This window comes from Rousettus aegyptiacus, unplaced genomic scaffold (assembly GCF_014176215.1).
Source record: "Rousettus aegyptiacus isolate mRouAeg1 unplaced genomic scaffold, mRouAeg1.p scaffold_m13_p_6, whole genome shotgun sequence".
Taxonomy (NCBI): Eukaryota; Metazoa; Chordata; class Mammalia; order Chiroptera; family Pteropodidae; genus Rousettus; species Rousettus aegyptiacus.
The window spans coordinates 100,235,146-100,305,805 of NW_023416309.1; the positions used below are offsets into that span (position 1 = coordinate 100,235,146).

At 49.3% G+C, this 70,660-nt stretch overlaps 1 protein-coding gene and 1 long non-coding RNA gene across 5 annotated transcripts; one reads left to right on the forward strand and one right to left on the reverse strand.

Annotated features, from left to right (window-relative positions):
- Nucleotides 1–23,200: 23,200 nt before the first annotated feature.
- Nucleotides 23,201–42,200, reverse strand: MEOX1 (mesenchyme homeobox 1). 4 transcript variants are annotated; one of them, XM_016139656.2, is made up of 4 exons: nt 42,092–42,200; nt 41,262–41,776; nt 25,934–26,106; nt 23,201–24,920 (listed from the first exon to the last, which is right to left on the reverse strand). In XM_016139656.2, exons 2-4 carry the CDS (start codon nt 41,728–41,730, stop codon nt 24,798–24,800), a joined length of 765 nt encoding a protein of 254 aa, XP_015995142.2. In that variant the 5' UTR covers nt 41,731–41,776; nt 42,092–42,200; the 3' UTR covers nt 23,201–24,797. The 4 variants fall into 4 exon arrangements, with proteins under 4 accessions (XP_015995142.2, XP_036079338.1, XP_036079337.1 ...); XM_036223445.1 differs by having other exon boundaries at nt 41,262–41,589; nt 42,092–42,152; XM_036223444.1 differs by having other exon boundaries at nt 41,262–42,159.
- Nucleotides 24,626–31,148, forward strand: LOC118603958. The gene is made up of 2 exons (XR_004951520.1): nt 24,626–24,710; nt 29,199–31,148. It is a non-coding gene; the product is annotated as an uncharacterized LOC118603958 (long non-coding RNA).
- Nucleotides 42,201–70,660: the final 28,460 nt, after the last annotated feature.

Sequence of the window (70,660 nt, forward strand, 5' to 3'; positions counted from 1 at the left end):
AATACAAACACCGGATTTGGCCTCCCCCACGCCTTCACAGCCATAACACATGAGGTCATGCCGTTTTGGTTAACCAAAGGAGTTTCAAGGCTGAGGTGGGGGCGGGGGGTTGCTTCCAGGCCCCTGAGGTATCTATTCTGCATGGCTCAGGACTGGCTGTTTACTGCATAGGGTCCACCAACCACCTCAACTCTCTTTCTTGCCTTCTTTTTTATCAGAAATTCTGAAATCTTATTTTTTTCTGTCTCTTTTCCCAGCCCCTCTAGCCTCATCTCCAGCTGCTGGGCTACCAACCCACCACCCCTGCAGTTCTTTGAAAATATCCAGAGCCTCTCCCCTTCTGTGCTCTTGCACACACAGCTCCATCAACCTGGATGGCTTTTTACTCCTTCATCTGGTTCCTTGTTCTCCAATTCCCCATCACTCCATTCAGAATTAAATGCTACTCTCTCTTCTCTATTCCTATAGCTCATTGATTCTCACACATGAGCCGCATCAGAACTACCTGGAGGGTTGGTTGTAACTCAGATTGCTAGGCTCACCTCCAGTTTCCCAATCAATAAGTCTGGAGCAGGACCCGCAAATTTGCATTTCAACGAGCTCCCTGGAGAGACTGATGCTACTATAGCCCCCTGGGACCTCCTCCATTTGATTGGACCTATCCTGCTGGGTCACAATGACCTGTTTATTAGTTCTTTCCTTCTACCGGGAGGTCTGGGACTATCTTTCTCATCTCCTTATCTCTGCTTAGCACAGTGCACAGGTGTGTGGTACAGTGAAGTGGTCCACTGGAGGTTTGTCAATTGAATGCACAGTGGATACAGAACTGACTTGCTGGTTGCAGAGCTCATTTGAGGAGAGTAGGGCAGCAGACAGAGCCTGGCCTTTAAGGACCCGGCTGCTATCTGCTGGCTGCTGGACAAGAAGGTTGGTTACTAGGGCTCTGAGGGTCACAAATAGAGATCACCCAATCAAAGTGAGTGGGTGCAAATCCCTCTCTCTTCCTGCAGGTCCCCCAGAAAGCCTGAAACAGGAGGGCCATGATTCAGCTGCCAGCCAGAGATGCCAGATATAGAAATGGGGAGTCAGGATTTCAACATGATTTTCTCCCTCTGAGACCTGGGAATGCCAAATGTTGAAAGGATATTGGGTACCCTGTCATTTCCCTTAAGCTAGGTCCAAATTCCAGCCACCTTTTCTGTTAGCTTACACTCCAGGCACACAGTCAGGTTGAGATGTCACCCTTGCCCCAAACTATGAGGACACATCCTGTGTCTTAGTCATCTCTGTAGCTGCCCTTCCCCCCTTCCACACTTACAATCGTGATTTCTATAGTTCCCTGAATGTACCATTTCTTTCATACCTCCTTACTTTTGCTCATGCTGTCGCCTCTGCTCAGCGCTCCCCTTGTTCCTTCTTTGCTGGTCAATATCCAACTCATCCATTCAAGGCCAAGTCCAAAAACGTGGCTACCTCTGTGTAGGTCAGAGTCTCATTGGGTCTCCTTGGCTCCCACATGGTAGCAACATCACGTTGTATTTTGTTAGTTCATATGGATTTGGTTCCTGTCCCAAAGGGGAAATCTCATTCGTTCCTCACCTCTGTTCTCTGGCTCGATTTGCAGGGCCACCCAGTCAGGGTACTTTGAACTGGGTTGTACCTGCTCATCTTGGAGTACATGTTGGTGAGGGGAATCCTCTTGGAACATTGCTTCCCCTTTAACTACCAGGACTGCTTGTCTGAGCAAGGGGTCTCTTCCCCCCAGCCTGCTTTCCAGGGGTGTCCCTGTCTAGCCACATGCTCAGTTGAAACGGATAACAGGTTGGTGTGGAGAAGGGTAGTGCCCAGCAGCTGGCGTGGGCCAGAGAGAAGGGACTCCTGAGTCCAGTGGGAGAAGGTTGGAAGCCCGGTCCTGCTTCTTACCACCTGGGCCAACTAAAGTTGCTTGTCGTCATCAGACTTCAGGTTCTTCTGTGAGATGGGGTTAATAACGCCCACTTCCAAGGCCGTAGCAAGGAACACGAAGGACAACGTACAACTGGCTTCAGGCTCAGGTGCCTCTCCCTCTCCACTAGAGCTTCAGAACTGGGCCCATAAGCTTTCTCTCTGTAAGTCCCAAAAGTGGTCAGCTTTCCACAAATCCCCCCCTTAATTTTCTTACAGGGATAGCAGACAGCAGTCTGAGAGGGGAGTCCATCAAAGCTGGAAGCAAGCTGTTTTGCCCAGGCTGATTTCAGCTGGAAAACAAGGCCTCAGACAAGAGGGAGGAAAAATTATTAAAGGATTAAATCCAGAATAATCCTATAAGCCCCAGGAGGCTCAGAAAGCAATAAGCCACAGACTTAAAATCTGACCTGTGAAGTCATGGGGGCAGAATGAGCATCTGAAGGCTGGGAGTGGGTTTCAAGTGTAGAATGTGGTCAGATACTTTCAAAAAAGTGGCCTCATTTTCTCTGCTCAGACAGCTTTTTTGCCCCCCTCATCTTGTCATGGTTTTTAATAACAATGAGTGAGCAGCAGGAGTGGGGGAACTTTAGCTAAAATTCCATAAAAATAAAAATTTAATTAAAATACACAAGTCGTGAAATTCCATCCTTGTAAAGTGAGATGTCTTGGGACTCTGCCCTGAGCAGATCCTGTTCCCCTGCCCCTGGTTCACACGGGCTCCTCCTTGGACCCTGATAGATGACATGCAGCTTGGACATGCGTTGCCAGCTGAGTGAGGGGGTGTCTTCCGGCCCCTCCTCTGCAACTCTCTTCTGGGTGAGGGAGATCCCCTATGTCCTGCCCAGAAAGGCCAGAAGAGCTACCGGGCTAGAGTGGGGGGCGTTTTACAGGACTGGAGCCAGGCCCCTGTGTGTGGGCTGCGGAAGGGACTGAGTACTCTGAGGTTTGGGGGCAGAAAGTATGGTTTTCACATTTTTTCTAGGCAGAGACAAGAGCACAGATTTGGCCATCGAAAACTGCCAGTCTTAACTTCTAGTCTTGAGGATGTCACAACTAGTTGGACAACTTGGGCAACTCATGTCTTGGGGGCCTCAGTTTCCCCATCTGTAAAATTAATTGATCAAGCTACATCGGGGATTTTGCAGAGTGTACATCGAGGATTTCACAAAACCTTCCTCAGGGCCTCTCAGGGGGTTGGAGGGCTAAGTCTTCCCTTCTTCTTTGCCACTTTCTCTGCCTCCTTTTGTGTTTTCCTGTAAGATTTTGTTTGAACACAGGATGCTGAAGCTGAAAATGTTGGAAAACCTCTCGGGATCCTTCTGGTTAAAACAGCATGTCATCCACCCTAGAGCGTCTGACTCCACATTCCATCTGGCAGTGAGCTCGTCCGCCTGCTCTCGGGTGTGAGCATCCCGCCCCAACCTCATCGCACCCCTCCCTTTTTTTTTTTTTTTTTACTATCTTGATTTCTGAGTTATGGAACAATTTGAAAATCGGATGAAAATGACCAATTCTCTCTCCAAAAAAAATACACATAGAAAAAAATATGTATATATAAAATAAAAATATAGCTATTTCAGCATCTGGATTCCTTTTGAAAAAGAAAATGCCTTCGTTCGGGAAAATTACTTGATGGGGCTCTAGGTCCCAGGTTGGAGGATGGAAGGTGGGAGCAGAACAAAGAGAGGGCTAACTTGCTCTGCGTAAGACGCTGGTTCGGTTTGTACATCGTTGCATCATGCTGCTGGTACTGCCCTCCTGCTCTGGGTTGACCCAGACGTGCAAATCAGCCCTTCCCCATGACGTCGATACCAAAAACCTTGTTGCAGACTTGGCTAAAGGTGTGAGGACCAGTAAGGCAGAGTAGATGAAAATCCCACCTGTTTTTAGTCTTTTGATAGCAAGTGATTAAACCTCAACTCATATTCCTCAAAAAAGAAACTAGGAAAAATGGAATATGTTGGCTTGCCTAACTGGGAAATCGATGGTGGATTCATGGTCCCAAAGGGTCGCACGACTCGAGGGAGTGCTGTTCATATTATGGCAGCTCTCACATCGGCTTAAGCGGATCCAGGACTCAAAAGACACCTCCCTTCTCGTCCCCCTGCCTTCCTTGGTTTGGCTTCTTTTGGTCTTGGCTTCATTCTCTTTCTTGAAGAGAAGCCTCTTTCACACAGTTGGGAAGATGTCCCCAACAGCCCCAGGACTACCTCACACCAGCTCAGTCACCAAGTCTCTGGGGGATGGGGTACCTTAATTGGATTGGGCCAGGCCTAGGTCAGGTGCTCACCCTGGTGGCTGGTGGGCTGACATACTGTATATGGCAACACTTCCAGAAACATGGAACTGCAAGGAAAAAGCAGTTATCTGTTTTTACCTGATGATGAAAGGGACACTGGGCAGATAAAAACAAATACACACACAAACAAAACAACATCAACACAAAACAAAAAAATGCCTACTCTACCATGCTGGTCCTTGAACTTTTAGTCCAGTCTGAAATATGTGTTGGTCATAGTATGAGTGATTGTGTGAGTATGGAAGTCACAGAGAGAGGCTGATTTCCGTGTCCGGGTCAAGCCAGAGCAGAGTAAGAGTGGTACCTGTAGGGTAGTGGGATGATCCACAAACCGAACCAATTTGGAAGACAGCAGAGCCTGTGATAACCAGGAAAGTCATTAGTCAGATCCCAGAACCCCTGAAGCGGCTGGGAGGGGTGCACGTGCGATGGGATAGGCACTGATTTTATCAGAACTCAAAGGGTCAGGTGTCTTAGCTGACATCTGGATCATGCACCCAAAACGTTGCATACGACTCTGGGGAATTCAGGATCCCCTGAAACCCACTCAGTGGAGAATCCCCATCGTGGATCCTGCCTCTTTCTCTGGCCTTTACTTCCTTTCTCCACACTCATTCATGCACGTCTTCTCATACAGCAGACTCCGAGGCTGAGCCCCCGTCCGTCATACTTGGCTCCCTCTAACTCCTCTGAGACGTGATGCATGTCCCTCCATGGGAATCTTCTGGACTGTTCTCAAAGGCCTACTGGGCAAGACTCCTTCTGCATTTGTATCAAGTTTCCTCCCCCTCAGGATGAGGTAGCAATCCCAAGGGACAAGAGACAAGAAGTCCTGCTACCCCCACCTTTCTTGTCCCCACTGCTGAGAACCCGTCCTTCCTGATGATGTCATCTCTGGCACATGGGCCTTGGCTAGAATGTGCAGCTGCGGGTCACCCACTACAGGTGGCTCCTAGCAGGGGAGCTGCCATGGCCCGGTCCTGGGCCTCAGCTCCTGTGGGATTCACAGCTACCTGCTTTTTGGGGAATCTGACAACTGCAGAATGGGTTGGAGAAAGGATTTTGAATTTGTCCCAAGGAAATAATTCAAAAGAAAAACACTATAGGTGGAAAGTGTCCGTTGGTATGGTAGTGACACTAATCGGCAAAACCTAGAAGTCCGGTAGTGCAAAGGACCAACATTTGCTTTGCACATGTCTCATTAAGCCACCTGGTAGGCACTTGGCCCAGGCTTGTACAGGGAGCAGGAGGCAGAGCTGGGCTTTAAGCTTGAGCTCTTCCAACTACCCACTTCGACCCGACTCCCTCTGCCTGGTTTTACCACTTACCTTGCACGAGTTCGGTAAGCTAAAGATGTCTATCGATTGCTGGCTTACTTTGTGTGGGGCACCATACCAGACATGCTACATATGTTCTCCCACTAAATCTTCCCCAGACCCTGTGAGATGGATGTTGTTTGAAAGAGGAGGATACTGAGGGTGGGTATGCAATTTGCCCAGAGTCACACATAGTCGTACTTGTAGGTTGTATATGATTGTTTTTACCACTTGTGTCATCCCCAGGAGACACTGACCAACTCGATGGCAGGAGCCGTCGTACCTACTAAGTGTCCAGTGAGCACTGACCGATGTTGTGAAAGGACAGTTACTGATTCACAGCTGTTTCTGTGGTACTGCCTGGAGTCTAGCACTCACTCTGGACCACGCCTCACGTTTCTGGATGGCTAGGAGGGCTGTGGGTGGGGGCTAGAAGCAAAAGCAAAGGAGAGCGGATCCGGTCCTCCCATTCTGCACAGGCCTATGCTGAGCTTCCTCATCACCAGCGTCTAGCACAGCCAGATGTGGCCCTGTGACTAAACTGTGGCCAGTCCAATGAAGGAGAAAACCTGCAGGTACTTGCTGATGACAGTCCTGTGAGGAAGCTGCCTGCCCTCCCCATCTCTCCCTTCCTTGTCTTGGGCTGGAGTGCCAGGTCACTGTAAGGAACAACAGGGGTGTCCAGACATGCTCTTGGGGGTTGTCTGTCGAGCCCTGGTTCACAGTGTGAGAGAAAAATGAAATTCTCTCCTCCACTGTGTTTTTGTTTGTTCCAGCGTCTTAGCTTGTACCTTAACTCTTGTCTGGTTATTTGCTTGCTGCCCGGTCATTGCCCCGACTCCAGCTCCTAAAAGGCCTCTTGTCCATCCCTTTATCCCTCAGTCACCAAAGTGTGGACCCAGATCCCTTTTCTTATTTTTCTTTAGCAAAGCTAAGACAGGGTGGATTAAAAAAAAAAAAAAAAGATTTCATGAACTACAAAGAGAAGTCAAAGGAGAAATAAAATCCAGGAAGCTAAGCTTAAACCAATTCGGCTCTGACCACAGGGATTCCTCATCCCACCACAGCCAGGTCCAGGGCAGGCCTTAGGGTTTTTGCCTGAGGGGCTGGAAATTTAGAGGATGTGGAATTTAAAAAAGTAATTCCAGAAAGTGATAAAAACTTAAATGTTGCAAAATTTATGTACTGATAGCACATCAGCTCCTTCAAGGATACAGAAACAAAGGGATTTGGCTTGTCCATAGGAAGCTTCCAGAGGCCATTGTTAATAACACCCCTTTTGTGATTCACAGATGGAAAATAAAATTGGCTGGAGGATGTGTTTCAGGCCCTTGCCTGAGGTAGCCGAAGTGCCATGTCCTACTAGGTGACTCACCTCACCTTTCGGAATTTCCAACTGGTATAATTTCATAGCCACTTTCTGGAGTTATTTGCTCCCCATCTCTCTGGCTCTTTCTGTCCAACTAGTATCATCTTGTTTTCTGCCCTCTCTGGCCTGGCCTCCTGGCCACATTCTTTCTTGGCCAAGCCCAGGGAAGTTCCCTCTAGCTCTCTGGAACCCCTCTTCTGAATTCTGGGTTAAGTTTGGAGTGACTTGTGTCAACTCTAGGCCATGTCAGGACTCTAGTGTTGAATACAACAAATAACCTGTGACCCCATATTTCCCAGAGTCCTGTAGGAATTTGACATGTGTAGATTCCAAAGTCTCACAACTGCTTCATTACACAATATCCTTCTCATCCACGGAAGGAAGGGAAGAAATATTAAATGGGCATCTGCTGAGCCCTAGGCACTTTCCCATTTGCTTTCTCATCTAGCTGCCATGTACTAACAGATAAGACAGCAGAGGCTCAGAGAGGTGAAGGCCTTTGCCAACTCCATGAGGCCAGTAAGTGATGAGGCTGGGATTTGAACTGAGTTCTGTCAGACTCCAAAGCCTGGGCTCCTCCCTTCACGAAGTCTCTAAACAGGAACACACACAGACACTCAAGGGTGTTGGGAGGAGTGTTTGGTCAGAGATGCAGGAAGATAGTGGGATCAAATAGGAGTGGACTCAGATAACGAGGATCGAGATGATGGAGAAGGAAGGTGACAGATGGACCAGCTGATGGAGGAGGGAGGTGATGGGAGGGTGAACGGGTTCTGCTTTGACAAGGGATTTGGGATTCCAAGCCTGAGCTTTTTTTCCACACTGCATCTTGCTGGAAACACTTCACATCCCCACATGTGATGAGCTCATCCTTCTGTTGGCACGGACTCGCCTCTCATCTTGGCCCGGGCTGGGACACACCAACATTTCTGCAGGAGGAATAAGCAATAACAGGAATCTCATTTTTCTCCCTAAAATAATACCTCTCTCTCCTGCCAGCAAGCGGAGAGCTGTTCCTGCCAGCAGCCCTGTGGGAAGCCTGTCCCCATCTCGGCAGGATTAGTCTGATGCTGGCTTCCCAGGAGCCCCAGCAGGCAAGGCAGCCCTCAGGTGACATCAAGCTCCTGGCTACAGATCACCAACGTCTTTCTCAGCCCTGGAGGGTTATTCACCTCCATGTCCCCATCCCAGGCTCTCCAGGGCACACTTCTCTTACCAGTGTGGGCCACAGGCCCCTGTAGCTGGTGGCTTCTTTGGCATCTCTCTAGGATCTAAGCAATTTCCTACAAGGAAAAAATCATTGGAAAAAACATTTTTAACAGGAAGAATTTAATTTTTCTGCTAAAGGTTTTCCCCCTGGGATTAAAAAAAAAAAAAAAAAAAAAAGAGTTCTCATTTACCTAAAGGTCTGAGTGCCTGGAAATTTCTTCCCTATGTGCACATTACCCACTTCCTGGCTGCAGAGATGGAAGGACTCGGATAATTCAGAAGATATTAAACAGATTCATAATGGACCCGGCAGTATAAACATGTCTCAAGTGCAGACAGAAATGCCACAAGTTCCTATCTGATTTAATGTAAAACATACACCCATTGTGTCTGTGTTCCCATTTTACAAATAAACGAGGTGAGGAGATGGACTCTGAAATTGTCCCTGGGGATCCAGGTGCCTCCATTCCTCGCAATTTCCAGGCCTTTTCTGCCCACAAACAACTCGGAAAAGAACGCTTAATGTAGCCTTGCAGATCACTGCCAAAAGGCAGAACAAATGGGAGCGGCCCAGACGAACGGTCTGTAGCCATCCTGCCGCCCTTCGTGGTGATGCCCCAAGTCGCTGAAGGCTCCAGGCTCCTTAGAGGGTGTTACCGGCAGAATGGTCCAGGCATCAGGAGGCCTGGAATGAAATCCCACCCCTGCCCCCACCGCCAGCAGGCTGTGTGACCCCAGGCAACGGGACAGCACCTCTCTGCCCGAAGCCGGGTTTCCTCATCTGTAAATGGGGTGACAATCCCAGATCTGTGTACCTACTGTGTGATGACAAGTGCTCGTCTCAGGTTTGGGACCTTGGAGTCTACATTCTTCATCTCCAGGATGCTCGCTCCCCCTTCAGCCAGGCGCCTGGTTCTCAGTCCATACTCCGGTCCTCCCGCATTGCTCCCTGCGGTCTCTTCCTCTTTACTGCAGGCTCGCCGGGCCTGGGGGTGCTGTCTCACCCAGTGCGGAAAGTGGAACAGGACGGCTTTGAGCCCAGCCATGGCCTGTATCTCCCGTCCAGGTGGGCGTCACCACATTTCTCCAAATGTCCTCACCTAGCACTATATATTTCATTGTAGTTGGGAGTGATTGGAACACTTACCCCCCCCGCCCCCTACAACCCCCACTCAGGCTTTTGGCCGTGCATTTGTCTAAGGCTCAAAAGATTCTCCATTTTCAGACGATAAATTACAAACCTCTGAGTCTCTCAGAGATGCGGGAAGGGAGATACCGAGCAGCACTGAGGGCTGAAGAGGCCTTAGACTTTACCCGAGTTCTGGCATCCTGGGTCACCTTGTCCCCAAAAGCACTACTCTCCCACTTCCCAGATCAGCTGGTGTGTAAATTCTTCCCAAGGAAACTTGAAAGAGAGGAGAATCGGAGCAAGTGAAGAAAGAAATATCAAAAGTAGTTCCCCTACTCACCAGCATTTAAGAGTTTATAGCAAAAGGGGGCTCCTGATCTGAGTGCTCAGGTTCCTCTAAAAATAACCCTCTCCACAGGGCAAGCCAAGGGGATGAGCCTCCCTATAGCCAACCCCCAGCCCCACCCCCGCCCCGCTTCCACACCATGCTGGGCATGCCTGGGACCCAGGAATTCCCAAATCAGTCGTTCAGTGTATGTACCTCTAGGTCCACGGCTCTTTGTGGTGTGTGTGTGTGCGTGCGTGTGCGTGCGTATGCAGTTTAGACATCCCATGCATCATGCATTGGAACCTTTGCTGTGCAAGATGGAGCTGGTGGTGGGGAGAGAAGGGGGAATGGGCTGTGGACCTGAGAGCCGGAGGCTGGCTTCCCCATGCCGTGGTGTTCCATGCTGAACTCTAAGAAGTCCAGGAACTCCGAATATTTGTCGAGGTTGGAAGATTAAACGTATTTCATTTAAGTTTGTTAAACTTGATTTTCAGCTCTTTAGTGTTTAGACGTATGCAGGTGAACCTCCATTTGTGTTTTTACCCCAGGCCCTGCAATTGTTAGGGGTGGGCCCAGATTCCAAGGCCCCTCTTGCCTCATCACTGACATGATATTGTCTGGTCATCATAGGAACACCGTGAGCTGGATCTTATCGTTTTCATTTAAGAATGAAGATCCCGAGGCTCAGGGAGGCTAAGACACTTGCCTGAGTCAGCATAGCTGGGAAGTGGCAGGACTTACTGTGAAATCAAACCCTCCGACCCCTTGTCTGGCTCATCCTACTACCTGGACCCCCTTCCTGCCATAGGGGAGCCCTTTCTCCTTTAGGAGATGGTGACTTGCCCCTCTGTGGGTTCCCAGGCCTGGTGGTCAGCCAGGTGGAAGGGGGAACACATGGGCTGGGAACATAAGTGGACTCACCACAGCAGAGGAGGCTCTAAACTGGGGTCAACCAAGAAGAGTGCTTACTTAAAAGAAAGAAAAATGAGAACATTGTCGCGGTCTGATCAGCGGTTCCAGACAGCTCCTATTTCAAAACCATAACCTCATCAGATCCCCCCTTGCCCCCCTAAAGGCTCCCCTCTCCCAACAAACAGAGTTTTCCATTGTAGAGAAGGGAAGAAATGTGGCTCTAATCCCCTTTGTTCCATGATTTCATCTCCTTCTCTCTCTTTTCCTGGGGGACTCCAGGCAAACATTTGGAAGAGGGAAGGTGGGGCAGGAAAGGGAGCCAGCACTCTTTTCATGGTGCGGGGAGGTCATTCTGGGCGTTGGGCAGGGGGGAGGGGAGCTGGAAGAGATAGCCCATCCCCTCCCCCAGCAGCTGGCAAAAGCTGGAAACTTGGGAGACTTCCATGAGGCCACCCTCCCCATCTCTCCACCCCAGCCCACATGCCACTGATTTCACCTGTCACTGTGTCCCCAGTGATCCGTTGACTGAGTGGTTTCTCACCACATTTTGCAACAGCTGCCTAAGTGGTCTCTCAGACTCCAGTACCTTCCGCCTTGGGGCCGTCCTCCACCCAGCTGACCAGGTGAGCCACCAGGTCACCCCTCAGTGGCTTCACATCATCCACAGGATAAAGCCCAAGATCCCACGTGGCCTTAAAGGCCCTCCTGTCCTTTCCCTGCCTCCTCTCCAACCTCGGTTGTCACAGCGTCCTCTGGGCACCGCGCTATTCAACGACCTTGCACTCCTTAGAGTACTGTCTTTCACCTCCCCTGTCACTCCTGTGGCTTTCCCTCTTCCAGGAAGACACAGACATTCTCTCTCTCTCTCTCTCTCTCTCTCTCTCTCTCTCTCTCTCTCTCCTCTCTCTTTCCCACTTCTCATACAAGCTCCTAAACGCCTCTGTGCTTATCTCTGTCATGTTCTCGCCACCTTTTTATTAAAGCGTTCACTTATCTCTCACCCACTAAGGTCCTTGAGGGAGAGGGGCCCTTCTCCACATTTTCACCTTTGTGCTTACCCAGGTCCTAGCAAAGCTCTTAGCCAATCAACTCTATGCCCCATTTTACATGCCTCAGGGAAGCCAAGCAAGCCATCCACTCTCAGACCCTGGACTGCTCATTTACTGTCTCTCAGTTCTTCCTGCTGCCTGTCACTATCCACTGCAGAAACCTTCTTTTCTTCTATTTAAAGATGGCAGATGAATGCATACACATCAACTTTTGCTCCCTCCCAAACCAAAATTCTACTAAAACAACAATTTTTTTTTTCCTTTTAAGCATAAACCCACAAGAACGAGGAGACCAGGAGAGGAAATAATACACAACAAAAGAAAGTGTGGTTGGTCTTACATCAACTGTGTGGAAAGCAGACAACCAATCAGATTTTCACTGCCTGAATTTCTGGAATGATGGCGCTGGGGACCTTTGGAACCTCTGGGAGATGGATGAGTGCTCTACTAGGGCAGACTGGTTAGAAATCAGAGAAACAGCCCCAGGTCCCTCCCACACTCTGAACAGCTAGTGGCACAGGACTTCTCAGGGCCTTTAATAAGCTAATGCGGAGTGTTTATTGAGACTGTCCAAGAAAGGGGTTCACTAGGCAGCGTGTTATAAACATATTTATTTCTGAAACATTTTTTCCTACCTTTTAACATCTTGAAGGACATAGCTTGGGTAATGATGTTAAAATTTGCCAGTGGCTGGGAGATTGGGTGGGAGCACATAACAGAGGTTAGTCCGAGTCACCATTCGAGCAACCTCTTCAGTCAGGTCCACTAAGTGCATCCATCCATCCTTCCATCCATCCATCCATCCATCCATCCATCCATCCATCCATCCATCCAATATTTATTAAATATCCACTATGTGCCAGGCTGGGCATGCTATGGAAACAAAGATGAATGACGCTGTTCCCACCCTCAGGGGACTAATCTGGTGGGGAAGTAATCTGTTCCCATATAGCTTCATTCAGGTAACAGAAGGATCTAGCCTTTTCCCTTCCTCTCTCCGAAACCACCTTCCTCTAGAACATTTAGGGCAAGCACGGTATCTTCCATATCTCCACGGGCTCCTGGGTCACTCAGCTCTCACCTGGCTATTCTTCCCCAGGTCTCCTCCAACCTGCTGCTGGTCATCACAGAGGTCCACAAACACAGGGTGGTGTGTGTTTTACAGACTTTCACTCCAGGTTGCAGGTAACATACATTTCTAGATAGGAAACCACTTGAAATTGAAGATCATCCATTACTAGACACGGGGTCAGCAAATTTTATTTTGTAAAGGGTCAAATAGTAAATATTTTAGGCTTTGTGAACCAAGAGGCAAAACCAAACATATTATGTATATACTTATATAATGACAGAAAAAGCAAATTTCCACAATTTTTTTATTAGTGAAATTCAAAGTGTAATAATAATTGAGTGAATTTCTTTGTAATACAAATCTACTAATGAGAAGAATGGATTTTTTTTGGGGGGGGAGTAATAATAATTTGCTTAATTAGTGTTTAAAGTTAGTGTTCCCTATCATCAGATGGATTGCAAACGATCATCTGTGAAAACCATTTTAGCTCACAGGCCTTACAAAAACAGGTGGTAAGTCGGATTTGACCCATGGACCATAGGTTGCAACCCTTGGCCTAGACCTTTTTTTCCATCTCTCCACCTACCCTCCACCCCCACCCCAAGCTGTTTATTATGCAGAACGTTTAAATCTTATTTAGCTAAATGTTTCCTATCTAGGTCAGGGGTCAGCAAGCTATACCAGGAGCCAAATCTAGCCTGCTGTCTGTTAGTATACAGTCTGTGGGTTAAGAATATTTTTTTTAACAGATTTATTGAGATATCATTCACATACCACATAATTCATCCATTTAAAGCATACACTTCAACTAAACTGATGAAATTAATTTTAATAATATATTTTATCGAGTCCAGTATAGCAAACATATTATTATTTTAATGTGTAAACAATAAAACAAATTATTAATGAGATGTTAGGCATTCTTTCTTTGTACTTAGTCTTTGAATTGGTGTATATTTCACACAGCACATCTCAGCTTGGACTAGCCACATTTCAAGAGCTCAGCAGTCACATGGGTAGTGGTACCACCTTGGATAGAACAATCCAGGCAATCCCTCAGTGTCCCATATGTGGTTATAGGGGAAGATGGGCTCCCTCAAAGGTCATGATGCGAAGAATGCCCCTGGGTCACCCTAGCCTCATGTATCCAGCGAGAGGAGCAGACCAGATATCCTGGAAGAGGGGGGAGGCAAAAAGATCTCCCATCTGTTGAGTGTTAACCTCTGAACCATTTAACCAAACATTGGCTTCTCTTGTCATTTGATAAGGTGTATTCAGCAAAGGGAGATGAGAAAATTGGGAGGTTATTCTTTTAAATTACATCAGCAGGGGGTTTGTTTCTGCCGCAGAGCTCGGAGGGTCCCGTCTGGGCCATCACATCACCAGCAGCACACTCAAGGACAGATTTGAGTGCTTTCCTCTGCCTGGGCGTTCAGGCATTCACAGGGATATAAAAAAAAAAGCAAGAGGGATTTGAAAATAAAGCCCATACACAGCAGGCTGTCTGCCTTGAGCCAGGGCTGCAGCGAGGGTGATTATGGAGGAAGGAATGGTTTGTGTCACCGTCACACGGAAATGTCCGACGGCTTTTCTGCGGAGACAACACCTCGCAGTCTTCCAGAGACTCTGTGTGCAGACTTCCGGAGCTGTCGGGGACCTCCAAGGCCATCCTGCCCACCCAGCCCCCCTTGAGTCGAGTCCCTCAGCAAACTGGGCCAGCGAGCAGTCTAGACAGATAGGGACCTGCAGGGCTGGCCAGCTGGCTTCCGCTGGCAGATCTGACCTGTTGAGAGGACATCAGGTCCTGGACAGAAGGGCAGGATCCCAGGATTTGGCTGCTGTCTCTGGTCCAGTCCTCCCTCCTATCCCCCTCCTGACCTCTCAAGTGTGGGAGAAGGTTATCTTCCCAGGCCCTGGCCCTTCCCTGGCTCCACTCACACCTTCTGGGAGGTGAACTGAGCTCTAGAGGGAGTCAGGAATCTGTCATGAATGCCTCGTATGACCCCGAACTAGTCCCTTCTCTCTAGACCTCAGTTTCTCCATGGGTCAAAGGAACTGGATGAGCTGGTCTTTAAGATCCTGTCAATTCTGTACACAATGGTGTTTGTTCATAGGATTCCTCCAACAGGGAGGAAACACACATTCTCTGCTTCTCCCAGTGACTCACAGCTGTGCATCAGGAGCCTTCTCCACCATCCTTTCTATACCCATCACACCCAAACTTCGGTCCTTTGGTCTGGGCCCCTCTCCTGGGTTTCAGAGCCAATGAGGTCTCGCCTGCCTCCTCCCCTGGACTCATTAGTCCTGTGTCTCATATGTCACACCTCCCCCAGTGAAAGCAAGGCAATCCACTCTCCCCGAGCACTAAGTTCAAGCCCTGGGCTGAGCTTTTTCACACACGTTAGCTAATATAATCTTCATAACAGCTCAGAGCCATGGATGAGCCTCCTTTCAGATGAAGAAACTGAGGCTTAGAAACCATGGCTCGGCCAAGCTCCCACATTTGGAAGAGGTAGAAACAGGATTTAGGCCAGATCGGTTTGACTCCAAAGGCCAGATTCTTTCTACTGCATCTTTTAACACCTTCCTGCGTCACTTAGTCACCTGGGTCCTTCCTGGGCGAGGCTCCGGGCTCCTTGAGGTCAAGGGAGGCAGAATGGCAGAGCAGACAATGCAGAGAATCTTGCTGCAAAGACCGAACCCTTTGGCAGACAGGGTAAGAGGAAGGGAAGTGCTCAAGGCTTAGAAACTGGTCAGGATGTGATAGTAATTAACTTGAGCCCAAAGCTCCCTGCATGTGACTCCACACCAGTTCCATACTCCATCTCAGGTTGTGCCCAGTTTCATTGACCAGCCCGGCCTTCCAGGGAGGGCTCTATAATGAGTTCCATACAACAGCCTAAATGACACAAGGCAAAGTGCCATCATTTCCAAAGCAGGGTAGATGTGTGACCCTGGGCAAGTTTCTCCAACTCTCAGAACTTCGTTTCCTCATCTACATAATGGACATAAAATCCCCATCCACCTAAATTGGCAGCAATAGTGAAAATACTTCCCTGGCTCTGATGTAAAAGCACCGTTTTTCTTACTCTTTTGTAGTGCCCATCCAAAGTGTCACCTGTAGCATATGCCTGGCAGATATTTGTTGGATGTATACTAGTCACCAACCTTTGGAAAGCCTTTTAGAGTTTACTGAATATTATCACATTTTTATTCTTTAATTCTCTCGACAGGCCTTTGGAAGGTGGGGCTGCCCTTGCTCTTGGCCCTAGTTTACAGATGAGGAAACTGAGGCCCGTCTTTTATGGCTCCCAGCTGGCTGAGGAGTTGGGATGCTTTTTGCTGACAACTCTCTGTCTTCTTGTCATTTAGAGAAAACAGGCCTGAAAGGGCAGCTCAGCAGCCAGCTGCAGCCCAGATGTGGAGGTCTGGATGGCCACAAAGGAGTCGGGTAGGTGGGAACATCCTCCCATTTCCTCCCTTGAAGACAAATGGCTCTGGGGCCATTGGAGGCTCTGAGGCTGTGGCTGGATTAGGAGCCTCCCCGGAGCCTCTCTGAGGCAGGAGCTGTGCTCATCTTGAAAATAGTTTCTTCACATGAGGTGGCTACTTGAAGGCCGAAATCAAAGGGCAGGGGCTCAGTCAGCTGCCTCCCTTTCCCCTCACAGCGTAAGTCTCTAAACAAGTTTCTTTAAGCCCTAGAGTCTATGGGCCTTTGTCCTGGTCTGGGTAAAGACAAGTATGTTAAAAGAGGAAACCATCTTGGCCAGAATTCTGTTTGTTCATTTTTATCTATCTGTCTTTCTATCTATCTATCTATCTATCTATCTATCTATCTATCTATCTATCTATCTATCTACCTATCTATCTATCTATCTATCTATCTATCTATCTATCTATCTATCATCTATTTATTTTGGGGGGGCGTCAGCATTTTGAATTCTCTCCTCTGGTCATGGAGTGACTAGACAGACAGACACACGGAGAAAACATACACACAATGCACGCACTTATGCAACCAGACAAGTGTGTACACGTATGCCTATGTACACACACACACACACACACATGCGCGCGCACACACACACACACGCACACGCACACACAGACATGCTCACCTCCCAGGAGCAACCATGAGCTCCCTTAAGCCCCTTGGGGAGTAGGGAAGGAAGCTGGGTGTCATATATCATTCCTTTCCAAAAAGGCAGTGTCCTCTCTGCCCAAAGCGCGGGGGTGGGGGGCAGGAGATGGGGAGGGTGGTGGGCAGCCATGAACCGGTCTCAGGAAGGAGCCTCTCTGGCCCATATTTCACAGACACCCCAGACAGAGTCTGCTGTCAGGAGTGCTGTCTAATTTCCTCCCCTGACTGCTGTCCCAGATCCCCCCAACAAAGAGGGGCATTGTGTCCTCATCCTCACCCCTGGCATCTGCTCCGCAGAGATCCGTCCAGGACGCACAGAGGGGATTTGGGGGATGAAGGCGCCACATTCTGCACTGCAGCCCCCAGAAGGGCCACACATTCTCAAGCTTAAAGAGCCTGGTCCTGGCTGATGGGTCCCCCAGCCTCGCAGGCCTCAGATACCCCAGTGCCCCCCACTCTCCCAATAGTCTTCTCAGTCTCCCCAAGATTCTGGAATAGCTTCTCCTTAAGTCTTTCAGGAAAGAGGTGGGTGAGGAAAACATTTACAGAGTAGTGGCTAAGGATGAAGCATTTTAAGGGGACTGAGCCTCTCTACCCTCTCCCAGAAGAAACATGTCCTTTAGCCCTTGGCCTCCCCTCCGGAGGGGACTTGCGGGTTGGGCAGGCTGCCTCCAGGACGGCCACTGGGAAGAGGCAGTTGTGCCTGGTTTTCTCTGTTCTAGCTCTTTCAAGGTTGGACATTCTGAGAAGGGAAAATGGAGGGGACAGTGCTGAGGGAAGACAGAATGAAGGAAAAGTAGCCTGGCAAGAGAGGACTATGGAGTCTAGAACTACCGCGAGGCTTCCTGGGAGAATACTGTCAAGCAGTGCCCTGGGCAGCCACTTTCTGACTCCCTTCCAGGGACACCTCCAAAGAGGCTGTTCCTCACCAGGTGCCAGGCCACTGGGTCAAGATCTGAGCGATGCCCCCCATGGAGAGTGTGCATGTGTGTGTGTTGGGGTCAGGGGGAGGATGCTTTAATAGCTGAATCACTATCATAATGTGTGCTTAGGGCTGTTGTGGCCACAGTGTGAAACTGGATGGAGTTCCTGCTCTGGGCCAACACATCAGAAGTAAATCTGACCCACGCATCCTCCGAGCCCTTCATCACTACCCCTATTGCTTCTCAGCAGTGCTTCTTATCTGAACACTTCAGTGCTTTGAAAACATTTTGCCCATAGTGTCTGCTTATCTCTTGCACTCAAGGCAGAACAAGGTACTAGAATGCTTTACTTTCGCACACAGGAAATTGACCCAGAGAGCGGCTTGTTTGAAATCACACAGCAAATGATACTCAGACCTAAGCCTCTTCCTCCTTCTTGCTCTATATTTTTTGTTGTCACTGGTTTGCAGTCTCCCTGTAGAAGAAGAAAACTCTGTCTAGACACGTGGTGTGTGTCTGTGTGTGTGGGTGTATGGACGTGTATGGGAGAGAGAGAGAATCTCATACCACTGAAGGCCCGCTCTGAGCCGGGTACTGTGCCAGGTGTTCTGTAGAACTGGCCCCATTGTCATGGGGACCGGCTGGCTCTGTCTCCACTCACCATGCCCAGGATTCGACATATAGTTGGCATTCAAGAAATAATATTTTTGTGGAATGAACGAATGAATAAATCTAATCCCCCATCAGCCTATGAGTAAAATACAATCTCTAATTTGTAGAAACATCTTTCAACAAATGTTTGCAAGTGCCACAACTTCTGTAGGCCACTGAGATGAGGAAACTAGACTCAGAGAATTTAAGCGACTTGACAAAAGCCACCCAGCCAGTGTGCGGCATAGCCTGTGTTGGAATCTCAGTTTGTCAGTCTCCAAAGTGTGTGTGTGTGTGTGTGTGTGTGTGTGTGCGTGTGTACACGTGTGTGGTGGGAGCTGGGGAGGGAAGGTGATAAGGAGTAAGGGATTTCTCCTCTTGCCATGCAGAGTATATTAAAGGGGAACAACCTGAAGAGGTACCATTCCACTAGGCATGCTTTCAGCTCAGACACAGGCCTGCAGCTCCCTGGCCAGGTGTGCTGGGTACATGAGACGGGATTTGTCTTCCTGGAGAACTAGTTTTAAGTCATTTTTAAATACACAGATAAAACCATCTTTTACAGGCGCTGTGAAAGTCTGCTGCTTGATGGAAGTCTGCAGCAAGTTTTCCTCTGTACCATCACTTTAGAGACTTTGAATTTGTCCTTCTGGATTTTCTCAAAGCGTGGTAAATCTGCTGGATGGTAGGGAAACCAATTGGCAGGCTCTGGCTAAGAGGAGCACAGACTCAATGGTAGCCACCCTTCACAGACACAGTGGAGCCTGCTCCTTTCCCAGGGACACTGGAGTTAAGCCCAGCCGTGGGCCCCAGTTCTGGGGACAGGCTGGAGTCCTGAGCCAGCATCCCCGGTTAGAAAATTAATAAAGAATGAGAAACTCTCACAGCCAGGCCCCTGGTGAGAGACGAGTTAGGTCATGTCTCTTTCTGTTCAATCGGATATTAGTCCCAACCCTGATGTCACCTTTGAGCTATTAAGCATCACCCTCAGAGACGTGCGTAAGCTGCTTACAAGCTTCTTATCAGGTCAGGCCCTGGACGCTGTTTCTTTGCAACTGTAGGTCAAAGGGAAGAGGCTCGTTCAGACTTCAGGCAGGGATCAGGGCTCAGAGTAGGGAAGTCAAAGACAGAGAATCTTAGTCCTGGGTGGACAGAATCAGAGACAGTTCCTCTGGGCCACAGAACCAGGGTAAGCGTCCACGGTCCCTTTTCACACAAGGGCATGGCCTATCAGACCTGGTGGGCTCTAGAGGCCTGGACTACGTCAGTCCAGCTCATCTAATCAGCTTCTGGGTTGGAGCGTCCCTTATGTGGTCCATGTGGCCAGTAATGGGCGCTGTGACTTGAGAAGCCAGGCGATACTACTAATTTAATAAGGCTTCCATCCACTCATTCATGCCATGCCATAATTATCTATTGAGCCTTTATTATGTACTAGGCACCATGCTAGTAGCTGGGAATAAAATGGTAGGAAAAACACATCTCCTTTTCTTCCCTCCGGCTTGGAAAACAGATCCTAAATGAATAAGCAAACAACAAATAAAAGAATTATAAATTGTGGTGGGGCCATACAGAAACACACACAAAGTGGGAAGAGAGATAAAAGGATAGTAGTGGCCAGGGATGATGGTGGCATTCGAGAAGGGCATAGATTTGAGGTTTTTTTTTTTTTTTATTCGATATATTTTGGAAGGTGTCTATTCAGTGTTTGCAGCAGATGGTACTGAGAAGGCACAGTGAGAGAAGGGTCATGGTGAGAGCCCAGTGCCGTGGTGGCCAAGAGAAGCAGCCAACTGCTATGTTGGTAGTTGTAAGGGATTAGTTGGCACAGGCCCCTCTGCCTGGTTGGAGAATACATAGCTCTTAATGGAAAACGGTTCTGCTCAGTGGAAGAAAAAAGCCACCCACCACGGGCTCTCCTGGGCACTGGAACTGTGGCACTTTGGGGGTCCAGACAGGAAAGAGTGGATCCTTGCCTGACACCTGTTTTCATCTCTGAATAGGAGAGCTGTAGAGATGTTACCATCACAGCTACCATCCAGCTACCATCACAGGACCCTGTCCAGGCAGGTGGGCAGATTTCTAAAGCTCTGAGTCCTCCCAAGCCCTTTCACTTAGAAATGGTTTCCCTACCTGCTCCATCTCTCTGTCATTGCTCCAAAGGGCAGCCACACACTTGCTCGTCCTTGATGCTCTCCCAAGGATGGAGAAATTCATTACTGAAAAGTTACCGTCTGGGAATTCTTGGTTGGTTGGATTCTTACCATGCCACCATCTCTGGTCAGAATCACTGCTTCACATCAGGGAGCCGCTGGTGGGTGGCCTTGCTTCCCTGGTACAGATTTGCATCCCAGGAAAAACAGAGGATTTTTACCAACTCGAGGAGCAGCTGGTCTCCGCTACTGTTCACCCAGCACTAGTCAATCAAACGCCAGTGCTGAAGAGTGGGAGGAGTCCAGGGAGTGTTAAAAGAAACTGAAAAACACTCAATTGATATGTATGTACACTTTTAATATCATCATCAAACTCCCCTGGACGGACTCACTAATTGTGTTTATTGGGGAAATTAAAATTCTCACATCGAAAGAGATTTTTTTCCCCCCTATTGATTCCTATTGATTGGCAAATGTTGCTGGCTGAAGTCATGCATTGGCCTACTATTGAAAATTAGTTGAGCCTTGTTGGCACATTAAAACTCTGTATTCCTTTTGACTTGTCCCTTTAAGTGTTCCTAGAGTGTGCCCAAGTACTTGGTCTGGGAAAGCGTTTTAAACAGAAAAGAAAGAGCAAAGGAATTTAGGAGAGAAATTGCATGGCGTGTGTGTACGGAGGGGCAGGTGGCTTGGTACTGCTGGAGCATGGAGTTTGTAGCAGAGGTGGTGGGATGGGGTTGTAGAGTGAGGCAGAGGCCAGGGCATGGGGACCCTGGAGACTTGTGCAGGGTTCTGGACCTTATTTTATAGGTGGTGGGAAGCCATTGGTAGGTTTCAAATCAAGGTGACATAGCATTGTGTGTATGTGTGTGTGTGTGTGTGTGTGTGTGTGTGACTACTTTGAAGAGCTACAGATCAGAAGGAGGGAGAGCTATTGGAGATTCTAATTCAAGTGAAAAATGTTGACAGCCTGAACGAAGGCAACGATGGTGGGAAGGCAGTGAGAAATTTCTACATAGGAAGCAAAGTGAGCAGGACCAGGTAATTGGTTCTGCAAAGCAAAGAGGTTAGCATCAGGATGTGTCCCAGGTTTCCAGGACAAGTGAATGGGTAGGTTGTAGTGTCTCCAGCTAAAATACAGGTTTTGGAATGCAGGCTAAGGAGATGGCCTAAAGGAGAACGGAGACTTCCCCTTCTGATATTTTGAGTTTGCCATGCCTATAGTCATCTAGGTAGCCAAGGACAGTGGGCAGTGGAATATGAAACCTTAAGCCCCCAGATTGGGAGTTGGGAAGTGGTGTCCTGGTGCTAGAATGCCAGGATTCAAATTCCAGTGTAATAATCAACTGGTTTGGTCACTTTTCAAGAGGTGGTGGGTACAGCGGTAACAAATGACCCCCAAATCCCAGGGGCTCACAGCGATGAACTTTTACATCCTCATTGACATATATGAAGGTTTGGCTTTGGCGATGGCTTTGCTCTACATCTTTCTCATTCTGGAACCCAGGTTAACAGGATTACCTCTCAGAACATTGCCTGACACGGAGTAAACACTATATAAATGTAGGTGGATGGGAGGGAGGGGACAGGGGGAGTTATTTTTAAGGGTACAGAGTTTCATTTTGGGAAGAGGAAGAAGGTCTGCAGAGGATAGTGTCCATGGTTGCACAACCATGTGGAAGTGATCATGCTGCAGAACTGTCCACTTAAAGCAGTTAAAATTTTATGTTATGTATATTTTACCACAATTAAAAAAATATAGGTAGATGGGTTCATCTGAGGAGAGCGTGCAGCAGAGGAAGGCGGTGGCAGAAAGAGGATACCTTGGAAACCAGTAATGGGGACAACAGTATTGAAAAAGCCATCTGCCTGGCGGGAGGGAGGGGGGTGGGTTAGAGCAGAGAAGGAAGATTCTGGACAGATAAGGAAAACCAAGAGAGGTTGATGTCCTCTGAAGCCACTGGAGTCACGTGAAGAGGGAGTGTTGGAGTGCCTGAGGGGGTCTGTTTTGCTTGGCTTTGAACCTGAACCTTCCTGTTGGCACCTTGATTCTGGTGGGTCTTCTGTCCTCTGCTAGTTCCTGATGATATAATTTCTGGTCACTGCCCACACCTGGACCAGATTGCTTCAAAACCAAACCCTGGCCAGGTCTCCTATCCTGGCTCCCTCCCTCCCTTCTTTAGCCAGTCCTATTTTGTTCATTGTTGACATCTCCATGAGACGATTTTTTTTTTTTTTTAATTAAAAAGACATAGAATTGGGGGCATCTTTTCTTGAGTCATTTAAATTACTATTAGTGCATGTTGTTTTAGCCTGAAAAACAAAACTTTCAGGCTTTGAATTTAAAAATTAGGGATGGTTAGTTTATGGTCAACATTCCTTTACTAACAAAAGAGTTCATCTTTTGTTTATAGAACCTTGATTGTTTGATAAACCCCAGGTTTGGGAAACTGAAAGCTAAAATTTTATAATGAGAAATAAAGACAACGCATGGGAGAAAGGATTTTTTTGGCAATGATTCCACTCGCACTCCTACCTTTTGAAGAACCTAAGGGGGGATACCTTGTTCTAGATGATTTCTTCCCCTTTTTTGTTGCTTCTAGACATTGGCCAATCATCACACCAGCACAAGAGGATTGCACACAGAACAATGATTCTTAGCTCTGCAAGGAAAAAGGCCTGGGAACTTTGTGTGTTTTTTTTTTTTTTTTATTGATTTTATTTCTCCAAGAGTATTCTTACTAAGTGAATTGACCTTGCACAGTTAACTTGATGTAATCTTAAGAAAATAAATGAAGTATGCTTTAGAAAAAAATCACACATGCTCTAACCAGCCATCTCATTTGGCAATCATTTTCCACAACATTCATCCTTTTGGGATGGGGAGGTGGGGTTCTTTTTACAAGTGAATGATTAAATCTACATACAAGAGATCCAAACTCTTGCTGACCTCTCTCTGCGACAGCAGCTGGTTTTGGGAGAGGGAGCACTGGGGCAGGCAGGGGGTCTCTCTTCAAGGCTTCAGTTGCCCCAGGCTGTTTGGCCATCAGTCCTGGACTGTCACCGCGAGAGGACATGCACAGTTCACACACACGTAAACTTAGTAGCTCCTTCCATAATAACAACATTTGTGGAACACATCAGATGGGTTCAAGTGCATCCTATCTTGTGTAGAAAGGATTGGTCTTTTATCCCCATTTGCAGTCAGAGTCCTTTGAAAGCACAAGACACTGCAGCTAGAGAACCTTCTTCTTCAGGGTTCCACATTTCTAGGCCCTCACCCAGCAGCCCTAGTGTAATTTCTCCATCCTCAGAACATCGGGGACACTTTCCAGCCCTCAATTCAATAATGTGAGCATCTGGATAGTTTTTCAATTTAGGAATTGTGGGTTTAAAAGGAATAGCTGCTCTGTTGCTCTGAGGCACTGCTCGACAGTCCCAGCTGTATTCCTGAATTGATTTTGAAAAAGCAGGTGGCGTCCTGGGTCCATTTCAACCCCACCCCCACAGTCGAGCCTGTGTGAACGGGCCTGTATGGGACCGCAGAGACCTACACCAGGCTGTCTTGCTGACTGTCTTCTTCCAGCCAGCGCTCATAAACTTGCCCATCTAACAGCCAACAAATTTGGAGATAGGGATGGTTTCTGATTTGCAGCCACTGAGTTTCTGTCCTCAACCCTTCTCACACTGGGTTTTCTTGGGGTCTGGGGACAACTCAGGGTCCCCAAAGCCTCAAATATAGAGCCTAGAAAGGAATGGTGGTCTAGGGGTGTGTGTGCGTGTGTGCGTGCGTGTGCGTGCGTGCGTGCGTGTGTGTGTGTGTGTGTGTGTGTCTCAGTCATTTCCTTTCTTGTGAAGCATTAGCTTTCATGAGTCACCAGCTGGTCCCAGTGCTCCTCTCCCAGCAGGCTGGGTGGTGTCCAGACCTGGAGGAGGCCTGGCTGGTGTAGGAGGAGGGTGGTAGGAGGAGGTGTGGGCAGTAGCCAAGAGACCCTGAGAAGCAGTGTCCCTGGAGCTGCTCCTGGCTTCACTGCGGTCTAGTCTGGCTGCTATATGATTTCATGAAAATTGTGGGAAGCAAAGGCCCTGGGAAAGAGGCTGCTAAGACAGAGTAATGCTGGACAGAACTTTCAGGAAAACTTCAAGGCTCCCAGGAACACCGGGCAGCTTCATAACCAAAAGTCACTACAAGATGTGGAGAGGCTGCCTGGGGTGAGTGGGAGAAGGTGAAGGTGGGATTGGGGCCGGGGTAGCTGGGTAGGGGGTTCAGTCCTCAGTCTTTTTTCTCCATGGAGAATCTCACTCTGAACTTGGAGACGCTGCAGAGTCTCCATCCTCAGGGTCTTGCTCATGAGGGGAAATGGGCTGACCTCCCTTCACACGCTTCCACTTCATTCTTCTGTTCTGGAACCACACTTTGACCTGACGGAGGAAGCAAAGGAGCCCAGTGAGTACAACCACTTCCCCAGCTGATGCTCATCCTAGCTAGAGGGCAGCTCCAGGGACCCCGGCTCTGAATACTACTTGCCCCTCCTTGGGACCAAAGGGAGAACACACCAATCTGCCCAGAGGCCTGCCTTGAGTCTCCAGATAAGGAAAGCCCTAGACAGACATGGGAACAGGTTCTACAAGTCACTCTGCATTGGTCCCATCCCCTCCCAGCTTAAATAGCTCTGGTCTGTGTGTTTTCTCACTTGAGCTTCAGCATTACCTGCAGGTTGGGGTTATGACCTGTTTTACAGGTGGAGATCCAGAGAGGGTGGGAGACATGTCTCAAGGGTCACAGGGCTAGGAAGCAGTAGAGGCAGGATTTGAATCTAAGTCTTTTGTTCTAAACCTAGCTCTCTGGCAGAATGCTTTATCAACTGAAAACTGCTGTCAAATATTATTACTATTATTACTATATTTTACTCCTCGTCAGAGCATGGGTGTGGGTGGAATGCTCTGAGGGAAAGCCCAAAACAAAGGGCTAGGAAGTTCTCAGAGTGTGCCCAGGAACCAGCTGCATACCTGAATCAGCTGGAGAACTTATTAGAGATGCAGAATCCAGGCTTACTCATTATTACTACACAATTGCTCTCAGGAGTTCCAAAATTGGCATTGTAAACAAGCGCCTAGGTGATTCCAGTGCACGTTCAATTTGGGAAATAAACAGATCAGAGGTTCCAACACTGGCTTTGCATCAGAATCACGGGTGGACCTTTGAAAAACTCTGATGCCTGAACTACAACCCAGACCCATGAAAACAATTTTATCACTGTAATTAAAATCTCCCCAGGTGATTCTCAGGTAAAGGCACACTGCACTGGGCAAAGGAAGAAGAAAAAGAAGAAGGTTGTGTCGGGGTGGGGAGTGGTGGGAAGGGAGAAGGGTGAGAGAGTCAAGGAAAGGAGGGATGCCCAGAAGAGGAGCCCCGCCCTCGCCCCAGGAAGCACCTGCCGCTCGGAGAGGTCCAGGTTCACAGCAATTTCATATCTTCGGAGCCGGGTCAGGTAGTTATGGTGAGCAAACTCTGCCTCGAGCTCCCGCAGCTGCTCCTTGGTAAAGGCCGTCCTCTCCTTGCGGGCCTTGCTGCCGCCCTCTGGTTTCCCTCGGTTCTCCTGGTTGTCTGGGGAGAGAGAGGCCCAAACAGAAGATGTGAGGTACGGGAGCCTCAGTTCTCTTTCTTTTGTCCTCAAGCTGCAGAACAGCCTTTTCCTATCTCTCTTATTTTTAAAGATGCTGAGAAAGAACCCATGTTGTCCCTTTATCTTCTAGTGTCTTAACTCCCTGAAAATGGGAAAGTTTTTTTGGCTCCCAACTTCAAGTGTCACCCCTCCACACTCCCCCCCCCCCAACTTTTTTATTCCCAAAGCACAAGAAGCTTTTTTGGCTGTTTAACGATCTCTACCACCCAGCCCATCCCCCAGCTTGAAATTAGAAGTGGCTGTAAGCATGTGAGCAACATGCTCTAAAACAGAGGTTCACTGTCCACAGCGTCATCAGCATCACCTGAGAACTGTTAGAAACAATAGTCCTGGGACCTCACCTCGGACCTACTGAATCAGAGACTCTGGGAGTGGGGCTCAGTGATCTGCTTTAACAAGCCCTCCAGGTGATGCTGAGGCATGGTCAAGACCTTAAAAAACTGCTCCAAGACCTTAGTAAAAGGGTGCTCTGGTGGCAGCATCATCAGGGAACTGGTCAGACTTGCAAGATCTTAGCCCCCATTCCCACCCTGCCCTCCCCACCAAAACTACTGAATCCAAATCTTGCATTTTAGCTGTGTGCCCATGTAAATAGAGAAGTGCTGCTGTAAGTTTCCTTCCCCCTTTGACACCAGGAGAGGTTTGGAAAGTTCATCCATGAAGGAGGCTCTGAGTTTGACACAGCAAAGGCTCAATCATAACTGGCTAACGGTGCAAGGACCAAGCACAATACATGTATCAGCCTCACAATAACCCAGCTAGATGAGTTCTAGTGTTAGTCCTATTTCATAGACCAGAAAACTAAGCACAGAGAACTAAGCGAGCTGTTCAAGTTCATCCAGTGCCATCAGCCAGTGAATGGCAGAGGCAGGAATCAAACCCAGGCGGTTTGACTCACATACTGTTCAAATGAAATCTATGTAGTAAGGGTTTACAAACTGTCAAGTGCTGTAGCAATGAAAGGGATTGTATCCCTTATCTCCAGTGCAGAGTAAGAGGTGCTCTACCTTCCTGTTAGCTGTGGTAGTGGGTGGAGAGGTGCACAGGAAGAAGACAGCACACCTCGCAATTAACTAACAATGGGTGCCGCGTGTCCGGTGCAGGCTACCCGAACCACCCTTCCTGCCAGCCCTAATTTAGAGAAATCTTTCACTTCCTTGTCCTGGTTTTACAGAGGTGGAGACTAGGGCTCAAAGTCAGGTGCATTACTGAGAGCTGCACCCCGACCTCCTGCCCCTTCGAGGCTCCCATCCCCACTTGGTTGTGTGTGCTGTGCGCGGAGATTATCTGTTCTCAGAGACTGAGTCTAAACTGACCAGGGGTGGGGGGTAAGGCAGGGAGGCTGCCCACACTCCCAGCCAAACAGCCACACTGCGGCCCTGGTGGGGACATAGAGACCCCTCGTCAATCTGGCGTGCCAGTTCCCTTCTCAGCCCTTCCTCCTGCTTTCCATTCAGCCCCCTTGTGTTTGACTCTTTGTCCTCTGCCCCCGCTTCTCGCCGCCGCCCGAAGCCGGGGAGAAGGGTCTGGGTGGCGGCTCCCGGCGCGGGGAAGCTCCGGGTAAAGTGATTTGGGCGCTGCTAGCGTCCCGGCCCCCCGAGAAGGCGGAGGAGGGGACGCCCCGGGAGCTCCCCGATGTCCCAATACGCGAGTGGTGGGGGTCGCGGCGCCGGGTCCGGGTGGGCCGCCTGCGGGGCTGCAGAGGGGCAGGAGGGAGCGCACTCTCGGGCTGGGCTGCCTGCCCGATGGCCTCTGGCTCCCAGCCGCAGAAAGCCGGCCCAGACCCCTCCGGACACAGAAGCTTGGGCCGGAGGGGAACGAGGTGCAGCCCTGCGCCTTGGTCCCCCAGGAGTCTTTGGCCTTGGAAGCGCGGGTCTGGAAGGGCTGGCAGTCATGCGGGGGGGTGGGGGTGGGGGCACCAGAGCACATCCCGGCTCACAGTGAGGCTGGGAACCCCGCCTCCCCCGCTCATTTCCCGCTCCCTCCTGTCCCAGGGCTCGGTGTTTTCAAGCCCTTCCCTTTTAACAACTGAGGGGGTGTAAAATCCTGGATCTCCTTGCTGGAGCCTTTGAGGAAGTCACTAAACTACTCTCTGGGTTTCAGTCACCTCCTCAAGAAATTGGGGGAAATGAAGTGCCTCCCAGGGTTGTTGGGAAGATTGGTCGATGCAATGTGTGGGAAATGCGTTTAAAACTTTAAAGCAGTGGAAAAGTATAAAGTATTCTCATAAGTCTTCAGCTCCAGGGGATGGCATCTGAGGGGCTGGGATGGTAACAGCCGGCATTTCCTGAAGGATTCCGTGTGCTTAGATGCAGCCGCTTTAATCCTCTCCACACAACGCCCCTAGGAGCAGGTCCTCTTATTATCCCTTTTAGCACTGTCTTTCGGATTTGTGTGATAATTTGATTAATAGCACTCTCTCTCTCCCCCAGGGATGTAACTGCTTTTTCTCACGTGCTACTGTGCCTGGCACAGAGGAGGTGCTCGCTAACTATTTGCCAGATCTTTCTTAGTGTACAGAGGAGGAAGCGGCCTCAGAGGGGCTCAGGACCTTACCTAGTGTGCTGGGAAGCTTTTAGGCGGCGGAACGGAGATTCGGAGATTCGAAACCAGATCCACGCGACTAGAGCCCGGGCCAGCAACCCTGGCATCAGGTTCTCCATTTGGCGTCTGGCTGGTTGGGGGCCGGAGCTAGACCATGGCAGCTCTGCTTGTCTCCACCTCCAGGGTTCCTGGGAGGCCTTTCTAGGGTTGATGCCCATGCCTACCGCCTGCCTTCTCCCAGGCCTGCTTAGGTATACAGAGGTGCTCTATGGAATCCCAGAACTACCAACACCCCCCACCCCAGCACCCATACAGTCTTGAACATAATCCTCCTGAGAGAGACAAGGCGAAGTAGGGAGAGGACTCCGCTGAGTTGGTCTTGGCCTGGTTATGTGGGGAGCTGACCACTATTGACTTGGTTGACACTCCTTACCTATTTTCCTCTCCTGCCTCTATTGTCCTGATTTAGACACTGGGGTCTTGGAATGGAAAAGGAGAGGAGATAGGACAAAGAATTCTGAGCTGAGAACCTTGGGCAGCCTCTGCTAGAGGGGGTGGGATACTGGCACCCGAAGGACACTGTCCTCATCAGCTTCCTGGAGGGAGAAGAACTTTCATCACTGGTGGAAATGACAAAAGGCCAGAAGTATGGGAAGCTAGCATGGAAAGTGAATGGACGTCTATGGTTCTCTTTGTTCTGCAACATTTTCATCAACACAGAAAAGAAGAAAGAAAGAAAGAAAAACTATGAGCACTTTCGTGCCATTTTTGGCCAGAAGGTGTTCAGTCTGCCGGCTCACATGCACAGTTCACGGGCTCACTAACTCCAGGATGGATGGCTTGATCCCAAGAGTGCACCTTCATTGGGGAGCCTCCCTCCCTCTCTGAGCCTCGGTTTCCCCATGTGTAGAAGTACAGGGTTGGGCTGAGTCTTCTTTCTCCTGGAAACCTAGTGTCAGAGTTTTTTCCCAATACGCAGCCCCGATACCCTTTTCTCTCCCTAGTCCCTCTCCTGTTGAGAATTCCTGGTCTTGAACCTGGGGCCCTTTCCAGTTTAAAATATTCTTTTCTTGGCTTCTTGTTCCTCCATCCAGTCAGATCTGGGGTCTTGCCATGTGCTCTGTCCTAAGACACACTATCCTAGACATCCCAAGGTCCTTGGCTCAAAGAACAAGGCTATTTGGGGGGATTTCTCTCTCCTTCTGACATGCAGATCTCCTCACCCAAGCAGAGTGCAGGAGGGTTGTGTTCGTAGAGGTGTTTGAGGACCCATTGGAGAGCCTGGGCTTTAGCTGGCTCCAAGAAAGAGCTCTCTGACCTTGGGCAAGTCTCATAAGCTTTCTGAGCTTCAGTTTCCTCATTTCCCAAATGAGAATAGCTACATCCACTGTGATCGGAAGGCTGCTGAGAAGGTGAAAGGGGATGGGTAAGCTGTGTCTAACACCTGGCATAGTGCCTGGCATGCTATTAAGACTTTGAAAGAACCATCAGAAGAGGTTCTACTGGAGACAGTGTTGGAGAGATGATTCACGGTGGAGGTTAGCGACGATGCTGCTCAAGGTATCATGTCTCCAGAGCTGTGTGAAAGGGATGCCTTTTCAATGTCTGGCTTTTTAACTGTTTTCCCTTTCTCCATTACTATTCTACATCTCTCCTTGAATCTCTGTCTCTGGCTACTATTGTGTCAGGCTTCCAGGGGACCATCATTCCAGGCATAGTGACGAGCATCGATCAGAATCATCACACATTGGTCCTCCTAGTCCTGCGGGGGCCTCCTCAGGACTGCAGAAGGAGAAGGCTAGCACTCAACCGGCTCCTCCGTGCTTAAGCAGGAGCTGCTCCACCCTGCCCTAGCGCCTGCACAACCCTCTGAGGGAGCAGGACCAGGATGGAACAGCCAGCAGTGCCCAGAGAAATTCAAACAGGATGTGTGTGTGACTGCGGTTTCCACCATGAGCTTTTACACCACCCAAAGTAAATTATGTCATAAATAGCTGTCACTTTTGGCAGGCCTTCCTAAAGCCAGCAGACAGCTTTATCGGAGCTACAGGGAAGTTCAGACAGACTCTGAGAAACATGACTTTTTGGAGTCCTGTATCCCTATTCCCCAGTTCTCAGCCATTTTACATAAATTTCTGTCCAAGACCAAATAGAAAGCTATGTATTCAAATAGCACTTTGCAGTTGACAATGGACTTCTTTCCCCCATAGATAAACTTCTTTTACAGATGAGTCTAGAACGGGTAAGAGGCATGCCTAAAGACACACAGCAGGTTGGAGGCAGGACTGGACCTAGAGCCCAGATTTCCTTGATGGGAAGCCATTTCCACATATTAGGCTGCTTTCTGTTATAGCCGCTTAATTATTCTGTGAAGTAGGTAAGGTACACATTAGCCATTAAACAGATGAGGAAATTAAGACCTGGAGACTAAATGGCTCGCTGAAAGCCCCCGGGGACCAGTGTAGGGCTATACCTACCATGTCATACTGCCCTGAGGAGATGATGAGCAGGGAGCTATGAAAACGGAAGTGGACGTTATGCTCACTCCAGGACATTATGCTCACTCCATCTGTGTCTGGATCTACGTCTGTCTCTCGGGGACTCCCCAGGGAAGGGAGAGGGAGGGGATATTTGGGGCATGATGTCAGTAGGTGAGACCTTGACAAACCCTCTGAAAACAGTATCTGGCTTTCTTCACGGTGAATACCTTTAACGTCCTTATTAGTTCTGATACTTTCAACTTTAGGAGTCAAAGCGTATCAAAATAGATAAGACTTGGATGGAGCCAGCCCAAGACCAGTTGAGCTTCGGCTTCCAGGACCTCTCTGGCTTCCTGGGACTGGCCTGCCTTCTTCACTGGGCCCCACCCACCTCAATATCCAGGCCCTTTCCCTCTCCTATAGGTGCCTGAAGAGATGATACAGGCACCTCTTTGAGGAGCCCAGCAGTGGGGCTGGAGAATTCAGCATATGTTTTCTTGGAGAGAAGCAGATTCTTCTGGAATGGGAATGCCTGGTGCTACACTAGTCTTTGCTGTGAGTCCCAGGTTGGGTGGGGCAGTGAGGGTGACAGGTGGTGAGGGAGGGTGAAATGAACGGGGTGATGAGATGGGGTGTGGGGCCCGAAGAAGATGGGAAAAGAGAAGTGAGAGGGAAAGGAGGCACTGGAAATGAGAGGTGGGAGCAGCGCGAGCCCCCACGATAGACTCGGGGGGAGGCACAGGCGGTGCCGGGCTTTATTTGTGTTTATAAGTTCCAGATGTCGCCCGTAGCTGTCACCAAAGGAAGTGTGGGCTTCAGGACCCCGGCCCGCTGCTCACACTTTTCCTTTACCACTGCACTCAAGGAAAACAGAGAGAAACATGAAATATAAAAGGGTGGAATGGGGGGTGGGGGAGGAGTGCTGGCCAGAAGCCAGGGAACCCAGATTCAGTGAGGAGAGAGGGCCTCGGGGCAAGGGGCTGGCTCCTGGGGTCTGCAGGGGTCCTCCCCCTCGGAAAGGGCTGCTCTGCCTCTGGGAGCATCCCTACCTCCCTGGGCCTAGGTGCCCTAATTTATTCAAGCCAGAGAAATAGGTGAGTGGGGTGGGACTCCTGAGTCCCCAGCCCAGCAGGGTGGTAGGCAGGGCTGAGGTGGCCCCTTGACTGATCTCCTTACAGCCCATGGGCTCTTTAGACCCTTCCGCTTGTCAGAATCTTGGTGCCTCAGTGGAAACTGACTTTTTCCAGAACTTCCAGAATGTATTTGGGTGGAGCCTGAGCACACCTAGGCACAGGGTTTGTGCTGATGCCTCTGAGTTCAGACAATGGCCAAAGCCTGGCCTCCCTCCATTGGGCCCCCGGATCTCTGTCTGTCAAAGTAGGAGAAGCAGGAGCTCTAACCAGAAGGCAGGGGTTCCTGTTTCTTCTCCCAAGCTAGACACTCTGGAGCCTAAGGCTTCCTCCTCACTGGGGGTCCTGGGGTTGGAGTTAGGATGAGAGGGGCCGTAGCCGCTATGAGCCCCTGAAACCACATCCCATTCAGCACTGGGATGACCCTGGACCAGTGAGCCTACAGAGGCAGATAGGCCTGGCCGGTGGCAGGCTGCAAAGGCTCCGTTTGAGCTTGCATCACTGTCTAGCTGGATTTTGAACACAGGCGACCTGGGAGGCAAGACTTTGAAAAGAGAAGGGTACTCATTTGTAGGTTTTGAGAAATTGAGCTAAAGGGTTAACAAGTGTTGGCTGTGGTCTCGTCTAGTCTTATAACAATCCTATGGGATACTGTTATCCCCATTTTTCAGAGGAGGAGACCAGGACTCTGAGGTTTTGGACTTGCCTGAGTTCACACAGCCAGGAAATTGTGCATCTAAGACTTGAACCAGGTCTGCCCTACCAGCGCACTTAACATTAGTCCCTGACCCTGTTACCCCATTACGAGGTTGCAGCCCAGCACAGGGGTGGGGTGGGTATGAGATCACCCAGCGTGGTACTCAGCATCGCTCTAGTGACCCAGGTGACAATCACTGAAGTTGTCTATTTCACTATTATCACCTTTCCTTTTTCCTCTGTCAAACAGCCCACTTCTTTAGAGACTCATTCCTAAAAATCTCTCCAATTTTTTCATCTCTGTTCGTAGTTATACGATAATAATGTGAGGATCTGCTTGGCCAGAAATAACGCTCTCTCTGAGTGCAAAAGCTCTAGCGGCAACAGGATGCCAGGCTAGCAAAGCTCTGAGGTCATGCCCACCTCTTAGATGCTGCTTTCACTAGAGGGGTTTTTAACTGGAACATTTGTGCCACTACTAGAACCTTGTTCCTGTCCTCATACCCCATGTTTATGAGCTGAATTGTGTCCCTCCCTCCCAATTCATATGTTGCAGTCCTAACCCCAATATGTCAGACCATGACTGTATTTGGCAATTGGACCCTTAAAGAGAATAAATAGCCGAAGCCTGGGCTCCCACTTTGGCCCCCCCTCCTTAAGTTAAAATGAGGCTCTTAGGGTGAGCCCTAACCCAATCTGACCGGTGTCTTTATGAGAAGAGTCACAGATTAGGGCGCACAGACAGATGCCCAGGATGTTCACACACAGGAAAGGCTGCGTGAGGATACAGCAAGAAGGTGGCCATTTGCAAGCCAAAGCGAGAAGCCTCAGGAGAAACCAAACCCGATGACATCTTGATTTTAGCTTCCAGAACTGTGAGAAAATAAATGTCTATTGTTTTCTGTGGTATTTTGTTATGACAGCCTGAGCAGACTAAGATAGCCCCTAACTCTCTATAGCCAGCGCTCGCCACTGAGGAGAGGGAGAAAAGCCATGAGGGGTGGTTGGCAAGGCTGATGCTAGCCCATTGGGGACGTCTCTGTAAATTAGAAAAAGGTGTTCTTTCCTCTAGACTGGAGAACACAGCCGCATGTCGATGCGACAGCTGGGCCCTCTAGCTGTCCAGCCATGGTGGCCCCTGACTGCTCTGCCATGATGGGTCCACTTTATTTCTCAGCCATAGCAGCTCCACTTATTTCCCATGGTGGCCATGGTACTTAGAAACTGACCCCAGTACCCCATGGGGGATTCCTGCAGTGTCAGCTTGACCTGCATGTGGCTGTGTATGTGTCTTTCTGACCCCAGCACTCGCTCTGACCCTGGGCTGGTTTTATAATTGAAGTCTGGCTCTCTGCACACTTTTTCATGAGTGAGACTGTAAAAGTTCTGATGCATTTTACAGAAGCACATCAGATATGGTGGGGACCCTCATGTCAGGCAGTCAAGCCATGCTCAGAGAGAAGGTGAGAAAATGAATGAATGAATGAATGAATGCCAGGCTGCAATAGAAACTATCGACTAGACATTGAATGAGCTCCTCCTGTGTACAAATTTTTCAACAGGTGCTAGGGAGAATGCACGGGTGAATCAGACCTCATTATGGCCCTCCAGGCACTTCAATTTTAGGAAGAAAGGCAGCCATATACATCTATAACTCATATGCATCTAAACCACCTTGGCCAACTGTGGTTTGATGCTAAAACAGAGGTATAGACAAGCCTTGCTCTATGTGGGGGGGGGTGGGGAGGGAGGTCAAGAAAGAATTCTTGGATACTCGACAAACTAGAAATAGAAGGAAATTATCTCAACATAATAAAGGCCATATATGAAAATCCTTTAGCTAACATTATATGTAATGATGAAAAACCGAAAGCTTTTCCTCTAAGATAGGAACAGGACAAAGATGCCCACCGTTGCCACATCTATTCGACATAATACTAGAAGTCCTAGCCAGGTAAATCAGGCAAGAAAAAGAAATAAAAGCATCTGAATTGGAAAGGAAGAAGTAAAATAACTTTTGTTTGCAGATAAAATGATCTCATATGTGGAGGACCCTAAAGATCCCATAAAAAAAACATATTAGAACTAACAAATGAATTCAGCAAAGTTATAGGGTATAAAACCAACATGCAAAAATCAATTGTATTTCTATATGCTAGCAATGAACGATTTGAAAAAAAAAATTAAGAAAACAACTTACATTTACAATAGCATCGAAAAGAATAAAATACTTAGGAATAAACTTAACTAAGGAGACAAAAGACTTGTACATTTAAAACTACAAATCATTTCTGAAAGAAAGAAGACATACATGGAAAGACATCTTGTGTTTATAGATTGGAAGACTTACTGTTGTTAAAATGTCCATACTACTCAAAGTGATCTACAGATTCAATGCAATCCATATCAAAATTCCAATGGCATTTTTTGCAAAAATAGAAAGAAAATCTCTAAAGACCTTTAATAGATAAAACAATCTTGAGAAAGAAAATATGGAGGCTTCACACTTCCTGATTTCAAAACGTATTACAAAGCTACAGTAACCAAAACACTATGGTACTGGAATAAAGACAGATATGTAGACCAATGGAACAGAATAGATGCCCAGAAGTAAACCCTCACATGTATGATCACATGATTTTCAACAGACGTGCTAAGGCTAATTGATGGGCAAAGGATGGTCTTCAACAAATCGTGTTGAGAAAATTGGATATCCACATGCAACAGAATGAAGTTGGACCCTTTACAGCATATTGAAAAATTAACTCAAAATGGATTAAAGTCCTAAACATAGACCTACCTAAAACTATAAAACTCCTAGAAGAAAACATGGGAGAAAAGCTTCACAACATTGGGTTTGGCGATGATTACTTGGCTATGATATCAGCAGCACAGGCAACAAAAACAAAAATGGACAAATGGGAATACTTTAAACTTAAAACTTCTGTGAAGCAAAGGGAACAATCAACAGAATGAAAAGGAAACTTATAGAATGGGAGGAAATATTTGCAAACCATGTATCTGAAAAGGGGTTAATATCCAGAATATATAAAGAACTCGTACAAGTCAACGACAAATGTCAAACAATTCAATTAAAAACGGGCAGAGAACTTGAATGCACATTTCTCTAAAGAAGATATACAAACGTCCAATAAGCATATGAAAAGATGCTCAACATCACCAATCATTAAGGAAATGCAAATCAAAACCACAATATCACCTCATACCCATTAGGAGGGCCACCAACAGAAACAAACAAACAAACCCGGAAAACAAGTGTTGGTGAGGATATGAAGAAATTGAAACCCTTGTCCACTTTTGATGGAACTATAAAGTGGTACAGTGGCTATGGCAAAGAATACGATGGTTCCCCAAAAAACTAAAAATAGAATTGTCATATGATCTAGCAATTCCACTTCTGGGTGAAAATCCAAAAGAATTCAAAAGCAGGATCTTGAAGAAATATTTGTACACCCATGTTCATTGCAGAACTATTCATAATAGCCAAGAGGTGAAAGCAATCCAAGTGTCTGCCTATCATTGATGAATGGATAGAGAAAATGTGGCATATACATACAACGGAATATTATTCAGCCTTAAAAAGAAGGAAATCCTGTAATATGCTACAACATGAACAAACCACGAGGATATTATGCTAAGTAAAATAAGCCAGTCACAAAAAAATAAATACTGCATAACTCCACTTATAAGAGGTACCTAAGGTAGTCAACTCGTAGAAACAGAAAGTAGAATGTTCAATGGATATAGAATTTCTTTCAGTTTTACAAGATGAAAACTTTTCAGAGATCTGTCTCACCATAATGTGCAGGTAGCTAACACTACTGTACTATACACTTAAAGATGGTTATGATGGTAAATTTTGTTATGCATTTTTGACCATAATAAAGAAAAGGAGATTTCGAACTCAAGATGTCCCATGGTAAGACCTCTCCGAAGAGCTATGAAGGTAAAATTTGCATTTAGAAAATCAGCACAGGTTCTAGTGGATACTATAATTTGAAATTTCTTAATAATAGCTTTCACTGAAATGATATGCACAAGTGGAGTCATAAACTAAAAAAAAAAAAAGAATTCTTGAAGAGAGTGGTTTCCATTCAGACTGGATGTTAAAACAAGTAGGACTTCAATCAGCAGAAGAGTGAGGGGAGGAAAAGCAGGGTGTGTTTGCAAGGCAAGTAACCTGGTGTAGCTGGCGGCAAGGTGTGTGGAGGTGGGAGGGGTGTCCTGCAGAGCGAGACTAGGTGGGGAAAAAGGTGCAAGGGGCCGATTCTATTTGTGGTGGGTTTTAAACCTCAGGCCAAAGTTCAGGCGATTGCCCAGGAGCAGACCGAGATCAGGTCTCGCGTGAGAGAGAAATCTGGGAAGGACCGACCCTGGGAGGCACATGTGTTGGAGCTGAGGGGAGATGGGACAAAGCGAGTCTGATGAAGGCTGAGTAAGCACGTGAGAGCCCAGCCAGCAGGGCTGAGCCCAAGCACAGCGGCTCTACCCGGCTCTCCCCCGTGGGCGATCAGATTCACCTGCAGCCAGGCTGATCACGCGCGACCTTCCCTTGAACCCGGTCAGGAAATCACGGCGAAATCCCTCCTCCCCATAAATTAAAGACAACCACAGTAGCAACGACAGATTGGGGGCAAACAACAGTGGCCTCACAGCTGTCCCTGCCAGCAGGGGTCTTTAACACCCACTGGCTCAGGCCGGATGTGACTGGGGTAAGATAACATCACGCTGATCTTCTAAATCAGTTTTGTGCTCTGAACCAGCAGAAGGTCTTGGGGTAGAGTGAGGGGGTTCGGGACCCCCACTTTCTTGATCATTTACTTGAGGGAATCAGCTCGCTTCTAGTCAGAGTGTAGAGGGAGCAGTTGGGGCTGGCAGAGGAAGGAGAGGGGAGAGCATAAGACGTTCCTCTTAAAATAAACGTTTCGTAACTTTCTGTTACTGGAACTCCCTTGGCCAGCCAGCATAGAACACAATTTAACAGGTACAACTCAACCCCAGCCTCCCACCAGATCTCTGAGCTCCAAGCTCCTAATTGACGACAAATGGATTTTAGAACCAATAATGATTGCAAGAAGTTCCCACGTCTTATACTCCAGATTCAGGAATTTCTGAGACAATGTATTTGAAATATTCAATTCTATTGAACCCATTAATATAGAGAGATTTGTCAGACTCTATATTCCAAAGGCTGGTTCTGGAAATATGGCCCTAATGCTATTCGTAGCTGCTATTTATTGAATTCACAGGCCAGGCACAGTGTTAATCTCATGGATCGCTGCATTTAATGTTCACAGACGCTCTATATAAAAGGAGCTATTAGTATAGTTTCATTTTACAGCTGGAGAAACTGAGGCTCCAAGACGTTAAGGATTTTTCCAAAGTCATGCAGCCAAAAGTTGCAACGCTGACGCTGAAACCTGTCTGACTGTGAAGCACCAAGGAAAACACATTTCTCGTTGATGCTCGTTAACCTTCCAGGGATGGCTTAGCAAGGGCCAGGGTGAGACGTGTAAGGCACTCATGTTGAGCACAAAATGAAAGGGGTTCCTAAAACCTCAGTAATCGAGAGAAATAATATTTTAATGCCATGTTTTTTAAAATCAAAATTAATGCAAAAGATACACAATGAATAAAATATTAAAATTTTAAATAAGAGAGTATCAAACTAGTGGCTCAGGGTTGCCTGGGTGGGGAGAAGTTCCTTTGTGGGTTTGTCTCTTGTGAGCAGATTCCTGAAGTGGGTTGTGAGCCTTGCCCACCACGTTCCCTTTGCCCACCACGTTCTCCTTTCTTTAGGCTCTTACAAAGCTGATCTTTCCCATCTACTTCCCCTCCAGCTGAATTCCAGAGGAAGATTCAAGCAGCTATAACTGAGAGATAAAGATTTCTGTGCTGAACAGAGAGTGGGTCTGGAACCCCAGAGTATAGCTAAAAGTTAGTTTGCTATGCCCTGCCTTATATGACTGCTGCCATTGCTGCTGCTCCTGAGGAGACTTTGCGGGAGAGCCCAGGGCCCCTCCCAGATGAGAACCTCCCCCAACTCGAGGCTGACCCTACAAAGAAGTGCAGGGCATTCCATAAAGGGTGTCCATGTGCTCTTGGGGTGGCCAGCTCCTTGGCACACGAGCTTACTCCCTAATGCAGTTCCGTGGGTCACCAGCCAAAAAGAAAGATGCATATTTAGGTCTCGCTGAAACACAGAATGATTTTGCCTAAGCCCAGCCCTTGGCTCTGCCCGTGTCTTCCCAATGCCTTGGCTCTCAGCTCCCTGAAAGTGGCTGGAGGCAGCTGAGGGAGGTGTGGGCAGAGACGGAGGAACTACGGTGGCCAGTGCCACAGAGGGGAGAGCTCTTCAACCAGGCGCGGAGCCAAGCTGCTGAGAGCTCCTTGGAGAGAAGCGGAAAGTGCCCCATTGTCGGCAAACCTCCAACCAGGGCTAGGAATAGTTCAGGATTTAATGGGTTGAACGTTTAAAGGGCCCTTCTCTTGAGCAGCGGGAAGGGCTATGGTCATTATCATCCATTGTGAGCTCATCGAGGGGCTTCTTCAAGCATGGAGAATAAAAAGTATAAGAATCAACCCATATTTCAAAATGAGGATTGTACTTGAGATCTACTGAAGGGCGTGGGATTTGGGGTCTGAGTCTGGGCTTTGAGCTCATTTCTAGGAAAACCAACTGTCCCAGTTTGCCCCAGGGCTGAGGGGTTTCCTGGGACACTGGACTTTCAGTGCTAAAATCTGAAAAGTCCTGGGCAAATTGAGATGAGTGGGTCCCTCTCTTTAGACTTCATTCTAGCAGTGATCCCCTCAAACTTTCTGTACCTCCCTTTCCTCACGTATAGAACTAAGATACTGTTAAGACCTGCCAGACTTACCTTGAAAGCTGGCTGGACTCGGAACAACTAACAAATGTCGTCTGCCACACCTCGAACCTGATTATAGCACATCCACTGCCAGACAGGCATCTGTCGGCCTGTCCTCCCTCTCAATTTGAACTCTTTGGGTTGGGGAGGAATGAGACCACCTTATTCATCTGTGCATTTCCAGGGCAAGTGCTTGGCAAAGCAAACTTGCACTTTGTAAAGCAAAGCACAGAGTGTGCTCATTGGTTGGTTGGCACTCTTGTTTTCTGCCTGCCCTGATTAACTCCACAAGAAGGTCCTGTACATGTTTAGACAGACAGACGTTGTCCCAAGGGTGGCTGTCAGGAGGACATAGTAGGCAATGGGGGCAAGAGGCATGGGCACTGCCTTGTCTTGGGCAAAGTGGAGCCAGGGAAGGAGATAAAAAGTGAATAGGCAGTGAGAGAATACAGGGAGGGTCCCACAGGGAGATAAAAAAGCAAGTGGTCCCTATCGCAGGGAGGAGATGAACTTTAGCTGGGATTTAAACAAGTGGGCCAGCTCCATCCGCTGGCCTCTGGGCTCCAGCACTAAGCGGGGCTTTGCCTGCATTGAGGTCCAGTGCTTGCCCGTGGATGCCTACCTCTCCCCAAGGCCAGTGATCCCTCAAGAAGGCCTTCCCTTGGGTCAGTAGACTACCCCCCCGCCCCCGCCCGCCACTATCCCATGCTGAGCTGTCCTTTGGCCTGTGCACAACCCCGCTGGGCAGGGTGATGCCTCATGAGCATTATGCCCTAAATCTCACACTCTGTCTCCCCTCGCCCCTTGCCCCTCTCGTCTCAGTCTTAGGCCACTAGGCTCCTAGAGACATAGGCTCCTGGCTCTGCTCGATCGCCCAGGGTTCCAGCCTTGGTCCTAGCCCTTCAAGCCTTTGTCTCAGCCTTCTCCCCTGATAAGCAAACCCTGTGGCTCTGGGACCATTCAGAGCTGGCCGGGGCATGGTGGGTAGAAGCATGGCCTCCAGGCAGCTGGGCTTCAGGAAAGCCCCTCTCCAGCACTTGCCACCCGGCACTGAGGTTCTATCTCACATATTTTCCAAATCTCTGTGGATCCTGTTTCATTCTCTTGCTGGTGCATCCTTCCTAAGGCCCAGGAGTCCTGGGGACATAGACACAGCCCCCCATCACCAGAGGATCCTAGAACTCTAAGTAGAGGAAACTTCGAAGGTAACACCTACCTTCAGGTAGGTTAGATAGTATTGTTCACAATCCATGGTCAGGGCAGTTAGGCTCAGAGAGGGCAAGCAACTTTCCCAAGGTCACACAGTATAAGAACAGTCAACTGCCCTTTAGCCACCTACCTGAACTCTCCTTTTTCCGTCTGCTTGACTTCTTCTCCGTCTCATTAGCAGTTCTCCCAAGGACCTCATAGTCCTCGCCTGGGCCTCCCGTGTTGTCCACCAGGCCTGGACTGCTGGCCCCCATTTCTCTGGAGCTCCCAGCTGGGCCCGGGTTAAGCCTGCGCCGGGCCTCCGAGACAGGGAAGTGCCAGTCGGGGGGTTGTGGGAAGGCGGGGTGCTGCTCAGTGAAGATGCGCTCCTCCTGGGGTAGGCTGTGTGGGGTGGCCGCCAGGCAGGAGGCCGAGAAGTCAGGGTATGCTGCTGTCGCTGTCGCCGAGAAGTCTGGTTTCTGGTGGAAGGAGAACGGGGTTGGCGGGTAGTGGGGTAACCCTGAGGCCCCACTGCCTTCGGAGTGGGGATTTCGAAGGCAGCCCCAGACAGGGGCCGGGGGGTGGGGGCTCCTCATGCAGCTGCTGGCCACGGGATCCATCTGCCGTCTGCGCACGCCTCAGTCTTTTAAAGGGTTGATTCTTATACTTTTTATATTCAAATTTTTAAAAATACCAAAAAAAAAAAAAAAAAGAAAAAGAAAAAAGAAAAAAGATAAAAAGGAGAGAAAAATTTCAACGGAAAGTTCACCCCAAGAATCAAAACAAAAACCAAAACTAAAGTCTCTCTTTAAAGTCCGTGCACATGTGGCCAGCTACACGTATGTGTATGCACACACCTATGTTGAACTTCGCTCCTCGCTTCCTGCCCTCCCGACACACCAGACTGCCTATTGGGGTCCCCTGTACGTGTATTTGTCGCCGATGACACTAAACATTTTCACTGTCCCAGCCCAGACGCACCAGCTGATGGAGTGGTTGTCCCGAAGCCCGCAGCAAATGCCTGCAGAGGGCTGGACCAGGGCTGCTGAGACACACTTTTAAATGCTGCAGTGAGGAGAGAGTGACAAATTTCTGAAGTGAAATGTGAGAGAGGAGAGGGAGGGGTTAACCCCGCACCCACACGATCCCCTCCAACCAAAACCCGAGCAGGCAACTATTAATCATCAGAAACCTTATATGCACATCTAATGGGATTTGCAGATGGAGACTTTTAAAGAAACATTGTCTGTATTTTTTTTTTTAAGGAGGGAGACCAGCACACACACACACAACTTCTTTAATGTGCCTCCTGTAACACTATGAAGTTATTTTATTGCACTGTTAACAAAATTCCCCAAGACTTGGATTTGGAAAAAGCCTTAAGTCAGGTCCAGAATCCATCAAGTGCCAAATTCCAGGGAGTGAAACAGGCAATAAGTGCAAGAGACAAGTTTGCTGATTGCATTTGATTTAAAGGCCCTTCTACTGCTGCTTGCAAAAAGGAAGGTGGATTAAAAGAAATCTTTTTTTGCAAGTCTCAGAGGCCCACTAGGGTCTGTGGTATAAAGGAAGACATACTCCAGAAAAAAAATCATTTCTCTTTGCACAGAGTGACATTCTCACTTTCTCAGTAACTTAAAAAAACAAAACAAAACAAAACAAAAAAAACAATCAGATTCTTCCTTCCGCTCTTTAACCCCCAACTTAATGCCAATTAGCCACACTCTTCTCTAGAGGGATTTCAAGTCATTTTTCTCCACGGCAAAGGAAAAGCTCTTAAATAAGTTCCTTGAAGTTTCTCCTGGCCTCCCCCACCTGCTCCCTGGCCCCCTAACCTTCACCCACCTGCTTCTCCCTCCCCGCCTCCAGAGGCCAAAGTTCCATGGACTCGGGGGCACAGACATGAGAATCAGGGGTATTCTCATTCCCAAAGGAGTTCTCTTTGGCAATGGCCACATGGTCCTCCCGGCTGGTGCCTATCACAGGAGGGCCACTGCTATTTTGACTGGTTAATCTGTCTACTTCATCCCCATGGCCTTGCTGGTCTCTATGGAGGGTAAATGTAATTTCTTGGAGGATGACATTCTGAGCCCACAGGGCCAGAGCTCCTCTCCTACCGACTATTTCCAGAGCAGCAGGACAGGGAGCTGAAATGGGCACGGACCTTAATAGCAAGGTCTCTGCTATCTGGTTCCAAAGGAGGAGAGGTCTTCGCTCTGCGGCCTGGAGGCTGCATACACGTTCTTTATGGAACAGGCATTTCATCTTCCGGAATGGGTAGCCAGGGCGTGGCAGGCCAGCAGAGAAGACGGGTCATAGCCACAAACCAGACTCACCTCTCTGCTTTGTCCAGGACTTTGCTGTTGCATCCACATTTCTCCTCTGAACCTCACCACTCTCCCATTATGGGTAAAGTTAAGGATTATGTTCTACCTTTGACAAATGAGGCTCAGACAGATGATGCAGGCTGCTCAGAATCACACAGCTAAGAAATGGCAGGACCAGAGCTATCCTCAGGTGTCTAGAGCAGCTTGATGTATGGACTTCAGGCTTAACTGGGTGTGAGTTCAAATCCTAAGTCTGCTACTTTCTGGCTGTGTGCCCTGGGACAAGTTACCTCACCTCTCTGAGCTTCTGTTTCCTCATCTGGAATGATGATCCATTCATCCACTGATGAGAGCTGACCTTCATTCGTTAATCTCAGCCCTTCCGCATTTTCCCCAAATGGATCCCCACAAAAGCCATGTGAGGCAAACACATTTCTCATGTCCATTTTTTTTTTCAGAAGAGAGGACTCTGAAGCACAAAGAGGTTGTGTAACCTACGCAGTGTCACCCAGCTGGGAAGCAGAGGACCCAGAATTCAAACCCAGGCAGCCTGCCCCACTGCATCAGAATACCTACCCCACAGACATTTGAAATTTTTTAAATGAATCGTTTGTGTAGATGATAATAGATAAATGCGGCCTACATCCTAGCATATCTCATTCCCCTTAACTCGATGATTCCGAAGGGAGGCTGTGGGGCTGGGGAGCACTGAGGAAATTCTACAGAAACAGCCTTGAGAGGTCCCCTGAGGGGCTCCAGGCTGTGGGGGCTCTAGAAAGAATCCACAGGAGGCTGGAAGGAAGATCTGGCCTTCCTGGGGCCTGGCCCGGCAGGCTGTAACTGGATTCCTGCTCTGGACTCGCATCTGGCCCAAGGACCCCAGCCCAGGGAGGCCCAGCCGCCTGGCCCTTTGCCCCTGGAAGAGGTGGGCCCTGGGTCATGGTGGGGTGGGTGGAGAGGTCAGGAGGGGCAGCAGGGAGGGGACATGGCGGGGGTGCTCTGTGCAGGGCCCTGGCACCCCGGCGCCCGCACAGCTGCTGGTGTCTGTCAGCTACCCCACAGGGCGCGGCCAGGGGGCCTGCTGGCCTCTACATCTTCCTGACAGGCCCCTCTTCTGAGGCCAGGAAAAAACAACAACAGTTCCTCCCCTCTTGGCAACCCATTTGTTAGATGAATGCCGGGCACCAGCACCTTTAACCTCCTCAAAGTCAGCATTTCCCCGTCAAGGCCCCGCGGGCTCACCAGACAGAGATGGATTGAAGTGGCTGTTTATGGAAAAAAGCCCTGAGGTCCTGCGGCCAAGGGGAGCAGGGTTTTCAGGAAGGGAGGGGACCCCGTTTCTGGTTGTTGTTGGGGGTGGCAGGGGTAGGAAGAGGAAAAGCACGTGTTAGGAGGAGGGTCCCTGAAGGTCCCTGAGGACTGTCTGCTTGGCCACACCTGAGCCATTCCAAAGAGCTTTTGGAATTTCTCTCACAATGCACAACAAGCAGGCGTGTCCTTGGCGCCACAGATCTGCTTCTATGTGTGGCCGCCCCACCCACCTGTGCCTGGAGTTGCAGGGTGTCCGAGGGAGAACTTGGGGCCGGCAGGCAGAAGACTCAGGTTCAAGGTGTGGCCTTGCCTGTCGTCGGCTGTGTGGTCTCAGGCAGGTGACACCTTTATCTGAGCCTCAGTTTTCTCACTGGCAAAATGGAGATATACAGTACCAGTTCCATGTGTCTGTTCTGAGGAGAAACGAACTGATGTCTGTGAAAAGCGTTGGCCGACTGTAAAGGGTGATGCATGTGGAGAACTATTACGCTTTCCCTTTCTTTGCTGGACCACAAGGCATGTCTTGTCTTGATGGAAGATGAAGATGGCCCATCCTAGCCCCTTAATACCTTCTCCTACTGCAACGTAACCGAAGGTCAAGATCACGGCTTTGGGAACCAGCATGGATTCAGATCTCAGCTTTAGCACTAAGTAGTTGAATGGCCTCAAGCAACTCTTTTATCACTTGAGCCTCAGTTTCCTCATTTGTAACTGGAGATAAACTTCTTTCCCTGTTAGGCTGCTGAGTGAGATGATCTAGAAGAACTCTTGCCGTAGCCCGGTGTACAGTTTTTGTTGGTACTCGGTGGATGATGATGATGATAACGATAATGATGAGAATACCTGAGATTTTCTCCTTAAAGACAACTCCGGAAGGCCCTGTGAAATATTGATATACCACCTAAGAGGGACAAGATGAAACCATTAGCATTCACTCACATGGTACAACATGTGAACTGGCCAAGATGCCTGTTACCGAGCAAGACCCTGTGGGAATGGGACAGGAGACAAACGAGCTTTGAATATGGTAGAAATCTCACTGGACTAGAGCGTTTACCACTGGACCTGGCATTTATTTGGAATGTGTATGTCCTTTGCTTCTCAGAAAGCTTAGAGGCGGCAAGGTCACTACTGCCCTGTATGACTTTGTGAGGCTCAAATAAAAGGATGGACAAGACAGAGCTGAGTAAACCACAGAATACGGTCCTCACGACTGTCACAGGTGCCCCTGCGAAGCCTGCCAGGTGGGGACAAGACATTCCACCCTAGGGAACCAATGCTGGGGTCTTTCCCTAAATCCCACAAAACACTGAGTATTAATAGACAGTTTCCTCAGATGAATGTTTTTTCTCATGAATGTATTTTTGGACCTTTGGTGCTGGCCATACCTTGTCTGCTAGTAAGATTGTAGGCAGATGACTGAAAAACACAATCCACAGGGGGCCTGCATTGGATCCCTGGTTCTTGGAGGTTGTGTAACCTCGATTTCCTCAACTGAAAAGTGGAGGCTTGCTGTATAGACAATTTACAGACTCTCAGGAGGTGCTTAGTAAACATGTCCTTCCCAGAGCTTCTGTGCCTGAAGGAGTCAGAGGCATGTTGAGCTCAAGGGAAGGCTCTAAGTTAGGGCAGCCAGATAAAATACAAGAAGCCCAGTTAAATAATATTTGAGACATATTTATGCTAAAAAGTTATTTGTTGTTTGTCTGAAATTCAAATTTAACTGGGTATCCTTTTACCCCCCTAAATCTGGAAACCCTAAACTAAAGCAAAAGTCATCTTTGAGATGACGAAGGCTTAGTTAGGCCTTCCCTCCCGAGCCAGGATATTTGCACTTTGACAGAAGCCTCTGGAAAGAAACTCTGAAGGAAGCATTCCAAGGGGAGATGTGGTAGTTGCCTTTGGCTGTGGGCTTTCTGGTTGTAGGAGGAGCCCGGGGTCCCCCAGGAAGGTCTCTCATGGAGGTCTTTTGAGTGAAACAAAGCAGAAGGGAGGAGTAAGGAAGGAGGAAGGGCATCCAGGTGGAAAGAGTGAGGACAAAGGTGAGTGCCCCTGGGCAGGAAGTGCTGAAAGAGAGAAGGAGGGTGGCCACCAGTAACGGGCAGGGCGCCAGCCTGGGAGACTCCTGGCCGCCCACTTCCCGGGTTGCACGTTTGCAGCCCTTGCTTGCAAGGCTGCAGTGCCATTATTTGGGGGGAAACCAGCTAACCAGATAGGACAGCAAACTGGGGATTTATGTGGTGTGGGAACAGCTCGGGTTTCCCTCAGTGTTTATCCAGCAGTATTTTTAAAAACAGAAATCAGCACGAGGGTAACCACAGCTGTGAGTTACTGGCTCTGGCTGCAAGGGCTGGGGGCAGGGGTTGGGGGGTGTCTCCTCTATAGTGCTTTGCTCTGCATTGGCTTGGAAGTTGCTAAAGGAGGGTTCCCCTCCCCAGCCACTGTCCAGGTGGAGAGGGTGGCTCTGGGCAGGTCTTAGGTTGCTCTCTCTTCTCTAGCAGGGAGCTGATGGGTCAAGGCCTAAAACCTTAGAGGTCACTCGGTCTAGGGGTCACGACCCCGCATGGGGCCAGGCTAGTACATGCAAAGTGGGGAAGCCAGCTGGGCTGGAGACACAGGAGGGCAGTGAGAGAGAGTGCACTGGCCAATTTTGCCTTGCAAGAACATGGGCCTAATTTTACTAGATCTTTCCAGTTTTTAAAAAGAGCCATGATTCTAGATTTTTATAGGCGATCTCTCAATTTTTAAATGTTGGTAATAAATTTAAAACACCATTGGTCAATTAAAAGAGGCCTACAGGCATGATTTGATTGTTTAGCTGGCAATTCGCAATCTCTGATCTCCTCCAAGTCAGCCTGCTCCCATCTTACAGATAATAAAGCTGAGATCCAGAAAAGCCTAGTGACTTGCCTAAGGCTGCAAACACTGCTACTGGGAAAATCGTGGGTCCAGGACGCCTGTCCTGTGCTTCTTGCCCAAGTGAGCAGTTTTGCTGGCTAAGTTCAAGGTCTCACCCAGCAGCGCTCAAGTGTTTCCCTGAACAGCTCTCATTTACACAGACATGACATTTGGTAATACGCACTCGAGCGAGGCTGGCATTAATCCATTTTTTACAGGTAGGGACACCAATGCTGGGAGAGGCTAGGTGACATCAGAGTGTTAGTCTTAGGAAAGAGTACAGCCTGGGCTTCTAATGACAGACCTACGATTTTTCCACCCCCAAACTCTGTCGTCCTCCTAAAAAAGGAACAGAAAATGGATAGGATACTTTGGTAAACTGAATATTCTTTGTAACTTAAAGTTAATTGAAAATCCATAGGTTATCAATTTTCCAAGTGAGAGAATAAAATAGGAGGTATTTCAAAGAGCAATTATGCGAGGCCTGGTTTAATCTTTCTTTGATGATTCCGAAGGCATTTCAGGGGAATGTAATGCTTTGGGGCATCATTATGAACACCAATAATTACTGTGTAGCGCTGTGAGACAAGTTCTCATCAATTCCCTCCTGGCTGTTTGGGGTGTTCTCAGAGAGACATCGCAGCGCATGGTGGTGAGCACATGTCTGTGTTCCAATAGTGTTCTCTCCCTCCGTGTCCGTTTCAGGGAGGTGTTGTGGAGAAAGCAGTGTCCCAGGGGGAATCTCGCCAACCTTTCATCTTCTAAAACATGGAGACAATGCCAACTCCTATACTCATCGTACAAGGTTCTACTTAACAAAGGGCCTCAAGCTGCACACTGTTAGAGCAGGAAGGAGCTCAGGTCATTTTACCATGGAAGAGTCTGAGGCCCAGAGAGGTTAGGGCCTTGTCCAATGTCACACAGCCAGGGAGTGCATCCTGGAATCTGTGGGGGTTTTTTTCCTTTTTTTTTTTTTCCTTTTTTTTTTTTTCTTTTTTTCTTTTTTTGCTTTATAGACTTTCGCAAATACCACACTAAAGCAGAAAAGACCTACAGGTACTGAAAGCTGAACACACAGTCACACATGCAGACAGAGGCACACAGGATCTCCCTGGCCACAGATCTTCTCAGCCTTAGGAGAGGGGCTGCCCGAGTCCGGGGAGGTGGTGAACCCCTTAGTTCAGGGCAGAGAGGAAGTCAGGCCAAGGTAGCTGAGACAGCATCGTGAGGTTTATGGTTTCATGAATGTCGGAGAGTTTTACAACGCGATAATTTCGAGTGTGCAGGCTCCCAAGGCCTTTCTTCTTTTAATTGGAGAAATAAACAATCTCCCCTAAGGCATGCTTAGCCAGGGAGAAAGGGAGGTGCAATGTAAACCGAGGAGAGCAGCAGCCTAGAAGGACGCTGTGTCGTGGAGAAGTAGAATATCCCGGAAATAGGGAGCAAGCGGGCCTTGCCTGAGCCCCAGGAGAGGACAGTCATAATGGGTGCACCACACATGCGCATGCGCACACATACGCACGTCTCCGCCTGGGCCCTGAGAGTCCCTACATAGAGCCTATGCATGCGCGCCGCACGTCACACAAAATCGAATAGAGAGGCTCAGCGCACCAGCACCACATCAATGTCCACGACAGATGCTCTCAGAGTTGCAACCGCGTGTACCTCCTCACCCTTATGGCAGAACAGGGGCAGGCACACACACAGCAACAAATGCTCCATCCAGGTACTCCTAACCACACGCGCACACAACTAGACACTCTAGGTGGCACATCAGGACAGTAGTGGCCCCCCACATCCCTCTCCCTCGATAAACGCGAACATTCTCCCTCACCAGACGTTGTGAGGGAGTTTTATCAGTCCAAACTCTCAGGCAGTGGGACACGGAGATGAGCTCTGAAATCCCGATGTATGGGCTCTCTGGTCTCTCACACACATATGTACACACGCACATGCACACACTGATGCATGTCCTAAGCCTTGGGTAAGTTTTTGAAAACGTGTGGTCACGTTTTCAAACAGTAACAGCGTTCATTTCTGTTGGCTTAACCACATCACAACTCCCACTTGTGGCACCCAAATAATCAGTGTCCCAGGTCTTGGACCTTCAAACATCTCATACCCTGGTCAGAATGTCCTGACTGATAGTCTCTGGAGGTGTTTTCACCTACACTGAGAGAAAGAAACAAGGAAACCTGGTTCAAGGTTTTAAGGAGGAAACCGGACGGCAGGCCCTCGGTTCGCCCTCTGGTGGTTAGAATCAGAACTGCAGCACCTTCTGCAATGAGTCTGGGCCTAAGCTTCTACCTCTTCCAGTGTGAGGACCACCTTCCCACCCTAGAAAGGCAGGGGACAGAGGGGGTGTCAAGTCCCTATGACCCCTGCAGCCCCACAGCTGCATGCAGACACAGAGGGCGGGAAGAGGGCTACCTTCAAGTCACCAAACCCCTCTCCTCCAACATAGCTTATGTCCACCTCAACTTTTATTTTCTGGATTAAATGGAAGATATGTAAAAGCCAGCGGGCTGGATGCTGCCTCCACCCCCTGTTGTTGACAACAGCTAAGAAATGTTTATTGAGTCCCTACCGCCTATGTGATGGAGTGAACAAAACGGACCAAGTTTCCGTCCTCATGGAGCTTATGTTACCTTCTAGCGGGGGCGGAAGAGCCATATACACATAAACAAGAATATGTCAGGGCGCTAAGTGCTGAGATGAAACAGAAACCGGAATGAGGTGGGGGAGAGTTAGCGTGGGTGGGGGCTTGCGTTGTCTTACATAGAGTGGGCAGGGATGGCCACTTCGATAAGGTGGCGTTTGAGAAGAGACCTGAGGAAAATGAGGGAGGGAGTGAGCATGCTGACATCCAGGAGAACCATTCAGGCCGCAAGAACAGGATGTGCAAATGCCCTGAGGCAAAGGAGTAAGGACCAGTAGGAAGGCCTAGTGAGGCGGAGAGTGTTTGGAAATGTAGTCAGAGCCATAGCTGGGTGGGAGGAGCGACACACAGGACAGGCCATTGTATGTTGTTACCCCATTTTGTTCCAAAATGAAAATTAAGCAGCCCTTGGTATTTTCCTTGGAAAAGCTGCCGTGGACTCAGCATTATCCTGAATATTTGGCAATACACAATGATAAATGCTGGTGCCTCTGTCTGCCACACAGTCTGATTTCAGAGATGACACATATTCATATAAAACAGTAGTAACACATATAAGACAGCACAGGATGGTAGTGCTAAACAGTGTGGCGTCCACAGGCATCTGTAGCCTGGAAGGTCATTCGGGGCTGGAGTGGTCACAGAAGTCACCTTGGAGGACTTGAAGGTGTGAGCTGGGCACGGCTGCAGGGAAGACAGGGGAGAGGGCCATCGGAAGCAGGGACAGTCTGGGCAAAGCATGGCAGGGGATGGTAAGTGTCACTTTGAGAATAAATGTGCCACCTTTCAGGAAGAATAGAGTCTTGTTTATTTAACATGTATTTATTGAGCCAGGCACTGCTCCTTAATTGAGTCGCTTGTTGGCTGGGTGACTTTGGGTGAGTTTCCAAACCTCTCTGAGCCTTAGAGCAGTCTGTTTACAACACCAGTGAAGCTGGTCCACACCAGTGAAGCTGGGCCCACAGTGACGTGCCAGGTACTGTGGGCACGGTAGAATGAATGGGTCATGGTGCTGGCCCAGAAGAAGTTTACAGTTCACAGAAGGGAAAAAGGCAGGTCTATTAACTCCAGATCGGGATTCAGACTCGCTGCTGAGGCTGGCTGAAGTGATGGGGTATGTGGAAGGCAAATTGCCCAGGAGGCCAGGGCTGGGGTCCACGCTCAGGACGGAGTGGACCCGGCCTGGTTCTCCCGCAATAAACTTTCCCAGGCAGGCTCGTCCCTCTGAACAGCACGGATGGAGCCTCTTAGAACCAATCTCATTCTCCATGCGCTGCAGGAGCTGGCTCCTCAGAGAAAAGGATTATAAATGTAAGAATCAATTGTCAATCCACAAACAGGCACCGAATATCCACCCAGGAGATCAGAGAAGAGGCCCCTGGCCTGGGACCTCCTGCAGGGCGTCCTTGGGGACCCCAGCCAGCTCTCCAGGATGGAGTCAAGGGAATGGAGAAGGGTGCTGGGACTGCTGTTCACAGGGGAGGGGTCTCCTGGGCAGGGCTTGCCTGGGAAGATCTGGGGAGGGCGGGGCCAAAGCTAGGTCATCAAGGAGGAGTAGGACACTGGAGGCCCAGAGGAGGGAGGAAAATGAGCAGAAGGTAGTGGGGGCATATATCAGGAAGGATGGGAAAGAACAAAGCGTCCTAGAGCCAGAGCATGGGGAACAGGAACAAAGCAGGTTGTCTAGCGGGAAGGTTCTGATGGAAAGTGAGAGACAATGTTAGAAGAGGCGCTGGGAGCCGGGGCGCTGAGAGCCAGACCGCTGAGCGGAGACTGCAGGGTGAGGGGTCCAGAAGGCAATGTTTGCACAGGGCACTGGGCTGCCCTAGTGTGGCTGGGGAGGGTCTGGTGGGGGCAGGGGCAGGGGAAGGGGAAGGAGGCAAGGGGACTCTGCAGGAGTCTGAAGCAGCCTGTGTCCTTTAATGGGACCCAGGGAGGCAGCTGTGGGTTCAACAGTTCCCTAGGGTTTGCCACTGGAATGTCCCTCAGCATGCAGAAGCCTCCTTGAATTACAGCCTCAGGCCCTTTAGGTCTGGGGGCATCTCATAAATTCAGGAGTGGGGGGCATCTGTATTTGGACAGAGCAGTTCAGCCTGCTCTGAGTATTGTCACTGACCAGGTCACCAAACCTGCAGAGCAATCAAATTCCAGAAGGAGGGGCTAGAGGGCAGAGTCACCCCAAGATGACACCCCTCTGACTCCTGACACTTCCTCCATTGTCTTCCTCCCTCTTCTCTTTTCTTTTTCTTTCTCTTCCTTCCTTCCTTCCTTTTTTCCTTCTTCCTTCCTTCCTTCCTTCCTTCCTTCCTTCCCTTCCTTTTTTCCTTCCTTCCTTCCTTCCTTCCTTCCTTCCGTTCCTTCCTTCCTTCCTTCCTTCCTTCCTTCCTTCCTTTCTTTCTTTCTTTCTTTCTTTCTTTCTTTCGTTCTTTCTTTCTTTCTGTCTTTCTTACTCGTTCTCTCTCTCTCTCCGTCCGTCCTTCCTTCCTTCCTTCCTTCCTTCCTTCCTTCCTTCCTTCCTTTCTTGACTTGGGACTCAGAAAGGAAGGTTCAAAGCCTGGCTCTGCCCCTCGCTGGCTGTGCGCCCAGGGTCAAGTCCTACTGTAGGGTCTCTTCAGTATTCTCTTGCTTCTGTTGTTTAAAAACCACTTCTTTGACAGGAATCCCTACCCATAGTACCTCTACACTTTCTCCTACATCAGAGGGGTCAGGCTGTGGCAAAAGGTCGAGGTTAAAGGTCATAATAGTCACACGCAGCTTCTTTCCTGGGGTAAGCAAGATTCTGAGGCAGCTCCCAGGGTAGGCTCTGAGGTCTTGGGTGGCAGTCCTCGAAGAGGCTGTCCCAGGATCTGGTGGGGGTGCTTGGGGTGCCAGGGGATTTTGTATTTTTCCTCTGCTAAATGAGGGCATTGTGGTGACTGCTCCCAGATCCTAGGTCACAATAAAGTCACTCCAGCTCCCCTCTGCTGTCCTCACAGTTGGCCTCTTCCCGGACTGGGGTTCTCTGTGTCTGCACTGGAGAAAAGTTTGCACCAGTGAGTCCCTCCTTGACGGACCAGGGGAGGCTGGTAAAAGTCACTGCCACAGGGGCTCTGGTCGCTGCATCCCCATGCCCAGAACCCTGATTTCCCTTCAGAGGAGGCCAGACCTCTGGGCCCCCACCTCCAGCTCCATTTTGTTCCTCTTAGAACAAAGCCCTGTTTCTGGTAATTAGGTTTGATGGCGTTGGCAGTGAGGAGGGCGCAGCACGGCCGGGCTTTGGAGACTCCTGACAATTTCTCTTTCGGGAAGAGAGAAGCAGATGGAAAGAGCGTGGGGTTGGGAGAGCCAGAAGGGACTGCCGCCTCTGCTGATTACCAACCCCGACCCCCAGCCCCACGAACTCTGCGATGTCATGTTCTTACCAAAGAACCTGCGTGCACTGGCGTTTAATTTCTTCTCCCATATTGATCATCAGGGGCATATCTTAGTTTTGGATCACCGAGACCACCAGTGACTGCAGCAGGGTGGTCAACCCTTGGCACTTAGCTTACTTGGGGCAACCTTCCAGGGGGTAGATGTGCCCTTTCCGTTGAGTCCCCTCCCCAACTGCCTGCGGGGACTCAGGGGTCTGGGCACACTAATCCTGTGATTTCACAGATGGGCAAACAGAGGCACTGAGAAAAACTCAGCCTTTCCATGACTGACTAGGACCCGAACCTAACACGCAGGCGCCAGGAAAAGCGCCTCCGGTTTTCCGCTGCGGCCTGGCAGTGTTTGGCCCTCGCCTGCGCACAGATTTGGGCTCCAGGGCAGCCTCCGAGAGAGAAGTCGCGGGCACTGGGCGCTGAGAGCCCAGACAAGACAGTCTTTCCCGAGAGTCCGCCAACTCCCGGCCCCCACGGCCTCCGACCGCCCTCTGCTGGCCGAGCCCAGCACTACAGCCCTGCCGTAACTCCGTGTGTGCGCAAACACCCCAGGAATCCGCCAAAGCGCCCACCTGTCCCGCCAGAGTGAGGGAGGACTCACCTGAATGCCAGCCCCGCCTCGGTACTTTTTAACTGTATGGTCTTGGGCAAGCTCACCTTTTAGAACCATACCTGCGAAGTGGGGATAATAGTGCTCACTTTTCAGAGTTGGTGTGAGGATCACCCAGAACATATGGAAAGTACCGGACACACAGTCAGTGTTTTTTAAGGGTGGCTGTTATTCATAATGACCATCTCACATGCTGGCTGTGAAAGACACAAGGTCTGAGAAGTCTCCTTATAAAGATAAAGTGACAACCAAATGTCGACGCAAGGTGGCTGGTGTATTACTAACACACCAAGTGGATAGCCTTTTGGGGGCTGCTAGCAGCCATCTTCCGTTTTTAATACAGACGCTGGCCTGTTTTGCCTATTTTAGGGGTTGAGGGTGAAGGGAGGGCATGACTCCTGCAGGGCAGGGTAAAACTGCCTCTCACCTCGAGAGAGGGTTTGAAGACCAGCCTCTCGGCTTTCAGAGAAGGACAGCTGTCTGTCACTAATGACTCAGATTTAGCTTTAAAAGGACCATCAAGCTATGTCTTGAAAGAAAAGTGGAGGAGTTTTTTGGGGGGGAGGGCCACAAAGGTGTGGGGTGTGACCCCAGGGGAGAATGAGAAGAAGAGGAGTCAGCAAGTGGGGGCTGATGGGGTCCTGGACTTAGGGACAGATCTGGAAAAGTGGTTACAAGGCCCCTCCCTGACTCAAAAAGAGATAGTGAGAAGGACCAGTGAGGACACTGTTTGCCAGGGTCATTGCCAGCCAATGCCCACAGCTGACTGTCTTGCCGTTTGTGCCCAAGTCCCTGCCATTGGGTCACCAAGACTGCACCCAGGATGGGACATTTACATTGTCTCCATCCATTGCCTGGATCCCTAGAGCCCTAAAGCAAGCCCTTGTACCCCCTAGGCAGGTGTGGAGAAGAGTTCTCACACTTGTACTTGGGAGGAGGGCTCAGGGGAACACAGGGAACCTCCTTACACACAGGTTTTTTTTTGGGGGGGAGGAGCTTATGCAAGGTCTGAGTCCCCTGGGTGGAAGAGGTCATGCCTTCATCTGAATTTCTCAGCAAGCAGTCCCACTCCAGGGAGGTCCTGGACCACGAGGGGCAACTAGATGAGGCTGAGAGAGTGGGGAGGAGGAATAAGGAAGAAGACATGGAAGGAGGGAGGGAGAGGGAGGGAAGTTATTTATGTCAGTTCTCAGAGAGAGCGGAGGGAGGCCAAGCCAGTCTGCTGCTCCTTGACGGTTTGCCTTGCTCAGTCTGGGTGGGCAGATGGGGCCACACCAGAGCGGCCTTCCTGTTTCTTCTCTCCATTCATCGGCATTGCTGGCCCAGAGAGACTTTCTTTTATAGAAGACAGTGACCAGCAGATGGTGAAAGGCGCTGCAGAGCAAAGGGAAGAAGGAAGAAGCGCAGGTCTGCTGCCCTGGGTATTAACATGATTTAGGAGATACACAGGTCACCCCTTCATGACTGAAAGCCATCCTGGAGTGGAGGTTTGCAGCTATTTCTAAGCAAAATTGTATGATGAGATGAAATAGCTCCACTGCTGACCATTAAGTCATGAAGGCCATGGCCGTCGTAAATCTCAGTCTCTGCGGCCCTGCCTTGCATGGAAGCACAGGCCAGCCAGTGCCAGCTGCCTTGCTGAGAACTTCGTCCATCCTGGTGGTGCCTCTGAAGACTGGGCAGGCTTCAGTGCCAAGGACTGTGACGGCGCTTGAAAGCTGCCCTGAACCTTAATTATTTTTCCTGGGTAATCTAGAATTCTTCCTGGTCTGTACTAGCTCAAATCCTCCACAACTCACAGCAGACAGGCTGTCCCGGCCACTTACATGTCTGACCACTTTGGGCAGATAAGTTTAGCTTCCTGAACCTTAATTTTCTCATCTTAAAATGTGGGCAATGAGAGTCTCCTGGCCAGGTTGTTCGTGAGGGTAAAATGAAAAAATAAGCACAGAATACATCCTGGTACAAAACACGCCATATGTCCTTTTCTTACAAAGCCTGGCTCGAGTTCTTTCCCCTCTTCCTCAGGCATCATTCCCTATTGTCTCCCTGGCCAAGTCCTACCTGTCCTCAAGGGCCTCCTCCCCAGGGGGTCTCCCCAGCTCACCCAACCACAGCTGATCACCTGCTTCCTGCTGTGACTGCACTTCGGATCCTTTGGCATGGTGGCTTTGAGATTTAGAGGCGACGTGTCTCTGGAGAGTGGAAATGGCTGTGTTTGTCTTGTGTTTGAGGAACTAGGAAGGGAGATGGGTGTTAGAGAGGATAATGGTTAGGGGCAACTTCAGACTGAAAGATTTGGGATTAGGGGAGATGAGATTATTGGAGTTGGGGATATAGCTTCTCTTCCAGACCAGCAGATAGGAGGAAGACCCTGTTTGGTCCCTCCTCAACTAGGCCTGCAATTCCATTTCTGGCCACCATATGTCAGTATTGAGAGAGGGAGCCTAAAATACAGAAAGCATTGCTTTAAACAAGCAAACAAAAAAATTAGCACTTTTCTAATCTCGTATTAACGAGGTAGAGCTGTAGTTCTTGCTTCTCCTACCCTGCCACATTTTGTCATGATATTCACTGGTGTCCCACTGCCTCAAGAATCTACTCTGGGGACTGTGCAGGACTCTGGTGAGGGCTTTTCCTGTAGCCCCTCCTCTTGCAGTTAGGAAAGCCAATTAAGATGCTAGTGAGACTCATGCTATTTAATCTGCCCTAATTTTTTAAAAAGCTCAAATTATTCACAGACTTTAGTACTTTAGAACTAGTAGTATCATACCTATGACATACTTTAGGAAAATGTGTGCTGACATTGCGGTTGAGAAGCACTGAGCTGGAAATGTTGAGAAGGTTGCCCACCTAGGACAAGCAAAAATTCCAGTCAGGGGGCTGTCACTGTCGGGCTTTTCCTGGCTATTTTTGTAAAGAGGCAGCAGAGTGCAAATGATTAAAAGCACAAGTCTGGAGCCAGACTGCCTGGAACCCCAAGCCTGTCTCTGTTATCAGCTCTGAGGACTTAGGCAAGACTTACCCTGTCTGTGCCTCAGTTTTCTCACCTATGAAATGGGAGTAATAAAAGTCCTATCTCATAGGGTTTGGGAGAGGATTAGATGAGCTAATACAATGTCAAGTGCTGAATCAGTGCCTGGTACATGGCGACGGCTACATGAGGATTCATTAGCTCCTGTTGTTGTTAGGAGAGGCCCAACCTACGGTTCACTTGCATCAGATGCTAGCTTCAGAGTATCGTTTTTGTAAGATTGGACATGGAAAGAGGGGTGGGAAGGAGCTGGCGAAAACAGACATCTCTTCCAAGCAGACAGGGCTGGCTTCATGGCTGGGCGGCCCGTGCAGGCATACGGGGCTCCAGCGCAGAAAGCCCTTACTCTTAGTTTAATGCTCTGCTGCTGCTGTCTTGCTATTCTTGATAACATGAAGAAGGGACTCAGCATTTTCATTTTGCACTGGGCCAACAAATAATAGCAGCTCCCACAAGCAAATTCCTACGATGCAGAAAACCCCTTTTCGTCTTCATCCTGCTTCCCTTCTCCCATCATACGCAGGTCCCCAGCTTAGGAGATTTGCCCCAGACTGAGCCTTTTTTTTTTTTTTTTTTGCCCAACATTTTAATGAAAAAGTTCAAGCATATAGCAATGTTGGGAATTTTAGAGAGAATACCTGCACATGCAAACCAGATTCCACCATGAACATTTCCTGTATTTGTTACATCTTATGTCTATGGTGAGGCTTTTGCCACCTTATCTACCCTCACCCTGGACTCTATCCTCAGCTACTGGACTCTCGTCTCTTGCTGACAGGTCTAAAGCTTCCAGCCCTGCAGTTGAGACCAGGAAAGGCCTCCTGGGCTTTGGGGTCAGACAGTGGTTTGCAGGAAGGGGAGCCTGCTGGGGGCTCTGGAGAACTTGCTGGGGAAAGGATGGGATCAAAGTTCCATTAGCCCTGTGGGATGGAGATACAGGACAGATTAGGGTGAGCTCTAGAAAAGCAAGGAAGGTGTCAGTCTGGAGTTTGTAGACTGAGATTCCTACTCGTGACCATAGTTCTTGCTAGTTCCTCATGTATTTTCTTACGCCCCAAATGGTCTTCCGAGCGTGTCTCACAAATGGGATCTGGTGGGCAGATCCAGGCAGCTCTGTGAGGCAGGCAGGGAGGAGATTCTTCTCCCCACTTTGCAGCTGGAGAAACCGAGCCTCAGAGGTTCCTTCACTTACAGGCCCAAGGTCCCAGGGCTCAAAGAGACAGGCCCAGGAACCACACCCAGATCCTGGGGGCACCAAGAACAGGCCTCTTTCTTTTGATCCCATGGGGGAAGGGCAACAGTGTCACATTCCCCTAGGTAATTTGGGGGGGGGGGAGGAATACCCAACTTGCTCTCTAGGAAGAAAGAGGGTGTCTGGGCTGTGATTTAGCTCCAAGAGTGTGGTTGGGCTGGGAGTGATCACATTTCAAAGGGTTAGAACTCATTTCTCTACTTTTTGCAGCTTGGGCCCAGAGCTCAAAACCGTGAAGGCTTCTCCCTGCCTCTCCCAGTATCCCCAGCCCCCCACCCCGCCCCCTCCCAAGTGCTGCGGGCAGGTGACACCTGTATTATTGCTAAGGGTTAAAAAGCCCCTGAATCAATAAAACCCATTAATGAGTGTTGGTACCGAGAAGGCTACAGATAAACCCCTTCTACTCAGGGAGTTCAATGCCATAAAACAGCTCTCCCCTTTCGATCCTGGCATTCATTTGATAGAAAATGTGGAGAAATTTTTAAAAGGTGACTTACTAATTGCCTGTAAAATAAAAGGCAGATGGAAGCTTTATTACAGTTGAAGGAAGTCAGGAATATTAAGGTAAAGTGTCAAATAACAATTGATTTTCCTCAGACATAAAGGGGCGATTTATGGCTTCCTAGTTACTACAAATGAGAAATTATTTGAAGTTCTAAAAAGTATGAGGAGAAATAAAGATTAAATAGAAGATGAAATCATAGGGATTTCTCTGGGAGGTGATTTCAACGCCCCTGGGGGCTAGAATTTATGTGGCGGGGGGCCCAGGCAGCTGGGACTTGGCATGGCGGCTTCAAGATTTAGACATGAGATGATGTAGACGTGAGGTGTCTAAGGAGTGCTTGCTTTGTTGGAAGAGCTAGGAAAGGGAGATGGGATTAGAGACAGCCGCGGTTAGGGGCGATTTCAGGTGCATAAGTTTGGGATGAGGAGAGATGGGTTTGTTGGAGTTGGGACTATAGTTTGGTTCCCTGCCAGCGGGTGTTGGAAAGCTAGGAAAGAAAAGGATGAGCTGGCTTCCTGGGGACCATGATGGCCTTCTTCCAGCGGGGTGGGGCCCCCCCTTGTTGGTCCCTGGACAGCAGTGATCGCGCACTCCCCTCCAGGCCACAGCACTCACCAAGGCTCCTCGGAGACTTGGCCTGATCTGGGCCAACCTGGTCTCCACATTAAGAGCCAAAGAAGACTCACTTCCTGGCTGCCAGATCCTGTGCTGAGGCTCGGCTAAGCTTGGGCCCCCCAGAAGCTGACCTGAAACAAGGTTTAAGGGCACGTTGTTTATCTGCGAGTTGCTCACAGTAAATTCCATGAGGAGAGTGAGGCAGGGAAGGCAGTTTGCAGAGTGTGTTATTAGGCAAGTTATCCCATGGGTGACTGGGGCTTAATCTCGCTGGGGAACTTGGGAGCCCACCCAGTGTGGGAGCCATGCCTCGGGGTTCTCCAGCCCGAAGCATGCAGAAGCTGGGGTATTTATCCACCATCTCCATTCTGTCATTGGTGAGCCTGCTGAGCGGGATGGGGGCATTCATTCTCTGGCCCTCAGCAGTCGGAAGTTAAGTCCTTGGGGCTCCAAGATGATGGGGCCCCAGGAGATACGGGCAGGGCACCCACAGCCTCTGCCACTGTGCTTCATATATTTATGTCAATCCTCATAATTCCCGTCATGTGCACGTCAGAGCCCCCCACTTTATGGAAGAGACACCGGGGCTCGGAAAGGTTCTATAACTCCCACACCAGGCGGGTTCAGCCAGGGTCGATGGCGTCACAGCCCCTTCCACTTCGTAATTTCCGTGTGGCAAGACATATCTGGAAAGCATGTTAGGCTGCAGGTTCCCGGAGGCACCCTTAGAGACCTCCCTGGCGGGCGGGGAGGGGGGCATTTATGGACTGAGTCAAACGTCAGGAATATGTACTTTAATAAGTCACCATCCCAACGAGGCAGGCCACTGGCCAGCTCTGCCACAGCCACTGTCAGCCGCTTTTTCATAAGTTGTCACCTTTCCACCTCCCTTCTGATTGGGTTTATCCCCCGGGTGCTTCCCCAAGGGATCACTCTGAGCCAACGTCTCTGTCCCTGAGGGGCCAAGGATTGGAGATAGAATCGCCAGACTGGAGCAGGCCTCCAAAGTGGCGTCCAGAAAAAATGGCTTGCCCTTTGGCTCCCGAGGCCATGAGGGCTGGCTGGGATGGCAGCTGAGAACAGGAGAGCCTTGGGGGAAATGCTTTGGTCAAGGTCAACGTTTCCTTAGCTTCTTGGAAGTAAGAAAAGTCCTTGAGAGGAGCAGACGGGGCAGGTGAGAGCATAGTGCTAACCCTTGCAGGGGAGTGAGGTGGGCCTGGCTGCAGAAAAACTGCAGAGGCAGGACTAAGAAAATGGGGGGAGACCCCACTGCAGCCAGCATGAAAGGGTAAGAGAGTCACAAACCCGGGAAGAGCGGGCAGGAGGCCATGGCCCTGTGGCCTCTGGACATGAAGAGCCATCTGATGCCAGTGATAATCTGAGCTGACCCTCGGGGGTAGGGGTCCCTCTCTAGAACTGTCTGCAGACCTGCTGGTGCTATTTCCCGTGACAAAGCTTCTCTCTAACACTGTGCTAGTTTCCTCTTGCTGCTGTAACCACAAGTTTAGCTGCTTAAAACAACACAGATACCTTACGGGTCTGGAGGTAAGCAGTCCCAGATCAAGGTGTCAGCCAGGCTACGTTCCCTCTGGAGCCTCTAAAGGAAAATCTGGTTTTTTGCCTTTTCCAGCTTCTAGAGGCTGCCAAGGTCCTTGACATCATTTTGGCCTCTGCTCCATTCTCACTTCTCTGATTCTCCCGCCTCCCTCTTTCCTTTCTAAAGATCTTTTTGATTATATTGGACCCATCCAAGATAACTCCCCTCTTAGTATCCATCATGTAATCACACCTGGAAAGTCTCTTTTGCCACATTAAGGTAGCATATTCCCACAGGGCAGTTAGGGGATTAGGATGTGGACCTCTTTTGGGGGTGGGAATAAGAGCCTGGGGTTCCTGTCTCACATCAGCCATAGCAATCTGGGTGACCGTAAGTAAGTCTGTCCCTTCTCTGGGCCTTGGTTTCTCCACCGGTGCAGTGAAGCTGGGCCCCTCCTGCCCTTCAAACTGAGTTTTTCAGGTGGGGAGCATCTGGGGAAAGGGTGTATAGCTGTTCCATTCCAGTGCCTGCCGGAGTCCCACAGTAGGGTGTGTGTGTGTGTGTGTGTGTTTAATTTTCTACATTTGGATATGGTCCTAACCCAATAAATGCTTAGGAGATTTCTATAGAATAGATTAATTTTTACTAGAAAAAAAATATAATTGGTCGATGTTAAGGCTACTGCCCTGACGAATCTGCCTTGGCCATATATCTAACAAAGTGAAAGACCTGATCCGCTTGCACATAAATATGCCATCCTCCCTGCAGGCCCCCGTGGAGCACTTTGGGGAGGTTCCCCTTGGTGATTTATTCTTCATTAATAAGCTCTATGCTATATTAGGATCAGATTTATGACGCTGCCTTTCCAATATTTCTGACATTTCATCTGCAAAGAATTGCAAATGAAATCTTGAAACTTTGCCGCCTCTTTCTGCTGGTGCCTGGGCACCGTGTGGTCGAGGGGAGCTGGTGGGATGGCGAAGGCCTGAGGGGCATGGCACAGAGCATGTTGCCAATGGGAAGGAGCATCGAGCTTGGCTTTGGGTGGCCTTAGGTTTGCAAGTCACTCGGAATATGAGCAGTTCCGATTCAAAGGCTAAGAATCATCACCACAGCAGTAACAGCGATACCAGTAACGTTTCTTAGATGCCTGCCATGGTGCCGGGCACAGTGATTCATTCATTCATTCATTCATTCATTCAATAGATATTTATTGATCATTTCCTATGTGCCAAGTGCTGTGTGTCTTGCTTGGTGATTAAGATACAGAAAAAATTCAAAAGGAAGCAAAGATGAAGATCCTGGCGCTCATGTGGATGATGTTCCAGCAGAGGTAGGGGGCTGTCAAACAAGAAAGCATGAATATCATCAGTAAAATATATAGTATGTTTACAGGTGATAAGGCTTTGGTGAAAGAGCTGGTAAACGGAGCCGAGTGTGACATGGGGTGGGTCACGATGTTAATGAAGGAGGCACTTCAACTCATGCACTTGGGGAGCTGCAGCTTTTCCCATTTCACAGATGAGGAAAGAGGCTCAAGGCGTATAAGGAGCTAGGCAGTGACGTGAAGGGGCCGTTTACCTAGCGCAGTCTCAGCCCTTAGTGTCTGTTCGCCCCCTTGGCCACATATCTGAATCCCCTGGGGACCTTAAAAATACTGTCCCTGGGTCCCACCTGCAGAGGGTCTGGGCGCGGCCTGGGGCTCGGGGTGTCTGAAGCACTTCCCCTCCGTGACTATGTTGTGCCGCCAGGGCTGAGAACACTGGCTCCAGGTCTAAGCTCAGACTTTAAAGGCAGGGAGTGCTGCCTCTCCGGCCTCTGTTTTTTCACCAGCAAGATGTGAAATAAATAAAAATATTTGCCCCTGTTGTGAGGGATGGCATGAGAGTGATATGTGGCTAGTGCCCAGGCCCCTCGGCCCCCTCCCTCACCCGAGCCCTCCGTTCCCAGTTGGCCCTGCTGACCCCAGAGCAGCTTGGATTATTTCATTCCCATGTGGCAGCCTCTGAGGCCACTTGCTCAGAGATGTGAAGCTGGCACATGATGGATGGAGAGGCAGATCTGAGATTGCCAATGCCACCATGGCCATCTGCCTTCGGAGGACTGGAGCTTTCCAGCTCCTGAATCATATCTAGTCTATGACCCGAAGCTTTAGAGCTCAATGGAGCCAGATGCCACCCCAGTACTTACCTGCATGCCTAACACTGTGTCTCTGGGCCCTGGGGGAAGAGCCAAATGGAAAAAGATATGGGCTTGTCCAGGGAGTTTGTTTGCCCTGGGAGAATGCTGGCCACAGGCAAGAACCAGAATGCAGACCCACGGGTCACTTCGCAGTGCTGACAAGTGCCCCTAGAGGTCACAATAGCCAGCAGTGATTTCTGCCAATGCCCTAGTGTGTGGAGTGGCAGGAGGGAGAGGCCCTATCGGTCACCCCTATTCTATTCGCAGACTCACAGTAGGTTCCAGCATGGAGGGACAGCAGCATTCTGACCTACCCACCCCTCATTTGCCAGATGGGACAAATAGGAATAATTCAAAAAGATTAAGATGCTGAGCAGAAAGGGCAAATGGCAGGTGTATGTGAGGTGTGTGTTCGGGGCAGATAAGAGGCTGCTAAAAGGCTATAACTGCCCTGCTGGACAATGGATATTCAACTAAGGGCAGGGAGGCTTCCTGGAGGAGGAAGGGCTGTTAGGGGCTGAAGAAGTGAGGTCAGCCATGGGGGTTCGGAGGGTGTTATGAAGGAGACCCACTCCCAGTGCCCCCGCTGCCCCCCGCAGAGAACCACTTCTCTTTCTCCCTGTGTTATCTTTTCTCCTCAGGGGGTGCTCTGCAGAGGAGAGCAGCCTGACTACAGCAGAGAGGCAGGGGGATGAGATAGGTGGAGAGGAGCCCAGCCGGCTGAGGGGAAAGGCCCGGAAATGCAGGTGGAGGCGGAAGGTAGCTCCAGGCTGTGCAGGCCTTGAAGCCAGGCCTGCGCACTTGGACTCGATCTCTGGGGAGCCAGAGTAGCTTCCTGAGCAGGGGAAGGTCAAGATGAGAATTCCGCGAGGGGGGTGAGACAGGAACTTGCTGGTCCCCTTAGAAAACTGTACAGATGTTCCTGTTAACTTGCTTCGTGGCCTGGGATGGTCATCAGTGCCCCAAGCCTGAGACATAGGCTTATTTGTTTAAGGGAGATCATGATGAAGATGTTGCAGGATGATTGGGAAGAATCAATGAGAAAAAGTGCTTTGAAAACTATGAACCACAGTGCAGATTCTGTTGTTGCTACTGTTTGATGGACTCACCAAGGCAGTGGAGAGAAAAACTAGGGAAGCCCATGAGATAGCTAGTGGCGACAAATACACCTACCTCAGACCAGTGGGGACTGAGAGAAAGCATGAATCCGGGGGAAATGCTGGAGCCTGGAGGCAGGCCTTCTGTAGAAGATGAAGATGAAAATCACCAATTACCAGAGCTAGAGAAGGGGAGGGGGTGGAGCTACCACTTAATGACTCCTACTGGATATCAGAGGAGTGCTGGGCAGGTTCCTAATAGGTGAGGAAACTGAGGCACAAAGAGGTTAAGTAAGTAATTTGCCTAAGATCACCCAATTAGTAAGTAGCAGAGGCCGGTGATGCAGGATTTGAACCTGGGCAGCTTAACTCCAGTCTTTCTACTAAAGCTGGATTGTCCAAATTTGCCCAATTGTAAGATTGTCCAAATTTACTCGGGAGTTTATTACAAAGGTACAGACCCAGGCCTGTCCCTCAGGGGTTCTGAGTCCGTGTGCCTAGGAGCCTCTGCCTCTATCTGCCGCATTCGTTAGTTATGCTTCACTATTACTCATGTTCAAGTACAATGTGGGCAATAGTTTGTCTCTGGCAGTGCAGCAGCCACACATAACCAAGTCCAGACATGAAGAGCAGTTACGTCAATAATAGCTAACATTTAATGAGCACTTACAAGGCCAGGTTCTAGGCTAAGTATTTTATGAACACGTTGCCATTTAACCATTCTCAACGACCTATGAGGAGGTGTGTTAGCCTCACTTTACAGAGGAAGACTAAAGCCCGGAGAAGTTGTGTGACTCGCCCAAGGTCACACGGCTTAGAGGACCTGAGGTTTAACCTCTTTCATCCTGAGCCTGAACTCTCCTGGTCACTCCACTCAACCCCATTTCCCTGATGGTACTTGGTCTAGCGGGGGCACTGCCCAGCTGGAGAGTGAGAGTTTTCAGCTTTAGGAAATCTCTGTCATGTAGAAATGTACCCAGAACTGTGTGCACATTAGGGAGGTTTTAAATGTGTTCGCATCAAATGTTTTTCCTCCCTACACTCCTGTCATTTAGTGTGGACTTAGCATCTGTCTGTCCCCAGGTCCTGGTGGGGAAGATGAAGGAGGCAGCGTTCCTATCCTGAGGGGACCAAAGATGGGAGCCTTCGGTGCTCATTAAAGCAGAGCTCGGAACCTCGTTTTGGACCCAATCATTCTTTGTCGTGGGGGCCTGTCCTGTGCACTGCAGGATGGTCAACAGCATCACTGGCCTCTGTTCATTAGATATCAGTAGCACCCCCTGTTGTGACAACCAAAAAGAATGTCTTCAGACGTTGCTAATTGTCCCCTTAGGCACGAAATTGCCTCCAGTTGAGAACCACTGCATTAAAGGAAGAAGAAAAAAGATGCCTGTATCCTCTACCCATGGACTAAATTTCATTGACATTAATCTAAGATGACTAATTCTGTTTCCGTATTAGCATTTTTATCTTGCCATTTTATATCCTAATAAAGCACAAATTGAATTTAAGGTACAGCTAGATTTCTTTTTGTAAATAATGCCTAATGGATTTAATTTTGTCAGCTGACTAGAATGTTCCGGTGGCTCACAGAGAAGTGAAATGCCAGTTGGGGGTGCTGCAACTGAGAAGTTCTGACCAGCATTCTGGCATCCCCTTAAGAGCAGTTTATACTGGGAGTTCTCAGCTGGGCTCCAACAGAATCACCTGGGCTAAAAAACAGATTCCTCCTCCCTTTCCTAGAGGTTATGATTTTCTAGGTTTCTAAGTTTCTGGGTTTAGGCGCTGGCGTCTGTGTGTTTTTCTAAAAAAAATTACAAACATTTTAGATGACTATCCGAGTCTGTAATATTCACGATACTTCCCCTCGTTCTTCATTGTCTTGGAAATGAAGCCGGAGTTCTGCTGATGTGCAGTTTTACAAGTGGCCACGAGATGTCGCTATTAGCCACAATTCCCTGCCGGGTGGATCCTCAGGGCTGCAAGTGCCTTCCGCAGAGAGAGAGATATATAGCTATAACTGATGGGCCAAGGTCGGGGCATCCTGGTTGTTTCTTGATGTTCAGCCTCTCCACAGATGTGAACTGCCCCCTCTCCCTGCCTGGCCCTGCCTCAAATAAAGCTTATTGATAGACAAGAGCTGAGAACTACCAACCGAAGCTATGTCTAGTTCCTATTGTGTTTGGAGCCACCAAAGGCAGAATTATTAGGGCTGAAAGGGACCTCAGAACATCTAGTGCAGTGGGTTTCAAACCCTTTAAAAACCGGTGTGATTTTTAACCAGTGTCTTGAACAACGTATCTACTTAGATCTGCCGCAATTCCTTCATGTGTAAAATGGGATAAGAATCTGTGTATATGGCTGTTATGAGGACAGAGAACGAATGCAATGTAAAGCACATGGCTATGTCCTCCATAAATGGAAACTTGTTGTCATAGTTTTTCATGTGGGTAAACTGAGGCTCTGTGAAGGGAAGCGACTTGCCTAAGGTCGCATAGTGAGATAATGCTGGTCTTGGGCTCCATCTCTGAATTCCTAGTTTACCACTATTTTCAATGCTCTGATTCTTGCTTTAGGGAAAAATCAAAACCCCTGAAGGCAGTACAAAGAATAAGAAAAGATAACTTTCTAGGCAGCGAGCTCTACCTGAGGTTGGGAAAAGCCCTGAACCTGGCTTGGGGACAGAGTTTAGCCTTTCTCTCTGTTCATGAGTGAGGACGAGTCTACCCCGGGGGTCCTGAGAACAATTGCTACATCTCCCAGGAGTACGGGGGTCCTGAGAACAATTGCTACATCTCCCAGGAGTACAGTGAGGCTCAGACCGAACGTCAGAAAGACCCAGTGCCTTGTCAGATGTCAACACTCAGCAGAGCCACGGGACCCTTCCTTGATCCCTGTGAGAGGCGGCGCCTCACAGGAGGCCATGGGTCCAAGACTTGGCACCAAACTGGGAACCCAGGGGCCTTGACCTGAATGTGGTTCTGCTGAAACTTGCTGTTTAGCTTTTGTCAAATCATTTCCTCATGTATGAATTGGGAATTGGATAACATTATTTGCAGGGTTTCCTTCTGGCTCTCGCAATCCTAATGTGCTCACCTCGTCCCCTTTGATTTAGCTAGCATAGTCCAAGAAAGAGTTAAGCAGTGGCAGCCCCCTCCTAGTGGTGGCAGCCCCTCTCCTTCTTAGGACAGGAAGGTCAGAGGTGAAGCCAATATAGGAGGAGGTGGCCTCTGTTGGTGGAAATGATAATATTTACTTCCTAGACTCGCATTTGTTGCCTGTCTCTGAAGCCTTGCCTGCAGTGCCCTCATAAAGACGTTGGCAAGGAGCAGGACAGTGGCTCAGGCCCTCTCTGAAATGGATATGCTGGTCGCACCCCCTCAAGGCTGGTTTCATTTGCCTTCATTTTTAGACACATTCCAAACTTTTCAGCAAATTACAGTGTTTGCCAACTGGCCGTCTGGAGCCTAGGAGAGATGCTATTTATAGCGGTGCTGGAACGCGCCACTCCGGATCAGCCTGTAAGAAATTGGGCCAGAGTGGCGGGGAGTGGTGTCCTGTGCCCTGGGGAGAGGCTAAAGCTCGTGGAGCAGGGTGGCAAAGCTGGGCAGCCCACAGCATAGGCTGCAGGCACATGCCCACACTTGGGCCCTGGGGTCTGCCCTCCATGCCTTGCATATCAGGAGGCTCCTTGGAGATTCCTGAGAGCCCCAGAGACAGCGGTACTGCTATCGCCACTGAGCAGTCAAAGTTAAGACTCCCCATAGATCCACTCTTGTTCACACCGACCGCTGCTCCATTTTACTTCATTCACTCCCTCACTCACTCATTCCTCAGGGTCTGAATGCTGGCTCCGTCACTCCCTGGGGGTGTCAAGTCACCTTTGTAAGCTTTGATTTTCCCATCTTTGTAGAGGGTGGATCTGAGCTCTGAAGTTCCTTCCAGCCATATGCGTGGGACCCCTGTGGGATGTCTAATGCACAGCATGTGAATAATAAGTGTGTTTGTGTTTCCGCTTGCCCAGTGCTGGGCACTAGGGCACACAGATGAGAAATATGGGTAACTGTTGTCCTTGTCCTCCAGAGACCCAGGACCCAGTGTGGGATGCGGCAAACAGACCAGACCCTTGCCCAGGAAAGCAGCATGCCCTCACATGTGTGCCGATGTCACAGTTAATAAAGGGTTTTTGTGGCACTTGCTGCTCCGTGTGAAGGGCGTCGAGGTCCATTCTTATGGGGGAAACATGGCATCTCAGAGAGGCCGAGGTCATCCAGTAGGTAAGCGGGGGCCTCCTGGAGCCTTTTCGGGGCTCTGTATTCTAACCTTCTCTTGGACTTCCCAGATTCTGGGTCTCCCCTCTTTGAACCCCCCAATTTCTATCAAAACTCGATTCTCTTACATTCTCTCTTCCCTCTTCCACATCTGTAGAAAACTCTTCCTGCTCTCAGAAAAGGCTTTGATTTGGCTGTTTGCACCTTGGCTCATCCCCAAGTTTCTGTGGGGTCCCCATTGCTGGCCTCAGCCGCCACTGGGGAAATCAAGTCAGGAAGGGGTATGAAGGCCAGCAGCTGAAGACACCCCCTCTTTTTAAGGGAAGTGAGCACATATTACTTTTACAATTAAAAAAAAAAAAGGAAATCTTCATCTAAAAGAATAATCAGGCACAAGGCGAGATAAGCTTATGTTAAGTGCCTAATGGCCCAGTGACAGGAGATGCACTGGTCACTGAGGCCCTGCGTGGCCCAGTCTGGAAGGAGGAGCAGGCAGGAGGAGTGCGGGAGGGTGATGGCACCCAAGGGGGCTCTAGGAATTGTAGGCTCCATGAGGACAGGGGTCTGCTGGGTGCCCCTTGCTCCTCAGCACCACGGACAGCACCTGACACACAGTGGGCCTTCGGTAAATACTTGTTGACCGCAAGGTCAAGCAAAGGCTTAAATGTAAGTGTGCTCAAGGCCAGGGTAGGGGGATAGGGTCCCACTAGGCTGGAGGGGAGGGTTTACCTGGGGAGCAAAGGTGAGCTGCGACCCAACTGGAGAAGCACTGCAGTGCCAGCCCAGAAAGTTTCCTTTATTCCCTGGAGAAGACCAGTCACTCAAGGCAGGGACTGAGTAGCCACACTTGAAATCAGCATTTAGAAAATGGAGCCCGTAGCCCAGACGGTGTTTACCTGTGAACCTGAATGGACTCTGGGAGGGGTCTATGAAACTCCTGGGTTTCAGACAGTCCTTTGAGAACCCCTCCCATGGTGATGGGCTCAGTTTAAACCAAGTCGGTGTGAGAGGACCACAGGCCACCTGAGGGATATGTCCAGGCAGTAACAGAATACCCAGGATCCCAGAGACAGGGCGGGGCTGGGTAGCTGGGAGTCGTCCCTACCTTGAGACACAAGATGAGGCTGACTGAGAGGAACAGAAAACTAAGGGCTGAGTGCTGGGGGAGGTCTAGTTGGGGTGGGAGCAGAGGGGGCAGTGGGGTGTTGGAGAGGTGGGAGGGGAGCCGGGGTAGGAAGAGTCCTAGAGACAAGGGAGGAAGTGACCTCAAGGAGAAGCAGGAGAACGAGGACTGGGAATAGGCCCCAGGACACTGGCTTGACTATGGCTCACACCGGTCCTGCTCTTACAGATCCCAAGCCAGGGCAGGGGGCTCGGCCAGTGACCACTCAATTTCTGCCTTTTCATGTGTTCTCTGGCCCTTTCATCGGACAGCTAGAAACAAGTTACAGATGTGAATAAAATTCCATGTCCTTCCCACAGGATCTGTCCCCAGCCCCCTCCCTAAGCCATCTCCTGTAATCCCCCCTGCCTCCCTGCAACAGCTACTCCCAGGTCCTTCTGCTCCAGCCACACAGTCTTGCTCCTGCACAAAGCTTGTTCCCGCCTCGGGACCTTTGCACTCGCTATTTCCTCTGCCTGGAATTCCCTACCCTAGATAACCACACGACTCATTCCCTCACTTCCTTCAGATCTCCGCTCCCTTATCTGAGAGCCTTGCTGGCTGCCCTATCTACAGCAGCACTCACCACTCTCTTCTCCTTCTCTAGCCTTCTGTCTGCCTGTCCTATTACCACCTGACACCATACGTTCACTAGTTGGCTTGTTTGTATTCCGTCTCTGTCCATCT

Bases quoted from the DNA above. Each gene is read 5' to 3' on its own strand.
- MEOX1 (XM_016139656.2), bottom strand. From the start codon at position 41,730: ATGGATCCCGTGGCCAGCAGCTGCATGAGGAGCCCCCACCCCCCGGCC. The intron at 26,107-41,261 runs GTAGGTGGCTAA...CTCTCTCCCCAG, and splicing joins ACGGAAAAAGGAGAGTTCAG to ACAACCAGGAGAACCGAGGG. The intron at 24,921-25,933 runs GTGCTTCCTGGG...TTCCTCCGTCAG, and splicing joins TGGACCTCTCCGAGCGGCAG to GTCAAAGTGTGGTTCCAGAA.